The 72,089-nt window shown below is 33.8% G+C and overlaps 1 protein-coding gene and 2 pseudogenes across 1 annotated transcript; all 3 read right to left on the bottom strand.

Annotated features, from left to right (window-relative positions):
- Positions 1–46,947: 46,947 nt before the first annotated feature.
- LOC132270396 (receptor-like protein EIX2) lies at positions 46,948–56,825 on the bottom strand (annotated as a pseudogene).
- A 1,199-nt stretch (positions 56,826–58,024) lies between these two features.
- LOC132271857 (receptor-like protein EIX1) lies at positions 58,025–59,093 on the bottom strand. The gene has a single exon (XM_059773358.1). The coding sequence runs from the start codon at positions 59,040–59,042 to the stop codon at positions 58,566–58,568; it is 477 nt and encodes a 158-aa protein (XP_059629341.1). The 5' UTR covers positions 59,043–59,093; the 3' UTR covers positions 58,025–58,565.
- Positions 59,094–69,760: 10,667 nt separating this feature from the next.
- LOC132270395 (probable leucine-rich repeat receptor-like protein kinase At1g35710) overlaps positions 69,761–72,089 on the bottom strand; it is a 2,752-nt pseudogene continuing 423 nt past the window's right edge.

Here is a 72,089-nt window from a genome sequence, read left to right as displayed (position 1 = left end):
CTGGACTAAAGCAGTTTCAACCGGATAGTGGGTATCTCATGTAAAATGCACACAAAGGTGGTTATGAGTCCTCCTTCTACCAGAGCCCACACATCCTTAAACCCAGCTACCCATCTCAATCGGCAATATACGCCTCCATCCTAACCACTGATCCTGAGACTCAAGCTTATATCATGGCCCATATATGTGTGTGTGTATGTATATATATATATATATATATATATATATATATATAATCCATTATATCCACATAAAAGTAAACTATCCAACCATATTATTTCAATGGCATACCATCCAACTATTCCGTTGACCTGACACGAATAAGTAGGACTTAACGCTATGGTTAATCCGTTCCCTTATAAATATATAGGTAGGACTTAACTTCTTTGGTTAATCCGTCCCTGAAATGCCACCGTCCCATACCGGTATATTAAACCATACAATTCATAAATAAATAGGTAGGACTTAACTATTCCGTTAATCCGTCCCTAAAATACCTCCATATTATTTTATTGGTGCATAAATCCATAAAACCCATACTTCAAAATTAGGGGAAGCCTCAATGATTTACCAATACCTTCTAAATCGGTGTCTTACCATTTTCCTGATAAGACTCAATGATTTACCATTAGGACACACTAATGGACCGAATATAGAATACAATAAATCCTAAACTTAAGCTCTAAGTAAAAGAGTACACAACGCGGAAGTCACACAATGAAAGACACCCAAGGGACACTTGAACCTGGAGTGCTCTGATACCAACTGTGATACCCCCTAATTTTGGAACACGGATTGATCAAGTCCGCGCACAAAATCAAGGGATATCAAAACAATTTAAGTATTTAACAAGCACAGAATACAAAGATGAATAATAAAGAATAAATAAACCGCTAAAGAAAACTAATAAATAAATATTACTTAATGATTCTCCAACAATTACAATTCAGAAATCCCATAACTAAAGGACCCCTTAAACATTATCCAATAATCCAATACTATTTAAAAGTACACAAGATGAATAGACGAATGATAGTCTCCCAGCTGCGGATCCTCAACCTCGAGACTGGAACCTCTAATAACCTGAAAAATAAATCATGGGTTAAACCCTACGAGCAAGTTCACTTTACCAGGCCTCTTAAAACCAATAAGCAGATCGTCTCTGATCAAAACCAAACCTAATAAAGTTTTAACTTTAATAAAGCACGATATACATGTCTATATATAATTATATATACTATACTAATCACATCCATTAATAGGTTTATTAAATTTTCATACCTATTAAATAATTATTAAAATAATATTCATACCTAGACCAATCTACCATTTCATTTTATAAAAACTCCTTTGACCTTAATCCCATCCTAGTCAGTTGTCTAATCATTTAAACAACAAATTATAATAAAAGAAATACTCTATTTAATCCCAACCCGATAATGATTTTAATTGTTTAAATCACATATCCAAAATCCAAGTTTTGACAAATCATCCACGTCTTCCCCAATATTATTTTATTAATGTAAAATAATACACTAACCAGTAAGTACTAAACTATTCTCATTTAAGAATATCTAACCCTAATCCAATCCATACATACAACAACCATAGATGATATTTTAATCATCTAACACATAACAACGTAATTATGCTTTGGCAAATCAACCATGCCATTGTAAATATTTTTATTTATATATTGGCAATTCAACCATGCCTCCATAAGTATATTTATTTATACATTGGCAATTCAACCATGCCTCCGTGTATGTATATTTATACATTGGCAATTCAACCATGCCTCCACAGGTATATTTATTCATACATTTAATTAGCAATTCATCCATGCTTTCCATATATGTATTCTATTCATACAAATATTTAGGTAATATATTTAATCATTTGACAATTCATCCATGCCCACACTTTAACCATGAATTAACTTTAAAATTAACAATACGCTAAATCATACATAGCCATCACATGCATATTATACGCATATCATTAATTTAACAACCAGCCTATTAAGATATACCAAATAAGAATGATAATATTAATCATCTTAAATGATTTATATATATATATACCTACACATATGTTATTTAATGTATTTATGTGTTTAACACCTTCTTTAATAATCCTTGATTATTTAAAATCAATATACATACATACATACATATATATATATATTCATCCTTCCATACAACTCATAGACAAATTAAACTATATATACACATATATAAATAATTTTATATATATATATATATATATATACACTTCCTTCCATAACAAATTATTAATTTATTATATTTACACAAATTAGTGCAACTAAATATGTCAGAAATAGTTTCCTTTAAATACTCCATATTGGTTTAAATAGTTTTCCGACACTTTCTCACTAAAACATAAATATCTCCTAGTAGGATGGGAATCTGATAATGAAATTGGTACCATTGGAAAGAAGACGAAAAATCCTTGAATTTGAGCTCAAGAATGACCCAATTTCGATTTAAAATGACTAAGTTATGACCGTTTTAATTTCTAGTGTCGAATTAGGCCAACATAGTTTCCCACGCGCGCCCACGTGCTTACTATGCACTTGCACGCGCTGGATTCAAGCCTCCTTGTGTGCTGGTATTGGCTAAGCTCTTTCAGCTACCGTGAGCTCACCACACTGAATCCATCACTTCCTTTATGCCGCATCCAATGGTCATAAATGAGTGCGCAAATGAACACCCTCACACTAGATTATTTTCTATTAACTATAATAGATCTAAGGTCCAGATCAGCAAGTGCACCATCTTCTCATGGTCTGCAATACACCAAATAATCCCATAGTTGACCAGACCACTTCTATGGTCCAGATACACATGCGCACCAAAGTTTTATGCGCCGCGATGCACCATATCAATTCACATAAGTTTAATTAATCAAATGGCCCTAATTGGCGTATACACCCTATTATCCTACACCGCGCCGCACTGGATCAATTCTTTATTGTGCCGCCGCTCCACATGCGCCAGTTACATATATATATATATATATATATATATATATATATATATATATATATATATATCCTAACAAATAATAGGAAAATAAATCCTAATAAATTCCTAAAAATATCAGAAAAATTCCAGAAAATTACAGAACAATTCTAGAAAATAAAGAAACCATAATTAACTCTCTTGGGTCACAAATCCACCTATAGATTGATTTTAAAATATACATAACACCTATATATATCAATTAAAATCCAATAATCTAAAAATCAAATATAATAGTTTATACTTTTTAATTATTCCGATCTAACCATAATTTTTAAACAAATAAATTTAATTAAAGCCTTGATACTCAAGGTGAAATTCTTATGAGTTCTAAGAGGAAAGTTAGAGAAAACTCGCCTGAAGGTTTCGAAACGAAACCGACGCTTTAAGCTTTAATTATCTCTTCCAATTCCGACGTCCTCCTTTTCAGATCCGACCTCCTCCTTGTCAGCCCTTCTTCTTCCTCTCTCTCTGTCTGTTTTATTTTTCTAACGTGTAAAACCTTTAACCCTAAAGCCTTATGTGTATTTTTATACACCTTAAATTCCAAATCCTATTCCAACTAGGACTATGAATTAAAATAATAATCTTTAAATAATTTATATCTATAAACATATATATATATATAAATATATATTCCTTCCATAATTAACTCATTAGTTAATTAAATCATATATACTTATAAATATCAATAAATATATATCTATATATATATCTTTCCATAACAATTATTAATTAATTATATTTATATATAATTATATATATATATATATATATATAAATATAATTGATACAAAAGTGATCATTTAAATAATTAAATAACCACGGACCTTCATTAATTAACCCAATAAGGTTTCATACAAGCCCAAGACCACATCTTTTGGTCCAACTTTCCTTAAGCCCAATCCAATTAATTTAAATAAATAAGATAATTAATTAAATACCGAAATTAAAATAACTAATTACATGAAGCACATAAACAAACAAGAATTTACAACTAAGTCATATAATACCAATAAAATCAACACACCAATAATTCAATCAATAATCAACCACACAAACAATCAATCATCATACATAATCACGAAATATAACTTAATTAAAATAAGATAATTAATCTAGCACTCAATAAAATAAAATAAATCATTGAAAAATAAAATAAAATAATTAATCCTAATTAATAAATCTTTTAAAATTATCGGGGTATTACACGATGCTTGGAATTGAAAATACACAATTGAAGTAGCCTCGACAAGGGCTTGCAATTTATCTACTTCTAAGCTTAACACATGCACGGTATTCACAATTTGAAACTAGAAGTCACGAGACTTACCTGGGGTCCTCTAGACTTACAATTTGCTAGCAATCCCACGGCGAGCTTCGAGTCCCTAGAATCTTACAATCACGAAGATGATCAAAACACACAAGGAATATTCACAAGACACAATATTAAAAATCAAACTAAAATTAACCCTAGAACTTTGGTCGCTAAACCGTTTGCAGTCCCCGGCAACGGCGCCAAAAATTGATCGGTTGATCAACTAACATCAACCTTCGCAATAGCACGAATCATTGTAAAATAGGGCTATTGGTCGGGTAAGTCGAACCACTGGGACTGCGCTAGTCTAAGGCAACCTAAGTGTTTAGAGTCATTCTTAGGATGATGAAGGGGTGTTCATAGAGGTTGTGTTTGTTGTCACTTAACTACAAATTCAGAATGCATACAACAATAAATTGAAGGAGATTAAAAGAGAAGATTTAGAGAAGGAAGTCTAGGGAAGTGAATCCACTCCAAACCTCTACACAAGCTAATTATATGATTGATTTGGGGAATTAATGTAGAAATGACCTTGATGAATAGCAATTCATGACTACTATATCATCTTCAAGAAATTCAATTAATTAAAATGTAAGAACAACCTATCAAAGCTCCACATGCTTAAATTACCTAAACTATGGTGCAATCCCCAACATGCTCACTAAGCTAGAGATTGTCAAACAAGTAATCAATTGATGAGAGCACATGATAACAAGTCACAAGGTTAATCCATCAAAAGAAATTCTTAAGCAATGAATTAACAAGCTACTCAAAATCATGCCATTAAAACCATTCCATAGTCTTAGCTCCATTGTCACTATGAAACTACAAGCCATACAACCATGAGATTAAATCATCTAAGACAAGAGTATTTAATGCAACATGATCTTTAGAACATTAAAACATCCATTACATTATGTAACATGCTCTAGATTATGGAACTAGTCAAATACACATTTCATTCCCCAAAATAAATCAAAAACTAGACATGCTTACAAGGAGGAGTTTCATCACCTCCCTAGATGGAGGTTTAGTTATCCATGGATACAAAAATGGAAGAAGAAGAAGAAGACTCCATCTCCATTTTCGAGCTCCTACTGTAGCACTCAAGAACACCCTCCTCCTTGCTCTCTTCTCTCTCCTCTATCTTGCTAAAGATCAAAGATAGCAAATGTGTGGCCTTTGGTAGCTTTTTATTCTCCAACAACACCCTCTCTCCCTCCTCCAAGGAACACCTCCAACCACTTCATAAAGAAGGAAGATGGCATTGAGGAAACCAATGTGCAAGTGGCTGAAATTGAGCCATTTTTGAGTGCAATCTTCCTGATTTTCGAGCACTCGCAAAGTGATCTCGAGCACTCTAACTTAGTGCAATGTGCAACATGCTCCTCTTGCTCAGCGCTGACCTATTTTGGTAAAACTGCTATAACTTTGTGCCCTGAACTCCGAATGATGATCTGTTTGAAGATTTGGAGAGCTGATTTAGTGTTTTAAAAACTTTATGTTTTGATGAAGACCCAGTTCTCAAGTCTGGTTGGTCGAAAATGAAGATCAAGGCAGAATTGCATTGCTGCCAGGCAGTTCTGTGCACCTCTGGTAACAAGGCCATAACTCTCTGCTCCGAGCTCCGAATGGTAAACCATTTGAAGATTTGGGAAGCTGATTCAGTTCTTTAAATCTTTCATGTTATGAGGGAAGTCCAGTTCTTGAGTTTTCTAGGTCAAAAATGGTGACAAAAGTCAGGATCACTGCTGCCAGAAATTCAGAAATGGCATCCTTTTTGTTCAAAATTCCACAAGGCATCATTTTTGCTTCCTTTTTTCACTTTAACCTGAAAATGCATAAAAACATGCAAATTGAGTTAATCTACATAAAATAATCAATTAATGGACTTTGTTACTGTACTTTAGGGCGCTTGAATATACAGTATTCAACGCTTATCAATCAGCAGGTGGCTTAACATACTCCCCGGTAATTAAGAGTCCTTGCTCGGCATCATGCTTATCAGCATCACCATAATCCTTCTCTTCAGAAGGAAGCTGCCCCTAAGCATAGCCAAGCCTAAATCCTTTGGTGGTGTGTTGTCATGGCACATGCAAGAAAATGTGTGTAATGTGGCCAAGTTTAAATTTGTAAAATGCCACTACCACTTTCAACTAAAAATATAGCTAAAGTGAGTAGGGATCGTCCCAAGGAATTATACGTGTTGGAATTTAACTTCAACTCTAGTGGATCAAAAGATTGTAAATGAGAGATTGGTTGATTAAACTAAGATTCAAATAAATTAAAATGCAATTAAAATAAACTAAGTTGAGTTAGAGATTTAAGAGATGAGAAGTGAGGTCTTGGGGTGTATTGGAATTGCCACCAAGCTTGTTCACCAAACCACACACTTTCAACTAATTTGGGGAAAACCTTCTTGTGAATAAAATGTGACTACCAATTGCAATATTAAGCATGGACCATCAAATTCATGTATGAATCGTCTACCTAACCAACAAATAAACTAAGTGTAGTAGAACCCATCATTTCTAAGCATGACCCATCAAACTAGTCACAATTGTAGCACACATCAACCTAGAGAATCATGGAATTTGCAATAATAAGCTATGGAATATCAAATCAAGTAAAGATTGTCTACCTACCTACAAGCATGAATTAAATTGTAGAACAACCCATCAAGCATAAGAATAATCCATCAAATTAAATGACAAACCCATCTAATAAAAACCATGTCTAGCCATCACTAGATTCTCAATCAACCACACATAGACATGTAATTAATATAGAAAAACTAGTGTAGAGATCAATTCACAAATAATCACACATAAGACAACATGTAATCACAAAGAAAATCAATAGGAAGAATTAAACCATATGAATCATGTGAGACATAATTCCCAATTTAATCACACATAGACTTGTAAATAAACTAGAGAATTAATAGGAAGAATTAAAATATAGAAATATACCAAGATTCATTAAATTCACAAGGCTAGAACACTAATCACAAGATATTATTCCCCAAAAAGTATGAAATAAATAGAGGTTTGGATTACAAACTTGGGGCTCATCCAAGCCTTAAAAAGAAGTCTAGCCAATCATGGAGGAGGTGGGTGTGATCTCGGAACCTTCAAGGGCAATCCCCAAATATGGCTCCATCTTCTTCCCCTTCTTCTTTGTTGAATTCTAGAGAGAGTGTGTGTAGATCTAGAGATGTGTTCTTGGAGCCTTCACTCTTCTCTTTTCTTCTAACCACAATCTCTAACTTTTTTCTAGAAAGAGAAAATAAAATTACAATGTAAAAATAAAATGATGAAAAGCTCTTTACAAAATGGTTCAATTCCCTTTAAATACAAGGTCCTTTTCTTAGTCACTAAGTCAGAAATACAGCCCCAAAAATATCTAATCCCGCAACTATGTGGTAGGTAGAGTTCGGGCGCGCGGGAATATAACAGCTTACTGCCAGCAGGCATTTCGATCGATCGATCAAACACTTGGGCTTCGATCAATCGAAGCTGACGTGGCATAAAATATCTTCCAGACTTTGATCCATTGGCTGAGCTGGCACCGCCTTGAATTTCGATCGATCGGGACTCCCTTCGATCGATCGAAGTTACCCTGATGCATTTTTCTTGATTTCTTTCCAACTTTGTTCTTTAACTCCAAAAATGGTTTAAATGGCTCTTGTTAACCTATTTGAACATTATTCACCTGAAATAGGCAATAACACAAATAAGTATCTAAGACATGAAAATAAGATAGATGATTGGACTAAAATACCCTAACTTAGGTACTAAAATGCATCACATTTGAGCACTCATCACTTGGCATAGCGGAGATTCGCGATTTGGGAGAAGCGATTAAACATCTCCAAACCGCCATCTTTACAGGTCTAGATGAAAGAATTCATTTTCCCAAGTTGTAAATCAAGCTCAGCCACTTTGTTCTCAAGCTCCTTGGCCCTCTTGTCAAAATACTCAATTGACTTGTGCAGCTGAGCCTTCTCCTTCTTAGCCTCAGCGAAAGAACCCTCCAAAAGATTTACCCTCTTTTGAAGGCAGCCGATTGATTCGCCTGAAGAGAATCAGTTGACAGCTTCTTCATAAAGGCAAACATCAAGAAAGAGCTCTACAACAAGGGAGCAAAATGTCATCAAGAATTCAAAACAAAGAAGAAGAAGAGAGGAGTCAAGAAAGATTACCTCCATGATGGACTTGAGAGTAAGGGAAAAGAGATCATCGACACTCATATGCTACTGTAGAATCTCATTCCTAGGCGGCTACATCTGTAATACCCCTGATTTTAAAAGGATAGTTTCGGTATTTTTTTTAGTTATTTTAATTGTTTATTTGATTTATTGGCTAATTGTTTACTTGTTTAATTGATTTGATTATTTATGTGTTAATTGAATTATTTGTTTAAATTAAATTGTATGTGATGGTCTGTATTTGTTTAGGAATTTAATTATTTTTTTTTTTTTATTTTTATTTTATTTTATCTTTTATATATTTTTATTTTTTAAGGAATTGGATATGGATAGTAGTAATGGACCAACCAACTGGGTCCCATGGACTACTTGGATAAAGGGTTTAATGAGTACGGATAATTACTCATGGATAGTTGTATATGTATATATAATAAATAAATATATATATATATATATATATATATATATAAGGAAAGTCCTTTAATAATAATCTAATGTATAATTATATATTATATATAAAAAGGAATATACATAGATTATACTTAACATATATTTCAGTTACCTTTTTAATATTTTAATATTTATTATTTTTCTCTGTTAAGTTGACTTGGATTGGGAAAAGATTAGGTTATTTTATTTAGCCTACAAATATATAATTATAGGTTAGAAAAAGGGGTTAGAAAATAATCATGTAATATATTTTAGAGAGAGAAAGAAGGAAGAAAAAAGAAGAGAAGAAGGAAGAAGGATGTTAGGATTTTTATCAAATCCCTAAAGGCAAATTTTAATTATTCTCTTCTCCTTTGATTCATACCCTATGCATGCTAGATTAATTCTAGGTTCTCTAAATAAATTAATTAGTTCTAATTACATGGATTGATTTAGAAATCTAAGTTTATGTGTTTTAATGATGGGTTTGTAATGAAATTTCATAACTTGATAAATAGTGTATATGTTATGGTTATGATGTTCAAGGTGTGTTTGTATAATGTTTAATTGCTAGTGGGACAATTCTAAAACATAGATTGGTTCATAGAATAATTAACAATGGTGAAAGGAAAAAAATAAAATAAAATAAAATAATAAAGAATTTTCGAAGTGCTGGAATTTATCAATTTGTATACATGTGATTCAAGTCAAAATGAGTGATAGATTTGGCACGCCGAACAAAGTGAACCATGATTCATGAATCAATTTTGTATATATATGTATGAAATCCAATTTCGTGATGTCAAGATCGAGGTCAATACCGTGGTAGTAGTAGTTTGTTTTTCTTTTAAATTCGGCACGCCGAATGAGGAAGCAACAATCAGTTTGGTAAGCTTGGTATTCTAAGATCCTTTGAATTGGATTTTAAATAATGGGTTTGTTTCCTAATGAATGGTGCACGCCGAATGAGGAAGAACAAGATAATGATTTTAAAATAAATCAGTTTGTAATATAATTATAATTGGAATTTGTTCTCTTCATAAAGTGTATACGCAATTATTAGGAATCAATCAGTTTGGTACATAACAGTATTGGTTTTGCATTAATATTTTTAACGTTAATCTAATTAAATGCTGAGATATTAAATTAATATTATTATTATTTTTATTTGATGGATCAGTATTAAATATTGTTTAATGAAAATAGATTCATTAACAATTGGAATGCATGATTTAAGTTTACATGCTAAGTATGGAATTTAATTAAATTTAAAAGGATAAATTAATTACATATTGTTGGATTAAATTATTTTAATCAATTGTTTAGATTTAAATTAATTTAATCAGAACATGGAGATGTACAATTTAGTTAAGATGCATGTTAATTTCTTGTGATGTAAATTAAATGCATGTTACTTAGAATTGATATTTTTGCTCAAGTAAATACAAAGGATGTGTATAAGATTTATATCATATTTATTTGGATTATTATATGTAAATATAATTTACATTATCCTTGGATTGGAAACTTTTATTTGGTTATGATATGGATTAACGCACCATTATGGGATGGGGGCATATTAGGGACGGATTAACTTAAGAGTTAAGTCCTGCCTATTTTTGATAAGGGAACGAATTAACCATAGTGTTAAGTCCTATTTATTCGTGTCAGGTCAACGGAATAGTTAGATGACATATTATTAAAATAATAATTGGATAGTTTATTTTGATGGTTTGATATAACGGATTTTACATATATAATTATACGACATGATATGAGTTTGAGTCTCAAAACCAGTGGTTAGGGTGCGTATATTGCTAGGGATGTGTAGCTAGATATAGTGTAGTTGTCTACCCTGGTAGGTCTAGGTACTCATGCCCAATATATGTACGTTTTGCATGTTACTTACTATTCAGATTGAGACAACTCTATAGTCTAGTGAGGTTCCTTTAGTGTGTATATATCTATATATGAACTATTTAGTTATTGTTGAATTAATTAGGATGTGTACGGGTATCGAGTCTCTGTTTGGGATGTAGTAGATTAGAATTTGTATGTGGGCCTGACCCACTATTATTTTTCAGGTGTTCGTCAGATCTAATCTTAAAGATTGTCCGTGCCGAGCAGAGACAGTCGTTCACTCTTCCGACTCTACGTAGGAATCTTTTTCATGCTTAGTTATTAGTTTTTTTTTTCCAGTTTAGTTATTTCAGTTAGGATATTATTAGGGGTCCACAGTATGGATTCCCGAGTTGTAGTTTAATTACTTACTAGTATCAGATATTGGAGGTTTTGACTATATTGAATTTTATAACTTTTAAGGATTTATTATTTAGAATTCTTTTAGCGTATTTATTTATTTATTTCTTATTTTCTTTTGTAATAAATGCTTGTATATATACTTAATTGTTTGGTATCCCTCGGATCTGTACTCGGACTTGATTACCCATGGCTCTAGAATCGAGGGGTATCATAACATCCCTCTGCCAAGCCCATCAGCGTCTCCGGGTCCTCGGCTCCAGAGTCACTGATGGTGATAGGGGAGCCATCAGCCTTCAGTATCTCGGGGAACCACCTTTCAGCGGACCCCGCAAAGTCACCCCCTGCAACGTCAGCAGAACCTGGAATTAGGGCACCTTTGCCCCCGAAAGCCCCAGCCATAAGCTTGAAGCGCTTAGAGGGAGAATCATCCTTCGCAGAAGAGTGTTTATGCCCTAGCATAGACTGAACCCCCTTCTGTTTCTGAGAAGAGAATTTGCCCACCTCAACAAGGGCGTTCTTTCCCTCTTGCAGCAGTTTAGTAGTTCCTTCTCTCTCTTTCCTAGTCGTAGGGGGTTTTGGAGGAGGAAGTTCCATTGCTGATTGAGAAAGAAGAAGAGGGGCAGGCGATAGATGGCTAGCTTCAGTATCAAAACCGTCAAGGTCGATAGGCTCCTCGGGATTTTGAACAATCACAGGAGAATCCGTTAAGATTGCCTCAAGAAGAGAAGAGGAGAGAAAGACATTAGTAGAAGGAACGTCGCTCCAGACATTCGCTTGCAAATACTCAAGGCGATTATCTACAAATTTCAAAGGGATGAAGTCAGTTTTGTAACCCAAGGAGTTATAAATATAACAAAAATGTTTTACGACACAGATAAAGCAAGAAGACTCGCCCGAATAATCGAATGCAGGAACGGATGGGGCATGAAAGCTCGTCCTAACAAATAAATCCCGAGCGGATCCGACTTTGACAATTTTATCTTTCCACTTCTTGTTAGAAGTATTAAGATGAGAGAAAAGGGCTTTACCCGGCCTAAAATGAAAGTGGAACCTACCCTCTCCACTTTTCATTCTATCAAGTGTACAACAGAATAAAAGATCAGCAAAATTTAAGGTCAAACCTCGAACCCTATTTAAAGCAAGAAGGCAAGAGAGGATGCAGAAAAATTAGGGTTAACCTGAATGGGAGCCAAATTCAACGCCGATAGTACCCGAAGATAGAAAGGGTTAAAGGGAAATCAAAAAGTAGGGGAGTGTAAAGCCGAGAAGAGCATCTCGCCTTCTTCCAAACCCTCGTCGGTACTAAAGTTCAAATCGTTATTATACTCCTCAAGCGTAACATCAGAAGGAACACGATTTTTCTTTCTCAACTGTGTAATTGAAAAGATTTCCTTTCTATAATATCCAGAGGGAGAATTATGGGACCCTCGGCATAACCACTCGAACTCACCGCCGTAGTCCCCGACTCAGAATTGGACGTATGAGCACTATGAGTTCGTTCTCTACTTTTTTGACTCATAATGACAGAAAGAGGGAATAGAAGAATAACTAACCTCGGAAGACAAAAGAAGATGACGCAACAGCGGATGGATTTTTGCTTCACTCAGATACGGGATCACAGATGCAAATACCCGAATGATAAGAATGCAATATATTGGCAAAGTAAAGCAGATAACGAAGAAGCGAGCACAAGACCCCAAAAATCAGGAGCACAAATGGTAATGATAAGTAGTAACAGCCGCAAAAACTTCTCCACTTCCTAAAAACAGTTACAATTCCGTATATGAATTCAATTCATAAAAGGAATTAGGGGCAAAGTGTAGAGGGAAAATTCCCCACCAATCACATCACACCACGTATCAATGAATGTACAGCCTGTTACCAACTAAAATTGCCCTGAAGCCCACTACCAACTAGAAGTAAGAAAGGTCCGCAAATATGTCAAATTGACCCTATTAACGAAAGACGCTCCGCTTGACATGAAGCGGGATAAGGAAAAGCCCAAGCGCGGCTAACCCAAAATCCCATAATACCCACCATAAAAGAGAAGGCCACAAGATCAAGGCCATAAATGCCCACGTTCAAAAAACTGCCAGTTACGGCTCCATGTAATTCTCTGTACAAGCTTATAAGTAAAGCATAAATGGGAAGAGAAAGAGATCGAATTCCAATCATACTGTTCTCTCTTATCAAAATTGTTTATTATCTCCACCCTCTTGTTTTTAATTTCTTTGATTTATTTTCTTAAGTATTCGAGTGTAAAAAATTGCACCTACAAATGGTCTTTCTGAAAAGGCGGTAAGGGCACTAAGTTGGCATACTTTTTTTTTAATTGGTCTTCCCAATGAATTCCTACAACGTACTTAGAAGATTTAAACTTCATATCATTCACTTTAAAAAGAGAAGATATGCCATTATACTACATATTTGATTATAATTCCATATTATGTTGTTGATATCATATATCAATATAACCTAAGTCACACAATCATTCTCAATGCGTAGCACTCTGAGCACGCTTCTGCTCTCACACTCTATGTGCATCCTCGATCCCATTCCCATTGTTTGTGAATTAATTTTATCACTTTCGTATTTTCCCTTTCGAATTTGCTCTCGCCTTAGATCTCTCTATGTGACTTAGATTATAACATGTCACACATCAAATGAGTAAGAGAAACAATAGCCTAACAAAACAAAATGATGTTTGGAAACCTTTGAAATGTAATTCTTTGTGACTTGTTGTAACGAATAAGCGCTTGCTCATTTACCCAAAAATTTAAGCTATTAGATAGTGCTACATATCCACCCATTTATACCCAATCACATTCCCATCCAGATTTGATATGGAACAAATCTCCACTTGTAACATTTTCCCCCACCCAAACTCGCAATGCTCTCATTGTAGTCAGGCCACCCTCGTTACAATCGGGCCACCCTGCCTACCTAGGTGGCTCACCCGGACGCCTTCCGAGCCCAGTGCTTGGCGTGGCACCGGATCAAGGACTGAATCTAGATCTGATACCAACTGTAACCGGTGGGCACTTACCCATATACCTAAAAACTTAAGTTGTTGGGTAGTACTATATACCCACCCATTTATACCCAATCACTTTCTTATTTGAATCCGACGTGTGATAAATCTCCTCTTATAACATTTGTCCACCATATACCATGGTGCTACATGTCTAACGCACACATATAGACATTTGTGCATTTTTTAAATTATGTTTTGATAAATCAAAAGTGAATGAAACATTCCTTTCTTCCCAAGGGTGAAAAGTTAAAGCTTATATTATGTTGGCGATTTTTGATGCGAGTTGGTCCAAGAGATAAGGCCTTCCCAATTGTTGATCATAGTGTAGAGTATGCATTTATTTACTTAAAATTACTATAATAAAGGTTGAAATTATTCCATGTTAATTTTAAAAAAAATTCATAATTGGTCCAAATCATGTTTATTTGATTATGAATATTTCATATTGAATAATTCATTTTCATATGAGCCAATCCGACGCACTCTCTCATAGGCAGTAAGGCCGCGGTGTTGGCGTACCCCTTTTTATTTTTGGTCTTGTTAATGAACTCTTGCAAGTTCTTGTACTTTCTATCTTTCACTTTAAGCAAAGAAGATACATCATTAAACTACACACTTTAAGGCTTAGTTTGGGTTGATGGAACTACCAAGAAAAGAAAGAAAAGGGAAAATGAAAAGAAAATGGCAGAAATTTATTTAAAAAATTGTAGAAAAATATCATACTATAGTTTTTTTTTTTTTTTTTTTATCATTGGTAAAAAAACTCACACACACCACACTCACACACCCACTTTAATTCTTTGGAGACTCCAACCCTCACTATTCATACTGTAGTTTGAATAGCATGAAAATTGCTAAAAATATTTTGTACTTACCAAAATTAACTTTATTTTATAATAATACTAAAACTATAAATAAATAGTAGAATTAAAATTAATTAATTTTTATTTTTATTTAATTAATAGTGATATATATATATATATATATATATATATATATAAATTGATAATTTTTTAATTAATTTAGACCTTACAAAACTATTATTTATTTGATTGTCACATATGATGAAAACAACAATAGGAAAAGATATTGAAATGTTTTTGCATTACAAATCATTTTGCTTACCCAAAAAACTATAGGAAAAGAGTCAAGTTAATTCAAACTCTACCAGTATCTAATTCTTTTAAACTCAGTAAAAAATGTAAAATAAAAGAGTAATGACAGGGGAACCGAAAAAGAATCACCGAATTAGTATCGAATTTGACGTTGTTAGTCATTCTTATCACGTGTTAAACAATTATTTTTGAAAACTATTTAAGTAGATGAGGTCAGATTCGATATTTATTCGAACTTAATTCATCGATCTTTCTATCATTATTCAAAATAAAAAGGCACGTGAAAAATAATAAGTTGCAAGAAGCCTAATTTTTCTCTAAACTTTTCCTTTTCATTCTAATCAAATTTCAAAAAAAATAATTTAAAATTTTTCCTTCTCTATCTTTTCCGATGTTTCTATATAATCAAACTAAGTTTAAGAGATTGTTATTATTTTATTATAGGGTTAATTACACTCATACCCCCTGAGGTTTACACTATTGACAGCCAGATGAAAGTTAGCCTCTTTTTGAACACTCACACCCCCTATCAGAAATTGCAGCCAAACAACCCCTAAAAAGATGTAAAATGACACTATTGCCCTTCAATAAAATAATAATTCTTAATCTAAAATATCAGAGTATTTAAATGACCAAAATACCCCTCAGCAGTATTAAATTGCAGTCAAACAAGTCCTCACCCTCACCTACCACTACCGCCTCCCAAAACTCGGCCACCACTACGAACGCCGCTTCTCAAAACTCCTATACGCCTTCACCACAATGGCCACTGCCACCTCCTCCCGCCATGGCCACCTTATGAAACTGCCGCCTTAATCGTAACAAATCGTCGTTCTTGTCTGTGTTGAAGACGAGCAACAAACGTGTATGATGTGGAGCCAGATCAGTCAGTTTAGATTGAGTTAAATTTCGGCGCCGGAGGTTTCAAAACGTCGTCGTCATCTAAGGGAAGGGGATGGAACTGTTGGGTTAGATCACCCTTTTTCGGCCCCAACCTTTGCCGAAAGGGGCATCACGCACCCCCACTCACTATTAATGCGCGTGGGGTTGCACTACCTATGTACCTTCATCTTCTTCCCAACAAACCCAGAACGCAACCACCAGCCCACGTCGTCATCTTCTTTACGGGCGTTGTCACAATATTGTTACGTAAGCAGTGTGATTCGCAGTCGACTTATTCCTGGGCATAGTCAATCGCCAACGCCCTTCTCCATTTCCACTACCACCACACAAAAACTCAAATAATTTATACTCAACCATGCCGTCAAACCCAAACAAACCCCACAACACACTGCCACCACCATCACCAATTGCTAATCTACATATACAGAGAAACACACACACCCAATTCCACCAAAATTTCAGAGACCTCTGATTTGGTATAATTTGTTGTGTGTGTGTGTATATATATATATATATATATATATTGTTTATGGAATTTATTTTTGTGTGTTGTATGTAGATTTGGACTTGATTAAGCTGGGATTTGGTGATGGATGTATATGGGTGGTGGCGGCAGCTGTGGAGTGGCGGCGGCGGCGTCTGTGATATGAAGGTAAGGGTAAGGGTGGTTTGGTCCAATAAAATGAGTAGTAAAGGTTAAAAATGTAATTCCAAGGTCAAAATAGGTTAATTATCAAGTTAAGGGGCAATAATGTTAATTCACTATGATTTAGATGTGGGAGGGGTGTCTTTGTCAACTTTATCAAACCTAAGGGGTGATTATTGTTCAAAAAGGAGTCAATTTTCATCTGACTGTCAATAAGGCAAACCTCAAGGAGTGTGAGTGTAATTAACCCTTTATTATAATTCGATATTATGTGGGTGACATCATAGATTAATCATAACATGTCCACACGTCAAATGAGTAAGAGGCACCATAGCCTAGCAAAACAAAAATGATGTTATGGAAACCTTTGAAATGTAACCCTTCTGTGACTGCTCTGTCCACTATATACCATGGTGCTACATGTCCAACGCACACATGCAGACATGTCCAACGCACACATGCAGACATTTGTACATATTTCTTTCTGTTGAATAGTTGACTTATTATTATTTTTCTTTTGTTAAAAGAGCATTTTGCATAGTAGTTCGTTCTTTATGTTTCTCCTCTGCCTTTTGATTTGGTCAAAGTTGATAAGTAATATTTTTTATGTCAGTATATTTGTTACCATAAAGGCTACAAATCAAGCACACAATAAAAATAAATAAATAATAATTGACAGAAAAAATAAATAAAAAAGATTATACTTAATCTTTAGGTCTCTTTTTCAGTCTCTATTTTAGATTTCAATATTGTCTCATACCTCAATAAAAAATAAACAGATTCATTTTGCAAGTTCCTTAATAAGGGTAGTTCTTACAATACTTGAATTCTCAATGTAAATGCTACACGGTTAGTTCTCTCATCCTTTAGAGACCACGAGTGTAATAGGACAGAGAGTTACAACATTAGACTAATAAATAATTCTTTCTTGTTTTCCGCTTTTTTTGGCATAAAACTTCTTGTGCAATTGAAGGAATATATAATTAGAGAGTTGTTATTGGCACTTCACTAATATTCTTCGGACTCTGTAAGGTAATAAATCTAATGACCAAAGTGCCCTCTTAATAAATTAGGAAAGCTCTTCTTCTTCTTCTTCTTTTTTTTTTTTTTTTTGTATTGTGAATTATTCTCTTTCTTTGCTCTTTTCTATTAAACTCTCACTCTCTCTCTCTCTCTCTCTCTCTCTCCTCTTGCCATAAGCAACTTCGTCGTATTATTTGAAAGTCTTGAATCAAAAAATAAATAAATAATTGGTTCCTCGCGATATAGCCTATAGGAGAATCAGACGAAATTATAGCAAGTTTCCATCTTCAACAATACCATTTTTCTTGATCAAGTAATAACCTCCATGCTGAAACTCACTAACATTTTATTTTGAATAAGTAGCTCCAAACAAGGATTGCAATTGATGGAATTCAAGGTTATATGAGGATGCTGTCACAAACAAAGAAGTTTATGGATTTGCTCCCTTTTTCTCTCTACACATTATTATTTTTTTTTGGGGGATCTGAACGGTGTGGCCGCGAGCTACTCTGTGAAGAAAAGAATATGATTCATAGGATTGTTATTGATTTCTTAAGATTTGCTTGTTCAAAATCCTTAATTTATGTACTGTTATTTGGTGTATTACTGATGCCTCTTTCCATGTACTTAGAGAGCAGTGTCATTTTGGTTCTTTTAATCTATCTTCACTGTGAAACTTTTCCTATCTCTGTTAGGGTTAGGTTGGTAAGGAAAAATGAAATGAAGCAGGAATGGAATGAACCAAAAAATGTAATGAGAATAGAATGATCATTCTCATTTTCTTATTTTGTTATGAATGGGTTAAAATAAATACAAACTATATATATATGTGTGTGTGTGTGGTAAATTTAGAATGGAATGATCATTCTCCGTATTTTCTTTCTCTTATTCTCTCTTCCAAACAGTACGTGAATTTAGAAACTAATGAGAGAATATCAAGAGAAGTTAATCTTTTATTGGATCTCTGTACAATCTTTTATTGGATCTCTGTCATCGAAATGGAAATTTACTCTCGTTTCTTAGTCAATGATACAATCTCAACGACATGCATCTCTCTCATCCGTACATATCAATGCTTCGTCGCCGATCGCCGTCAATGGATGTAAACTGTCGGCTGATTGGTCATCGATTAACTTCAATGGATGCAAATCGCCTACTAATTTCGGATTGGTCATCAATCTACTTCAATGGATGCAAATTGCCGGTTGATACCAGATTGGTCGTTGACTTGAATGACTAATTTTGGGCTGATTTCGGATTGGTTGTTGATCGCCTTCAATGGGTTGATTTGGTCTTCAATGCCTTCAAGCAAAGCAATTTTTAATATTATTTTTACTCCGTATTTTCTAAATGAGAATGGAATGTCCATTCCTTTGGTTGGGAATTGGAATAGTTTTAATGGAACGACAAGAATGGTGAAGAATAAGACATTCCATCTATAAAATTATTTTCTAAACAAAAAAATGAAATTAAAAGCATTTCATTATACTTTATTTTATTCCATTCTCACCAACCAAACTAGCTCTCAGTCCTTCTATCTTAAAGGAATTCTAAGATGCCTTGGGATCCTCGTAAAATTTATCCCTTCAATTGAATATATTTTGTTCTTGTGCACTGAGCAAACTATTTTGACATTCATGTATTTGCATAGTGTGAGAAAGACACGAAAGAAAGGAAGGACAGACCTTCGAGAATGTAGGTGGGTGAACAAGCAAAAAAATAAATAAAGAAATAAATAAGGATAGTTTTGTCTTTTTCTTTTTTGTTTACTTATAATATTTGTTGAAACGCTAGAGTATAATAGTGGAGCGCGAATACCATCTCTCTATTATCCGAATTTAGTCATTGTTGTAACTCAAGATAAGTGTACGAGTGTAAAACGTCCATTGGGGTGTAGAGTTTAGCCCAGCATAAGAGATACGGTAGGATAATAACCAACAAAACATATGTTAAAAAAGAGAAATATCAGGTTTCCCGGCGTCAATTGCCAACTCCTCCTACGAATACAATGTAGTTGGATCATGTTGGAACTCTTTAAAAAACAAAAAAGAAAATCGTAAACATTTCTTTCCCTTCAAGTCGTTCCCAACCACATTATATTCAGGAGGAGGAGTCAGTAATTGATGTCGAAAGACCTATCATTTTTCTTTAAAAAAATATTACCAATTATTCTTTTTGTTGATTCCTGGAACATCTTAGGAGGCAATGAATGAGGATAGTTGACTTTGTTTTGTTTTAAAAAAAATTTACATTGAAAACGATTCTACAAGTTATTTCTTTAAGAAAAAATTTTAAAATAATTATTTTTTAAAAATTAAATTTTAAGAAGCACATTCGTATTCTATTAATTAATTTTTTTAACAAGCATATATTGGCATCCATTCAATAAAAATATTTGAATGATTAGTAATTCTACTACATAACTATTTTAATGCAACTTGATCCAATGACTATTTTAACGCAACTTCATCACACTTAATAATTATTCAATTTTAAGCTAACCATCATTATAAAATACAAAAAGCACGTGTATGTGTATATCTGCAAATATTCATGTCCATAACCTCATATAATAATGTTTTTGACTAAAAGTGTTATTTGATAATTCAATTGATTAGTACTTAATTTTTAATTTAATTATTATTTCAGCACCAACATATATGTCTCTCTTTTGAAATTTCGTTTCTTAAGATGATGAGTTTTTATATTTTTTTATTATATTGATAGTGAATGAATTATCAAATTTATCAAATAAGATATTTATTTCATGACAATCAAAAATGAAAAGGTAAGGCATTTATTTTGGGACTAAAAGAGTACTTTTAAATTAAGTATATCCAATAATTCAATATCAATAGTAAAAATTTATTTACCACTGAACTTTTAAAAAGAGTATCATATAATTTTCATCCTTTTACAAATTTTAAAAAGTAAGTTGTCCATTTTAAATCACTTTGCTACATAGACTAGGAGAAAGAGTATCATAAATGCTCTAAGTACAGTGATGATACCATCATCAACTGATTAAAAATTGATAAGTAGTAATATGACATATCAAAATAAAATACTTCTATTTATGTATATGTGACATGATATAATTAGTTAATAAAACAGATTAGGTAATATTACCCCAGTGTATGAAAGTCTACTTGAACCATCCCTTATATTTTAGAAGATAATGAAAAATCAGTGATTTGCAACTTTGATTTTGATTGTCAGAAAGGAAAAATATTTTATTGCTCCAGTAGTATTGATGACATGATATTACCAACTAATTAAATAGTAATTGAATACATTAAATTAAAACATTTTTACTTTGTGACAAAATATAATCGGTTAATGAAGCAAATAATGTAGTATAACGGGTGGACAGAAATCTTTCTCGCCAAAAAGGATATATATTTTTTTTTCTTATTGGCTTTGAAATTTTATTAAGTGGCTGTATGTTAATCCTGGTGTAACAACGCTCTGTTATATGCTTAGGAGATCCAAAGTTACCCATAATGCTTAACCAAAAGGTATTCTATGCGGCCCTTGACGTTTCGAAGAATCAAACGCCAAAGTAATATTTCAAATCATTTGAAGGCTAGTACAGAGGGAATCAAATTTCAATGTTTGCCACCACCGAATCCGCAGGTCAACTACATATAATTAATAAAATGATTTTTTGTTCCGTCATTTATTTACTTTATGTTTCGTTTTATGTGAAAGAAAAAAATTGAATGAAAGAGATATAATAATAGATGAATGACACATTTTTAGAAAAGAGATTATATATCATTCCCTCTTTTTTTTTTTTGGGTTGAATGAAAATAAAGAGAATGAAATAATATATTATTTTGTTTGTTAGGAGAGAAGGAAAGAAATACTGTGAATTATAAGAGAAAAATTTGTAATTTAAATTTTTATACTTGTCTTTCATTTCTTCCTTCACGTCTTCCCTCCATATTTGAAGGGACGAAAATTTTCCTTTCTTCCTTCACGTCTTCGGTCTATAAAATTTGTGAAAGAAGAATAAAGACTCATCCATCCACTTTTTTCTTCTCTTCTTATCTCTCCTAGCTCTACCGATCCAAAGAAGTTTAATTCTTCCTTTATATCTTTCCTTCACCCCTCTTCCTTCTTTCATACCAAACAGAACATTAATAATAATCAATTGACATTCTTTCTATATTTAAAGAGAGGAAAAGATAAAATAAAATTTGTGGAGACATAAAAACCCATAAAAGAGGAAAAAGAAAAGGAAAAAAGAAGAGATTATTTAGTGTTGGTGGATTAGGATTCATAGACATTAAGATTTGCAATTATTAGGTGAATTTGGAACGTCTTTGATGAGGCCAACCACTGTACCTGGAAGGCTTGGACTAAATTGAATCTTTTAAACAAATTGAAGCTTTTGTGACTTGAAAGATCATGCCAGACCATTCATGGAGTTGGGCGAACTTAGAAAATTTGGTAGGCCCTACATTAGGCATGAAGTGGGTGTTGGGGTTTTTCTCCAACATGGGAGAGCACAAGAAACTCATTACCGATGGTAGTCCATTTGGATGTTTAAGCCTATTTGAAAGTTCTTTATTAACTGATGCGCGCCCGAGTGTGTACTCAAAATAATGCACAACACTTTGAGTTTGGAAATTAGTGTCAAGTGGGTATCATACTTTAAATTTATAAACCGCTTAACACCTATACTATGTAGTATGAGTGAGAAAGGATCGTCCCAAGGGATTAAGGGTCGTACTAGGTTAAGGAATCAAGATTAGGGTTAGTAGGACGAGTGATCAAAATAGTGGTTGGTTGGTTGAATTAAACTAGATGCGAATTGAACTAAAGTAAACAATAATGCAATAAAGAGAATAAAAGAGAGAGAGATCTTGGGGTTTAGAGACCACCACTCAGCATAACTTTTCTACACCCTTAATAAATGATTAATGAGGGGAAAAACATATATTGCAACAAAGTGTGTGGGTGTGATTGTTCCAACAAGCATGGATGACAAATTAAGCATATATTGTCTAAACAACATGGTGGATAGCACAACATATCAAATTAAGCTATTAATCCTTTCTTTAAGCTCACAATTCAAACACATCACAAGGTTAGAGATATATGTTGCTTGCTTTCATAAGTATGGAACATCAGCAACAAGCATGGATTGTCCTCCCATTTAACATCTAAACTACAACTACACTACAATTAAGCTAATGACATGAAATTAAACTAATTAAACTAAGGGAGAGGTACAATCCATCAAGAAATGAGTATGAACCATCAAATAAACCACAAGAACATGCCATTAAGCATTATGTCTTGACAATCTCTAAATCTATATCATCAATACACATAGACATGCATCAATAACACAAGAAATAAAGACAAACACATAAACATCTATTCTAGCATACATAGACATATTGATAGAATGAAATGATCAATTGGAAGCATTAAACCACATAAATCATTGAATAAACAAGATCTATATATATATATAAGTGTCAAGACATGTATCACAATACAAATCCCCTTAAAAATACATAAATCAAGATGTAGAAAGCATGTTTAGGGTTAACTCTAGCCCCAAGAGGATGTCTAGCCACTCATGGATGATGTCTTCCAACCCTCAAGGGCAAGCTCCATGGAAGAAATCTACTCCTTGGTTGATGAAGAGTCTCCAATGGTGTCTCTAACCTCCTCATCTCCTTTGCTTCCTCACTAAGTATTATCTTCTCTAAGTATATCTATATGTGTAAAAGTGGCTCATATTCTTTATATAGGTAGTTCAAAAATCACCCCAAATGAGCTAGGCTCATACACCAATAATCCTTTAATGATTGGATATGAGACAACTTTTAATGAGCTGGAAATCGGATTTTTCTTGAGATTTGGGAAGTTCGATTGATCAAACTTGAGGTGAGATCGATCGAACATGACTGAGATCTATCGAATTGAAGTTAGATCGATCCTCAGTGGCGGCGCCTTTTTGGATAAAAACAAATCTGAGATATTTTGAAGATATTTTTGGGAAAAGGACAAAAGTGGTTGGTAGGGTGGTACAGCTGGATAAGATCTGGCATGTGGATAAGGACAAAAAGTTCGATCGATCAGAAAATGATGTTGGATCGATCGAAGTTACTGAAATTTCAGCATTTGCTTCCTTTTGCTCTACTTTGCTCCTTTCTTTGATTCATTCCAGAATTGTTTCAATTATTCTCTTATTAGGTTGAGTTAACTTATTTTGGAGATAAGTACCTGAAAATAGAAATAACACGAAATCAATCTAAAGCGAGAAAATAAGATAGATAAAGGTTCTAGAATACCTAAACTTAAGGGGTTTAAATGTGTACTTTTTAGCGTTCATCACTAACCGTGGAGGAATTAGGAAAAAATATATTATATTACCAAAGAGACAGAGGGTTTGAGTTCTATAGGGACAAAAGGGTGCGTAAATTTCTTGCTAATGAAAATTATATATGTAATATATCATATGGCAAATTGTAAAAAAACTCCCCTCGACTTTTACCTATTTGCAAAAAATTCTCCTTATGAATTTCTTTAACAATTAACCTCCCTTAACTATATCATGAGTGGTCATTTTAATTAACCTCTGTTAGAATGATTGTGTGAGAAAACTTTTGGGACAAAATTACCCTTAAAATGAAATATCCGTTTGAGTAATTGTGTGATGAAATTTTTGGACGAAATTACCTTTAAAATCAAAACAATACATTAGTATTACTAAAGTACCTACCACTCGAAAAAAAAAAATTAACTGCATAAAACAATAAAACAAAGCCTCTGATTTTGAAACGAGGCCTTTGATTTTTTCTTTTGAAATGTTCTTGCATTCGGAATATATATAGTAATATGTTAGTTATTTATCAAATGTCAACTTAAATTGATTTTGGTAAAAAAAAAAAAAAAAAAAAACTTGTACCATGATTTTTATAAAATAAGATAAAGAAAGAGATATATACGAGAGATCCAAAAATATCAGTATCATGATTTTTTATAAAATTTACAAGTAAAAATTTATTAAACCACATGGCAAAATCATCTCATAATTAGGAGGAAGTGGCTTTTTTCATTTATATATAAATGTGTGTGTGTGTGTGTGTGTGTGTGTGTGTGTGTAGCATATCACAATTTAATAGAAAAATATTGGGATTAAGATTTAGGATGTTTAAATAAATCAAAATTTATGTCATAATAAATGCTTTTCCTACCGAATAAATAAATAATTAAAGATAGTCTAAACAAATATTTGTTATTTAAGTGAAATATCTTTTGACTATAAAAAAAAATAAAAAATACAAAAACAAGTGTGAAATATTAGCATATCCATAATTTTTTAGACTATTATAAATTTCCACTTTTAAATTTTATAAAAAATAATGGTACTGATATTTTTGGATCTCTGGTATTATATCTCTTTCTTTATCTTATTTTATAAAAAATCATGGTACAAGTTTTTTTTTTTTTCACCAAAATCAATTTAAGTTGACATTTGATAAATAACTACCATATTAGTATATATATTCCAAATGCAACAACATTTGGAAAGAAAAAATCAAAGGCCTCGTTTCATAATAAGAGGCCTCGTTTTAGTGTTTTATGCAGTGAAAAAAATAAAAATAAAGTGAGTGGTGTGTACTTTAGTAATACTAATGTATTGTTTTCGTTTTAAGGGTAATTTCGTCCGAAAATTTTATCACACAATCACTCTAACAAAGGTTCGTAAAAAAGAGAAATTGTCGATGGAGGGTTTTCGCAATTCACCCTATATTATATTGCTTATTAAGATTTTTGGCCCTTAGAAAGAGAAATTGTGACATTTTGGTAGATTAAGGTGAAATGTTGGCAGAATGCTTTGATGTTAGGAAGTTTTGTGAGATATAAATTTGTAATTGGCATATTTCATTATCAAAACGAGTCCGATTAAGTTGTAAATTTTTAGTCCGATTTGTCAAGAATCAAGATCGGAAGCGGAATTTAAAAAGTGATCATGTTCATACTTTGAAACACTTTGGGATGATGAGAACAACGTTTTAGGAAGGTAAGAGAGTGTGTGAGGACACTTTGGAGATTCAAAATTGGTGTTTTTCAAGTCTGGCCAACTTGAACCTGTTCAACCACTCTGAACCGATTCAAGTGTCAAAAATTATTTTCTTCGAAAACTCACTGGCCAACTTGAACTGGTTCAACCACTCTGAATCGGTTCAAGTGTCAATAATTATTTTATTCGAAAACTCACTGGCCAGCTTGAACCGGTTCAGCCACTCTGTGATACCCTCGGATCCGAAACACGAGTTGATCAGGCCCAAAACCAAACCCCCCGAGGGAAATATCAAACAATTAATATTTAAATCGAACACAGAATACAAAAAGAAATAATAAGAAGTAAATAAAAATGGCTAAAAAGAACTCTAATTGAAAATTCTCAAAATAAAGTTATAAAAATCCAAACTCCAAAACCTCCAATTAATTAACAACTCGGGAATCCATCTAGTGGACACCTAATAAAATCCCAACTGTAAAATGAAATAACTAAAGTACGATCCACAGCTAATAAGTAAGCAGTCCTACGTAGTCAGTAGAATGGAAGTCTGTATCTGCTCTGCACGATCAAACTCTAACCCTGGAACTAACGAGCACCTAAAAAATAAAAGAGTGGGTCAGGCCCACATGCAAGTCCTTATCTACTACGATCCAAACAGGAATCCGATACGCAGATACATCTCATATAGACTCAACAATATCTAGAGTAGTCCATATATGTATATATTACACACTATAGGACGCTTACTAGTCCAATAGGTCTGTCTCAGCCTGAGTAGAAATACCATGCAAATTGCACATTCCGTGGTCATGTGTATCTAGACCTACCAGGGAACAGCAACTACTGTCCAGCTATCCATCCTAGGCGATATACGCACCCTAACCATGGTCATGAGACTCAAGCTCATACCATAGTACCATAACATATATATATAAAGTCCATTCCAAGTGTGTCATTCAAAAGGTTATTGACCTGACACCTAGTTATAAGTAGGACTTAACTTTTATAGTTAATTCATCTTAGTTCAATATAGGTAGGACTTAGTGTTTGAACTAATCCATCCCCAATATAGGTAGGTCTCAGTGTTTTGAACTGAGCCGTCCATAATACGCCACCGTCCCATACCGGTGCATAGACATCCATATAAGTAGGACTTAACTTTTTATAGTGAATTAAACTCATTCCAAAATAGGTAGGATTTAGTGTTTTACTAATCCATCCCTACTATGCGACCATTCCATACCGGTGCACACAATCCTCTAAACAACATACTTGTAAAGACAATAATTGTTATCTATCAACCATTATCCAGGATATGCATAAATACAGTTTAACACATATAACATGACATTAGGCATTCATTACAGAACCTAAACATCACATTCCAACCACATTTCAAAATAAGCATAAATATAGTTTAACATGTGGGAAACTAAATTAGGCATCCCAGAAAGGATTTAGAATCCTAATTACAGTCCATTAAATTGGCAAAGTAAACTATGCACTTAACTCCTCCGAACCGTGCCGTAACAGATATAATATATAACAAATTTAAATCCTCAGTTATTCCCAACTAAGCATACATATAGTTAAACAACAATATGCTTATAACACAGCTATAAAACATGATTCATAATTCTAAGTCATGCAGAGAAATTTAAATCCCTAAAATAGTAAGCCATTACCAGTTTATGTCAACCCAATCCTCAGTTAATCCCATCTAAGCATACATATATTTATACTACTATATGCTTATACATAACTGGAAACAGGATTTGTAATTTAAGATCTTTCAGAGAAATCAAAATTTACAAAAACAGTAAGCAATAGAAGTTAATTCTGCAATTATCCACCTACATCCTAAATATTTGAATGTAAGCTTGTTTCACAAATTTTTATAAGTTTTAAGTAGTGATTTACATCATTCAGTAGCACATAGACAGCCTTAGGAAAAATCCAGTTTAACCAAACAGACCCCAATTATCAGTTTTGCGCATTAAAGGACAAAGAGAAGGCTCTGAAACAAAAGTGCCTTCTCCATTTCAAGATCAATTATCAGTTTTACGCTTCAAACAAGAGAAAGAGAAGGCTCTAAAAATAAAAGAGCCTTCTCCATTTCAAGGGAGCCTTCTCCTTTTCAAGTAGAGCCTTCTCCACTTCAAAGAGAGCCTTCTCCACTTCAAGGAAAGCGTCTGTTCTTCTATTGTCTTCTCCAACTCCTGTGGTTTCCAGTCTTTGAATTTAGTTTTTATTATATGTTTTAAAGTCCCATCTCATCCCAGATTGATCACAAGATAGAGCTATACAACTAAGAATTTAATTACACATTAACTTTTACAACAACGACAGCAAGATTCAATACTGAATTTGTAAACAACTGATAAACTGATTAAATCAATGATTCTAAAAACTGAATTAACATATATAAAAGATGTAATTAAGACTTAATTTAATTCCTGGAGTCCATCTAAGCATGCACAGAACACAGAATCAAGGGATAGAGTAGAATAGAACTTGCCTTTGAGACTTTGGATACAAAATCTCTAACTGTTGCCTCTATCTTCTCCGGCCACGTTCGTTGTGTTTAACAGTCCTTGCTGCTCCTTTATAGTCCAGTTGCACACACCAAACTTCCCTCCTTGATTCTGCTTTTTGAATCACCCAAGTTCCCTCTCCGGTTCTCTCTCCGTTTTCCCTTTTTATCTCACAGTCTCTGATTTTGCAGAACTTATGTTTATTTAACTAAACCCTAAACCATGTTTTGTTCTATATATATAGAGACGTGAATGCAACACAGAGCCCTAAACTTAATCCTAGTCAGCCCATGACAAAACCTACATTTTAAAACAGTGTCGGCTACACACGTGAATTCCATTGCACAGCTAAAACTATAACCTGACTTAATAAATACAACATTTAACTTAATCCAATTAAAATAAACCATGAAATTAAAAAAATAAATCAAATAATTATTAACTAAAATAATCAACCAATTAAAATAAAACAATTAATCAATTAATTAATTAAAGCAAATAATAAAATAATTAATCAATTAAAGCAAATAAAGTCTAATTTAAATAACCATTAAATAAATTTTAAAAAAAATGCAATTAAACAATTAAATAAATACTAAGACTATCATTTTTAAACTAGGGGTATTACATTCTTCCCCCCTAACAAAAGGAATTCCGTCCTCGGAATTCGCTCTTACCTTCTTCTAAAATTTCAGAAAATTGCAAGCAAATGACATCCTCCCGTTCCCAAGTGGACTCAGCCTCATTGTGATGACTCCACTGAACACGAACTAATGGAATAACCTTGTTACGAAGGATTTGATCCCGCCGGTCGACAATACGACACGGGGCTCCAAATAAGTTACATTCGGTTGTAATTCAATCTTCCCAACATCGATATGCTGATACCGATCCTCATCGCGCAGAAATTTTCGCAATATGGAAACGTGGAATACGTTGTGTACGCGATCCAAATAATCCGGAAGTGCCAACCGATAAACGATAGCTCTAACGCGATCCGTAATCATGAATGGACCAACAAACCACGGAAACAACTTCCCTTTCTTCCCAAAGCACATAACACCCTTCATAGGAGACACTTTGAGAAGAACCTGATCCCCCACCTGAAACTCCAAGGCACGTGTACGACGATCCGCATAACTTTTCTGCCTACTCTGGGCAGTACGCATGCGATCCCTAATAAGAGCTATCTTCTCAGAAGTATCCTTGATGAACTCAGGACCCAAGAATCTGCTCTCTCCAACTTCCATCCAACAAACAGGCGATCGACACGGTCGGTCGTATAACGCCTCAAATGGTGCCACCCCAATAGTCTTCTGGAAACTATTGTTATAAGCAAACTCCACAAGCGGTAAATAATCCTCCTAGTGGCCCTTGAAATCAAGAACACACGACCTAAGCATATCCTCCATGATTTAAGTAACCCTCTCAGTCTGTCCATCAGTCTGAGGATGATAAGCAATGCTAAGATGCAACTCTATACCCAAAGCCAGCTGAAAACTCTTCCAAAATTCAGACACAAAGATTGAATCCTGGTCCGATATAATAGACAACGAAATGCCATGCAACTTTATAATCTCTGAAATGTAAAGTCGTGCCAACTGCTCTGACGTGAAGTCAGTGCGAATAAATAAGAAATAAGCTGACTTCATCAGTCTCTCCATGATGACCCAAATGGAATTGTGATCCTTGAAGGAATTTGGCAACCCTTCCATAAAATCCATAGAAATGCTCTCCCATTTCCACTCCGGTATCGATAGTGGCTGTAGAGCTCCTGGTGGCCTCTGATGATCAATCTTGACTATCAAACAAGTACTACACTGCGAAACAAAAAGAGTAATGTCCCTTTTCATACCTGCCCACCAAAACTGTCGCTTCATATCATGATACATTTTGTCGCCTCCTGAATGAACAGAATACTCAGAGTGGTGAGTCTCAGTCATCACATCCTTCCTTAAATCATCAGCAGAAGGTACCATTAACTGTCCCTTATATCTCAAACCTCTATCAGCCCCAACATAGTAGAATGGAACCTCTCCGGAAGCTATCTCTGCAACTTTGTCAATGCACTGCTGATCCGTGAGTTGTGCCTTCAAAACCTTGTGAATGATAGAAGGTGTAACTACCATACAAGCCATGAAAGCATTCAACAACTCATCCACTGTCTTAAAAGCATTCCACTCAGTAGCGAATATAGCAGAAAGACTACTAACAGGTCGGCGACTGAGTGCATCCGCCACCACATTCGCTTTCCCAAGATGATACTGTATAAAAAAGTAATAGTCTTTTACAAACTCCAACCATTTGCGCTGTCTCATATTCAGCTCCCGCTGAGTGAACAAATATTGCAAACTCTTATGATCGCTGAATAATCTGAAGGACTCACCTAACAGATAATACCTCCAAATATGTAAGGCAAAGACCACAGCTGCCAACTCCAAATCATGCGTTGGATAATTAAGCTCATGAGGCTTAAGCTTCCGAGATCCACACGAAATTGGTCGCTCCTCCTACATCAGAACACATCCAAGACCCTGCAACGAAGCCTGTGGGGTAAACAAAACCGGTGTAGAAGTCAACTTAGTTTTCAGCTCATCAAAAGCTTTCTGACAATGTTCATCCTACACGAACCGTACACCCTTCTCAGTCAGATGAGTGAGTGGTCCTGCAATCTTTGAGAACCCCTGGATGAACCTCCTGTAATATCCTGCCAAACCGAGGAAACTCCGAATCTCAGTAGGTGAAGTAGGCTGTCCCCACTCAACCACTGCTGAAACCTTGGCTGGATCCACCGCTATTCCTCTTTCCGACACCACGTGACCCAGAAACTTCACCTCCCGCTACCAAAATTCACATTTCTTGAACTTGGCATACAACTGGTGCTCATGAAACGTCTGCAAGACTATCCGAAGATGTCTAGCTCCTCAGACCTAGAATAGATCAAAATATCACCAACGAAAATAATGACAAACTGATCCAAATAGGCCTTGAAGACCCTGTTCATTAAATCCATGAAAACCGTTGGTGCATTAGTCAACCCGAACGGCATCACCCGAAACTCATAAGATCCATATCTAGTGAGAAACGCTGTCCTCGGAACATCGTGCTCCCTAACCTAAAGTTAACGATATCCAGACCGTAGATCAATCTTAGAGAAATAGGTAACTCCCTTCAACTAATCAAACAAGTTATCAATCATGGGCAAAGGATACTTGTTACAAATCGTAACCTTGTTTAACTCCCGGTAATCTATACTCAGGCAGAACGAACCATCCTTCTTCTTCACAAATAATACCGGTGCTCCCCAAAGTGAAGTACTCCGGTGAATAGAACCCTGGCTAAGTAGCTGCTGAATCTAATCCCTCAACTCTCGCGTCTTCACTGGTGCCATCCTATACGGTGCCCTAGTAATAGGCGTAGTGCCTGGAGCTAAGTCTATCACAAAGTCGATCTCGCGACTAGGCAGCAACCCTGGAACCTCCTGGAACACACCCAGAGAATCCTGTACAATTGATATGCTATCCAATGATACAGTAATCCCCTTCTCCGTCTCCTACTTTAAATAGGTGCTAGTGTCCCTACTAAAACGTGGCATAGCAGCAACGTAAACTATCCTGACTAGGTATGGTGAACACAATAGACCTTTCCAAAACAAATAACTTAAGCATGGCAGTGATAACCAATCCATCTCAAGTATCACGTCATATGTGTGCATGTCCAGGACAAAAGATTGGCTAGAAATCCGAGTCTACCAATATCTAATGTCACAGGCACATCACTCTCATGAAAAATGGCAGTATTGCCCAACAGTGTAGAAATATCCTGAGATCTACTGCATTTGTGTGTCACCAACCAATCCATGAAAATCCCATGTTTCTAAATACTCCGTAGAGCAAAACCCATAAGGCAAAACGAAATGCTCCACAATCATCCCATTTTTTAGATTATTGTTCTATCCTAGGAATTCCTTCTTCCAAACAAACCTACCATATCGACTTACACAAGTTCGTTTATAAACTCCTTGGTAATCGTCATATCTCAACGTAATGTACCACAAGCAATTATCTGTTTGCCTGAGCAAAACCAATCACTCCACTGTAATAGACATTTATGAGCCCAACATACACATTCTAATACAGCTTACTAAAACCATATGTGTATAACTCACACACAAGCCATCACAAAATAAAATAGAATAACCAAAACCGTGAGTTCACTTTATTAAGAACTTTTCCAAACCAAAACAGTCAAACAAATAAACGTAAGGTATTTTTTAACATAATCCTAATATACGTGATTAAATCTGTACTACATTCTTACTAATACCTCCTCCACTACTAGTAATTATAAGTACTCTTAAATGAGCAGTCATCCCTGAGCTCCGGTGCCCTCCATCTTGGATGCACCGGTATCTCCTCCATCCTGATCTTCTTCGGGGTCTTCCTCTCCGCTTGGCTCAGCTTCGAGCACCACCGAAGTTATGTTAGGTCCACAGTATGGTGGCCAATCCCGCACGCAAGAAACTTTCCTTGACTTGTACTCCGATGCAATGCCTATTGGAATCAACTCCCTGGTTTCCAATTCTGCTTTCTTGGTCAGCCTTCGTAGGGGAATCACCTGAGTAACCTTCCTCAGCCTTGGGCCCTTCTTTGCTTTCATCGCAGCCCTCATCCTCTTCCTAGTGCCAAACATTCTGAAATTTTAGAATAAACTTGACATTAGTACTTTCTAAATGAACCGTAAACGAATACTATGAATCCTAACCTTAAGCCCTAATCCAAAGAAAACGCTACGCGGAAGTCTTATACGAAACATCCTAGAGACACTTGAACCTGGAGTGCTCTGATAACAACTGTGATACCCCTCGGATCCGAGACACGGGTTGATCAGGCCTAGACCCAAACCTGAAGGAAATATCAAACAATTAATATTTAAATCGAACACAGAATACAAAATGAAATAATAAGAAGTAAATAAAAATGGCTGAAAAGAACTCTAATTGAAAATCCTTAAAATAAAGTTATAAAAATCCAAACTCCAAAACTTCCAATTAATTAACAACTCGGGAATCCATCTAGTGGACCCCTAATAAAATCCCAACTGTAAAATGAAATAACTAAAGTACGATCCACAGCTAATAAGTAAGCAGTCCTACGTAGTCGGTAGATTGGAAGTCTGTATCTGTTTTGCATGATCAAACTCTAACCCTGGAACTAACGAGCACCTGAAAAATAAAAGAGTGGGTCAGGCCCACATGCAAGTCCTTATCTACTACGATCCAAACAGGAATCCGATACGCAGATACATTTTAGATAGACTCAACAATATCTAGAGTAGTCCATATATGTATATATTACACACTATAAGACGTTCACTAGTCCAATAGGTCTGTCTCAGCCTGAGTAGAGATACCATGCAAATCGCACATTCCGTGGTCATGTGTATCTAAACCTACCAGGGAACAGCAACTACTGTCCAACTATCCATCCTAGGCGATATACGCACCCTAACCATGGTCATGAGACTCAAGCTCATACCATAGTACCATAACATATATATATAAAGTCCGTTCCAAGTGTGTCATTCAAAAGGTTTATTGACCTGACACCTAGTTATAAGTAGGACTTAACTTTTATAGTTAATCCATCTTATTTCAATATAGGTAGGACTTAGTATTTGAACTAATCCATCCCCAATATAGGTAGGTCTCAGTGTTTTGAACTGAGCCGTCCCTAATATGCCACCGTCCTATACCGGTGCATAGACATCCATATAAGTAGGACTTAATTTTTTATAGTTAATCCAACTCATTCCAAAATAGGTAGGATTTAGTGTTTTACTAATCCATCCCTACTATGCCACCATTCCATACCGGTGCACACAATCCTCCAAACAACATACTTGTAAAGACAATAATTATTATCTATCAACCATTATCCAGGATGCATAAATACAGTTTAACACATATAACATGACATTAGGCATTCATTACAGAGCCTAAACATCACATTCCAACCACATTTCAAAATAAGCATAAATATAGTTTAACATGTGTGAAACTAAATTAGGCATCCCAGAAAGGATTTAGAATCCTAATTACAATACATTAAATTGGCAAAGTAAACGATGCCCTTAACTCCTCCGAACCGTGCCGTAACAGATACAATATATAACAGATTTAAATCCTCAGTTATTCCCAATTAAGCATACATATAGTTAGACAATAGTATGCTTATAACACAGCTGTAAAACATGATTCATAATTCTAAGTCATGCAGAGAAATTTAAATCCCTAAAATAATAAGCCATTACCAGTTTGTGTCAACCCAATCCTCAGTTAATCCCATCTAAGCATACATATATTTATACTACTATATGCTTATACACAACTGGAAACAGGATTTGCAATTTAAGATCTTTCAGAGTAATCAAAATTTACAAAAACAATAAGCAACAAAAATTAATTCTGCAATTATCCACCTACAGCCTCTTCGTTTAAGCTTAGGTTAACTCCATCCTAAATATTTGAATGTAAGTTTGCTTCCCAACATTTTTATAAGTTTTAAGTAGTGATTTACATCATTCAGTAGCACATAGACAGCCTTAGGAAAAATCCAGTTTAACCAAATAGACCCCAATTATCAGTTTTGCGCATTAAAGGAGAAAGAGAAGGCTCTGAAAATAAAAGAGCCTTCTCCATTTCAAGGAAAGCCTTCTCCACTTCAAAGAAAGCGTCTGTTCTTCTATTGTCTTCTCCGACTCCGGTGGTTTTCAGTCTTTGAATTCAATTTTCATTACAGGTTTTAAAGTCCCATCTCATCCTAGATTGACCACAAAACAGAGTTATACAACTAAGAATTTAATTACACATCAACTTTTACAACAACGACAGCAAGATTCAATACAGAATTTGTAAACAACCGATAAACCGATTAATTCAATGATTCTAAAAACTGAATTAACATATATAAAAGATGTAATTAAGACTTAATTTAATTCCTAGAGTCTATCTAAGCATGCACAGAACATAGAATCAAGGGATAGAGTAGAACAGAACTTGCCTTTGAGACTTTGGATACAAAATCTCTAATTGTTGCCTCTATCTTCTCCGGCCACGTTCGTTGTGTTTAACAGTCCTTGCTGCCCCTATTACAGTCCAGTTGTACACACCAAACTTCCCTCCTTGATTCTGCTTTTTGAATTACCCAAGTTCCCTCTTCAGTTTTCTCCGTTTTACCTCTTTATCTCACAGTCTCTGATTTTGCAGAACTTACATTTATTTTACTAAACCCTAAACCATGTTTTGTTCTATATATATAGAGACGTGAATACAACACAGAGCCCTAAACTTAATCCTAGTAGGCCCATGACAAAACCTTCGTTTTAAAACAGTGTTGGCTACACATGTGAATTCAACTACACAGCTAACTCTATAACCTAACTTAATAAATACAACATTTAACTTAATCCAATTAAAATAAACCATGAAATTAAAACAATAAATTAAATAATAATTGACTAAATTAATCGGCCAATTAAAATAAAACAATTAATCAATTAATCAATTAAAGCAAATAATAAAATTATTAATCAATTAAAGCAAATAAAATCCAATTTAAATAACCATTAAATAAATTAAAAAAAATACAATTAAACAATTAAATAAATATCAGGACTATCCTTTTAAAATTAGGGGTATTACACACCCTGAACCGGTTCAAGGTCTTTAGACAGTTTTAGTAACTTAGTTTCCTGATCTATTTTGGTTTCCTATTGTGCATAACTTTTACTATAGTAATTATATACGAGATTGACTTGTTTTCCAAGATCAATTAGGTTTTCAAAAGTCTATACAAATATGTTTTCTCACTTAGGATTTCACGGTTTTTTTCATACAAAATTCAGATTTAATTGAGACTCAGGTTTGTAAGATTTTTATTTAGAAAATCAATCTGATTTTTTTGATTTTATTTTTGAGAGCACACACATAAACACAGGAGTGAGTGTTATTCTCTATTTGACGTAAGCAGAATCGATAAATTTGTTCACGAGGAATAGATTACCTTTGACTCCGAGAGAGGGACGGATCTGTGAAGGGCTCAGTGGAGGCATCCGCCCCTACTGAAAATTTTTATTATTGTATTTTATATCCCTAAATTTATATTTTTTTGTATTTATACTCATAAAATTTTGAAATTATCCCCACTGAAATTATGAAAATACCTCTATATAAATTTGCCCCCTCATATGAATTTTTAGATCCGTTCCCGCTTCGAGACCGTAAGCGGATGAACAAGCAAAAATAAATAAATAAAGAAATAAATAAGATTAGTTTTGTCATTTTTTTTATTTATAATATTTGTTGAAGTGCCAGAGTATAATAGTTGAGCGCCAATACCATCTCCCTATTATCTGAATTTAGTCATTGTTGTAGCTCAGTATAGGGTACGAGTGTTACGACAGAGAGTTACTACGAGTGTAAAACGTCCATTGGGTATAGAGTTTAGCCCAGCATAAGAGATACGGTAGGATACTAAATAATCGGTGGATCAACAAAACATATTTAAAAAAATATTCTACCAATTATTCTTTTTGTTGATACCTTGAACATCATAGGAGGCAATGAATGAGGAAGTTGACTGTTTTTTAATATATTTTTAAAAATCGTTGAAAACGGTTCTACAAGTTATTTCTTTAAGAAAAAATTTTAAAATAATTATTTTAATAAAATTAAATTTTAAGAAGCACATTCGTATTCTATTAAACCAAGAATATATTGGCATCCATTAAATAAAAATATTTGATTAATTAGGAATTCTACTACTTAACTATTTTAATGCAACTTGATCCAATGATTTATCATCACACTTAATAACTATTCAATTTTAAGCTAACCATCATTATAAAATACAAAAACACGTGTATTTGTATATGTGCACATATTCATGTCCATAGTCTCATATACAAATGTTTTTGACTAAAAGTGTTATTTGATAATTGAATTGATTAGTCCTTAATTTTTAATTTAATTATTATTTCCGTACCAAAATAAATTTCCCTTTTGAAATTTAGTTTCTTAAGATGGTGAATTTTTATATATTTTTATTGCATTGATAGTGAATGAATTATTAAATTTATCAAATGACACATTTATTTTGAGACAATACAAAATGAAAAGATTAGCCATTTATTTTGAAACTAAGGAAGTACTTTTAAAATTAAGTATATCCTATAAGTCTATATCAATACTAAAAATTCATTTACCACTGAACTTTTTAAAAGAGTATCATATAATTTTCATCCTTTTACAAATTCTTAAAAGTAAGTTGTCCATTTTAAATCACTTTGCTACATAGACTTGGAGAAAAATTTAAATGCTCTAGCTACAGTGATGATATACTATCATCAACTGATTAAAAATTGACAAGTGGTGATATGATTTATCAAAATAAAACACTTCTATTTATGTGACATAATATAATTGATTGATAAAACAGATTATGTAACGGTGTAAGAAAGTCTACTTGAACCATACCTTACATTTTAGAAGATAATGAAGTATCAGTGACTTGCAACTTAGGTTTTGATTGTCAGAAAGGAGAAATACTTTATTGCTCCAATAGTATTGATGACATGGTATTGATGAGATGGTATTACTAACTGATTAAATAATAATTGAACACACTAAATTAAAACACTTTTACTTTGTGACAAAATATAATCGATTGTTGAAGCGAATAACGTAATATAACGGGTGGAAAGAAGTCTTTCTCGTCAAAAAGGATATATATATTTTTTCCTATTGGCCTTGAAATTTATTAAGTGGTTGTCTGTTAATCCTAGTGTAACATGCTCTATCATGCTTAGGAGATCCAAAGTTACCTTAATGCTTAACCAAAAGGTATTCTCTGCGGCCCTTGACGTTTCGAAGAATCAAACGCCAAAGTAATATTTCAAATCATTTGAAGGCTAATACAGAGGGAATCAAATTTCAAAGTTTGCCACCATCGAATCCGCAGGTCAACTAGATATAATTAATAATATGATTTTTTGTTCCGCCATTTACTTACTTCTTTTCAGGTTTATGAATGATTTTTTGTTCCGATGGAAGAATGATTTTTTGTTTTTTCTTTTATATCTTCCCTCCACCCCTATTCCTTCTTTCATACCAAACAGAACATTAATAATAATCGATTGACATTCTTTTTATAATTAAAGAGAGGAAAAGATAAAATAAAATTTGTGGAGACATAAAACCTTAAAAGAGGAAAAAGAAAAAGGAAAAAAAGAAGAGATTATTTAGTGTTGGTGGATTAGGATTCATAGACATTAAGATTTGCAATTATTAGATGAATTTGGAATGTCTTTGATGAGGCCAGCCACTGTACCTGGAAGGCTTGGACTAAATTGAATCTTTTAAACAAATTGAAGCTTTTGTGACTTGAAAGATCATGCCAGACCATTCATGGAGTTGGGCGAACTTAGAAAATTTGCTAGGCCCTACATTAGGCATGAAGTGGCTGTTGGGGTTTCTCTCCAACATGGGAGAGAGCTCAAGAAACTCATTACCGATGGCAGTCCATTTGGATGTTTAAGCCTATTTGAAAGTTCTTTTATTAACCGTGGAGGAATTAGGAAAAAATATATTATATTACCAAAGAGACGGAGGGTTTGAGTTCTACAGGGACAAAAGGGCGCGTAAATTTCTTGCTATTGAAAAATTATATATGTAATATATCATAGGGCGAATTGTAAAAAAACTCCCCTCGACTTTTACCTATTTGCAAAAAATATTAACCTCCCTTAATTATATCATGAGTGGTCATTTTAATTAACTTATGTTAGAGTGATTGTGTGATAAAACTTTTCGGACAAAATTACCCTTAAAATGAAACATCCGTTTGAGTGATTGTGTGATAAAATTTTTGGACGAAATTACCCTTAAAATCAAAACAATACATTAGTATTACTAAAGTACCTACCATTCAAAAAAAAAAATTTAACTGCATAAAAAAATAAAACGAGGCCTCTGATTTTGAAACGAGGCCTTTGATTTTTTCTTTTGAAATGTTCTTGCATTTGGAATATATATAGTAATATGTTAGTTATTTATCAAATGTCAACTTAAATTGATTTTGATAAAAAAAAAAAAAAAAAAAATACTTGTACCCTGATTTTTATAAAATAAGATAAAGAAAGAGATATATACAAGAGATCCAAAAATATCAGTACCATGATTTTTTATAAAATTTAAAAGTAAAAATTTAACAAACTACGTAGCAAAATCATCTCATAATTAGGAGAAAGTGGCTTTTTTCATTTATATATATATATATATATATATGTGTGTGTGTGTGTGTGTGTGTGAGCATATCACAATTTAGTAGAAAAGTATTGAGATTAAGATTTAGGATATTTAAATAAATCAAATTTTATGTCATAATAAATGCTTTGCCAACCGAATAAATAAATAATTAAAGATAGTCTAAACAAATATTTGTTATTTAAGTGAAATATCTTTTGACTAATTAAAAAAAAAAAAAAAAAAAAGTGTGAAATATTAGCATATGCATAATTTTTTAGAATATTATAAATTCTACTTTTAAATTTCATAAAAAATAACTGATATTTTTGGATCTCTGGTATTATATCTCTCTCTTTATCTTATTTTATAAAAAATTATGGTACAAGTATTTTTTTTTTTCACTAAAATCAATTTAAGTTGACATTTGATAATTAGTATATATATTCCAAATGCAATAACATTTGGAAAGAAAAAATCAAAGGCCTCATTTCATAATAAGAGCCCTCGTTTTAGTGTTTTATGCAGTTAAAAAAATAAAAATAAAGTGAGTGGTGTGTACTTTAGTAATACAAATGTATTGTTTTAATTTTAAGGGTAATTTCGTCTGAAAATTTTATCACACAATCACTCTCTAACATAGGTTAGTTAAAATGACCATCTCATGATAGTTGAGGGATATTAATTGCTAAAGATATTCATAAGGGGTTTTTTTTACAAACAGGTAAAAGTCGATGGAGGGTTTTCGCAATTCACCCTATATTATATGCTTATTAAGATTTTTGGCCCTTAGAAAGAGAAATTGTGACATTTTGGTAAATTAAGGTGAAATGTTGGCAGAATGCTTTGATGTTAGGAAGTTCTGTGAGATATAAATTTGTAGTTGACATATTTCATTATCAAAACGAGTTCGATTAAGTTGTAAATTTTTAGTCTGATTTGTCAAGAATCAAGATCGGAAGCGGAATTAAAAAAGTGATTTGTTCATACTTTGAAACACTCTGTGATGATGAGAACAACATTTTAAGAAGGTAAGAGAGTGTGTGAGAACACTTTGGAGATTCAAAATTGGTGTTTTTCAAGTCTGGCCAACTTAAACCTGTTCAACCACTCTGAACCGATTCAAGTGTTAAAAATTATTTTCTTCGAAAACTCACTGGCCAACTTGAACTGGTTCAATCACTCTGAATCGGTTCAAGTGTCAATAATTATTTTATTCGAAAACTCACTGGCTAACTTGAACCGATTCAAGGTCTTTAGACAGTTTTGGTAACTTAGTTTCCTAATCTATTTTGGTTTCCTATTGTGCATAAACTTTTACTATTGTAATTATATACAAAATTGACTTATTTTTCAAGATCAATTAGGTTTTCAAAAGTCTATAAAAATATGTTTTCTCACTTAGGATTTTACGGTTTTTTTCATACAAAATTCAAATTTAATTGAGAGCCAAGTTTGTAAGATTTTTATTTAGAAAATAAATCTGATTTTTCTGATTTTGTTTTTGAGAGCACACACATAAACACAAGAGTGAGTGCTATTCTCTATTTGACATAAGCAGAATCGATAAATTTGTTCACGAGCAATAGATTACCTTTGACTCCGAGAGAGGGACGGATCTGTGAAGGGCTCAGTGGAGGCATCCGCCCCTACTGAAAATTTTTATTATTATATTTTATATCCCTAAATTTATATTTTTTTGTATTTATATTCATAAAATTTTGAAATTATCCCCACTGAAATTATGAAAATACCCCTCTATATAAATTTGCCCCTTCATATCAATTTTTAGATCCGTCTCCGCTTCGAGATCGTAAGCGGATGAACAAGCAAAAATAAATAAATAAAGAAATAAATAAGATTAGTTTTGTCATTTTTTTTATTTATAATATTTGTTGGAGTGGTAGAGTATAATAGTGAGCGCCAATACCATCTCCCTGTGATCTGAATTCAGTCATTGTTGTAGCTCAGTATAGGGTACGAGTGCTAGGAGAGAGTTACTACGAGTGTAAAACGTCCATTGGGTATAGAGTTTAGCCCAGCATAAGAGATACGGTAGGATACTAAATAATCGGTGGATCAACAAAACATATTTAAAAAATTATTCTACCAATTATTCTTTTTGTTGATTCCTTGAACATCTTCGGAGGCAATGAATGAGGAAGTTGACTTGTTTTTAATATATTTTTAAAAAATTTCGTTGAAAACGGTTCTACAAGTTATTTCTTTAAGAAAAAATTTTAAAATAATTATTTTAATAAAATTAAATTTTAAGAAGCACATTCGTATTCTATTAAACCAATAATATATTGGCATCCGTTAAATAAAAATATTTGATTAATTAGTAATTCTACTAAACTATTTTAATGCAACTTGATCCAATGATTTATCATCACACTTAATAACTATTCAATTTTAAGCTAACCATCATTATAAAATACAAAAACACGCGTATGTGTATATGTGCACATATTCATGTCCATAGTCTCATATTCAAATGTTTTTGACTAAAAGTGTTATTTGATAATTGAATGGATTAGTACTTAATTTTTAATTTAATTATTATTTCCGTACCAAAATAAATGTCTCTTTCGAAATTTAGTTTCTTAAGATGATGAATTTTTATATATTTTTATTATATTGATTGTGAATGAATTATTAAATTTATCAAATGACACATTTATTTTGAGACAATACAAAATGAAAAGAGTAGACATTTATTTTGAAATTAAGGGAGTACTTTTAAAATTAAGTATATCCGATAAGTCTATATCAATACTAAAAATTCATTTACCACTGAACTTTTTAAAAGAGTATCATATAATTTTCATCCTTTTACAAATTCTAAAAAGTAAGTTGTCCATTTTAAATCACTTTGCTACATAGACTTGGAGAAAAATTTAAATGCTCTAGCTACAGTGATGATATACTATCATCAACTGATTAAAAATTGACAAGTAGTGATATGATCTATCAAAATAAAACACTTCTATTTATGTGACATGATATAATTGATTGATAAAACAGATTACGTAATGCTGTAAGAAAGTCTACTTGAACCATACCTTACATTTTAGAAGATAATGAAGTATCAGTGACTTGCAACTTAGGTTTTGATTGCCAGAAAGGAGAAATACTTTATTGCTCCAATAGTATTGATGACATGGTATTGATGAGATGGTATTACTAACTGATTAAATAATAATTGAATACACTAAATTAAAACACTTTTACTTTGTGACAAAATATAATCGATTGTTGAAGCGAATAACGTAATATAACGGGTGGAGAGAAGTCTTTCTCGTCAAAAAGGATATATATATTTTTTCTTATTGGCCTTGAAATTTATTAAGTGGTTGTATGTTAATCCTTGTGTAACAAGCTCTACCATGCTTAGGAGATCCAAAGTTACCTTAATGCTTAACAAAAGGTATTTTTTGCGGCCCTTGACGTTTCGAAGAATCAAACGCCAAAGTAATATTTCAAATCATTTGAAGGCTAATACAGAGGGAATCAAATTTCAAAGTTTGCCACCATCGAATCCGCAGGTCAACTAGATATAATTAATAAAATGATTTTTTGTTCCGCCATTTACTTACTTCTTTTCAGGTTTATGAATGATTTTTTGTTCCGATCGAAAGAAGTTTGTTTTTTCCTTTATATCTTCCCTCCACCCCTATTCCTTCTTTCATACCAAACAGAACATTAATAATATTGGATTGACATTCTTTTTATATTTAAAGAGAGGAAAAGATAAAAAAAAGTTTGTGGAGACTTAAAAACCCTAAAAAGAGGAAAAAGAAAAAGGAAAAAAAGAAGAGATTATTTAGTGTTGGTGGATTAGGATTCATCGATATTAAGATTTGCAATTATTAGATGAATTTGGAATGTCTTTGATGAGACCAACCACTGTACCTGAAGGCTTGGACTAAATTGAATCTTTTAAAAAAATTGAAGCTTTTGTGACTTGAAAGATCATCCCAGACCATTCATGGAGTTGGGCCAACTTAGAAAATTTGCTAGGCCCTGCATTAGGCATGAAGTGGGTGTTGGGGTTTCTCTCCAACATGGGAGAGCTCAAGAAACTCATTACCGATGGCAGTCCATTTGGATGTTTTAGCCTATTTGAAAGTTCTTTTATTAACCTGGAGGAATTAGGAAAAAATATATTATATTACCAAAGAGAAGGAGGGTTTGAGTTCTACAGGGACAAAAGGGTGCGTAAATTTCTTGCTAATGAAAATTATATATGTAATATATTATACGGCGAATTATAAAAAAATCCTCCTTGACTTTTACCTGTGTTGCAAAAAATCCCTTTATGAATATCTTCAGCAATTAACCCCCCTCAACTATCTTGAGGAGTCATTTTAATTAACCTCTATTAGAGTGATTATGTGAGGAAAATTTTAGGACAAAATTACCCTGTGATTGTGTGATAAAATTTTCGGACGAAATTATCCTTAAAATCAAAATAATACATTAGTATTACTAAAGTACCTACCACTTAATTATTTTTTTTTTAACTGCATAAAACAATAAAACGGGGCCTCTGATTTTGAAATGAGGCCTTTGATTTTTTCTTTTGAAATGTTCTTGCGTTTGGAATATATATAGTAATATGTTAGTTATTTATCAAATGTCAACTTAAATTGATTTTAGTTAAAAAACTAAACTTGTACCATGATTTTTATAAAGAAAGCGATATATACGAGAGATTCAAAAATATCAGTATTATGATTTTTAATAAAATTTAAAAGTAAATATTTATCAAACTACGTGACAAAATCATCTCATAATTAGGAGGAAGTGGCTTTTTTCATTTATATATATATATATGTGTGTGTGTGTGTGTGTGTGTGTAGCATACCACAATTTAATAGAAAAGTATTGGGATTGAGATTTATGATGTTGAAATAAATCAAATTTTATGTCATAATAAACGCTTTTCCTATAAAAAAATAATAATAATAATAATTAAAGATAGTCTAAACAAATATTTGTTATTTAAGTGAAATATCTTTTGACTATTAAAAAAAAAATAAAAAATACAAAAACAAGTGTGAAAGATGAGCATATCCATAATTTTTTAGAATATTACAAATTTCTAATTTTAAATTTTATAAAAAATAATGGTAATATTTTTGGATCTTTGGTATATATATCTCTTTTTTTTATCTTATTTTATAAAAAATCATTGTACAAGTTTTTTTTTTTTTTCACCAAAATCAATTTAAGTTGACATTTGATAAATAACTACCCTATTAGTATATATATTCCAAATGCAATAACATTTGGAAAGAAAAAATCAAAGGCCTCGTTTTATGCAGTTAAAAAAATAAAAATAAAGTGAGTGGAGTGTGCTTTAGTAATACTAATGTATTGTTTTGATTTTAAGGGTAATTTCGTCCCAAAATTTTATCACACAATCACTGTAAAAGAGGTTAGTTAAAATGACCCCTTCATGATAATTGAGGAGGATTAATTGCTAAAGATATTCATAAGGGGAGTTTTTTGCGAAGGGGTGCAAGTCGAGGGTTTTTTTTTTTTTGCAATTTACCTTATATTATATTGCTTTTTAAGATTTTTGGCCCTTAGAAAGAGAAATTGTGACATTCTGGTAGATTAAGGTGAAATGTTGGCAGAATGCTTTGATGTTAGGAAGTTCTGTGAGATATAAATTTGTAATTGGCATATTTCGTATCAAAACAAGTCCGATTGAGTTGTAAATTTTTAGTCCGATTTGTCAAGAATCAAGATCGGAAGAAGAATTGAAAAAGTGATCGTGTTCATACTTCGATACACTATGGGATGATGAGAACAATGTTTTAGGAAGGTAAGAGAGTGTGTGAGGACACTTTGGAGATTCAAAATTAGTGTTTTTCAAGTTTGGCCAACTTGAACTTGTTCAACCATTCTGAACCGATTCAAATGTCCAAAATTATTTTCTTCGAAAACTTACTGGCCAACTTGAACTAATTCAACCACTCTAAACCGGTTCAAGTGTCAATAGTTATTTTATTCGAAAACTCACTTGCCAACTTGAGCCGGTTAGATTGTGTTGGTAACTTAGTTTCCTAATCTATTTTGATTTCCTTTTGTGCATAAACTTTTACCATAATAATTATACACGAAATTGACTTGTTTTCCAAGATCAATTAGGTTTTCAAAAGTCTGTACATACATGTCTTCTCACTTAGGATTTTACGTTTTTTTGCATACAAAATTCAGATTTAATTGAGAGCAAGGTTTGTGAGATTTTTATTTAAAAAATCAATCTGATTTTTCTAATTTTATTTTTGAGAGCACACATATACACACAAGAGTGATTTATGAGTGTTATTCTCTAACTAACACAAGTGATAAATTTGCTCACAAGGAATAGATTACCTTTGACTCCATAAGGTGGGTGTTTTGAATCCACAAAACAAAAGATAATTTTAGAGAAATCTGATATTTGTATTAATAATTGAATGAATTAATGAATTTCTTTGCCATCGCAGTACATGTATTTTTAATAAAATAAAATCCTAAAACTTTAAAGGGAACTAATTCCTATAGGAAAATATAAAAAAAAAAAAAAAAAAAAGGAAACAAAATGAAAAATATAAAAATTACCTAAAACTAAAAACTCTCTAAAATATCAAATAAACAAATAAACCTAATTAAAAATATACTAAAATCTGTCCTACATCAATCTTTTCCATTTCAAAGAAACTCGTCATCGAATTTAATCATATATGAGTATGAACAAAATTAGATACTATGAACACCTTGATCTTGATTCTTCATGATCAACTTGCTTCAATATTTCTTTCCATTTTTCCTTCAACTTCAACTGTGATCCATGACGAAGGTACATCATTAAAGCTAAATTATCAAATCTAAATCCATTAAAGCTAAATTCATTAGAGTTGTAGTCATCCTGCCAGCCCCTCACACTTGAAAAAAGAAATGAAAAAAGAAATATCAGTACTTCCCTTTGTCTTTGATTGTATAGGCGTGGATCCCACGCCCAAAGATAATCCCACGAAATATAATTGGAGTGTTGATTTTTTTTTAGATCAAACCTATTCAGCTTGTCCAAGGGAATTGAAGACCATCTTTATCTTTGGCGCAAACTATGACAACATCCTCACCATGTTCGTGTTCAAGCTCCTCCACCTTATCATCATCTTTACTCTTTAAATATGGGTTCACGTCATTACTGGATATCACACTGCCGGCAAAAATCTCACTGCCATCATCCACTTTTTCAATTAAAAATTTTTCTTCACTAGAATCAAAGCAAACTTCTACATCATCTTGGACATTTAATTGGGAAACTTCAGTGATCTTGTTCTCAAATAATTCATGTTGCTCATTTTGAGTAATGGATCTCTCACCACCACCATCAACTTCCTTAACTTCATCGTCTTCAACCACAAGAGTGGAAGCAACTGTGAATTATACGCAGCGAAATATTTAAAAAATTTTGTATTTTTAAAAATAGATCTTGTATTTTTCTAACTTACCTTATTTTAATAATTAAATACTTAATCATATGCAGATAAAATAAGTAAAGTAAAAGTTAGAGATACACTAGGATTTTTAGCGAGGAAACCAGTTGATAAAATACGTTGATAAAATACGTTAACTGTTTATGCAAAAAAAAACCTCGTGGACTGTGCAGTCCAAAGTAAACCGATCTACTATGTTTGAAACAAAGTAAACTGAATATTGACTCTGGCTCACACCCTATCGTTCTACCAAACACCAATTGCTGACAATCCTCTAGCTTTGCGACGTTCCATCCAACAACAACTTGATCTCAGGCTTATACTTGATCTTTGTAAAAGAGTAACAAGTAGATCAGACAACATTCCTCGAATGCTCCAACCCTTTCAAAGTGTGATTGCTTTTACTTCTGTTCTTCAATATCTGAATTTGATGTAAAAGTAGATCTGCTTTTCTCTAATCGTCGTAGATGCAACTGTATGATCACAATCAGGATTTTGAACACCACAACTCTAAACTCACTATATGTTTATATGTATATGTTCTAGAAAGATGACATAGAAATCTCTTGAATTTTCTGCAAAGCTAATCTTCCTAAGGCTTTTATAAATAATGAAGTTGTAGTAGTAAAACCATTCATAAACCTAGATGTGTATCAAAGTTTATATAGAGTTTTCAAAGTCTCATTCCTTCTGAAAATAAAGAAAATTTCGTGCATAGGACTTTTGGTATACTTCTAAACCAAATAGGAAGTTCAAAACTGATCAGGACTAAGTTTCCAAAAACTGAAACAACAATGTTACCTGTAAGAGGATCTTGGTGCTGGTTCCCAAATGACAAAATTGATTTTTCTCGAATCTCAGCATCTTGAACCGGTTCCCAAATTCAGGTACTGGTTCCCACTTGACATAATCCAATCTGAACATGGAATTTCTTTTTGGTAATTCTAAAAAATATACCTTTTAGGTATTTGTGTCCTAAGTGAGAAACGTCTTCCTAATGTGTTATTCTTTCCTTTTCAATGATCAACAGTACTTTCTTATTCTGAACAACCTTCCATATTTCGCAGTATATGATAACTGAAATTACATCTCGACTAGGACTTGTTTTGTTACCAAAATTTGCCAATTACAAAAATATATTTCACAGCAGCAAAATTTTTCTTCAGATCAATTCCTCGAGAATTACTGTTTGCATTAACAAAATTATTATTATTCTTTATGTCACTATCTTTCTTGTAAATTTTCTGTGTCGAATTTTTGACAGATGGACTATCTTTTCGACAATTCTGATATTTTTGAAACATTAACTCTTCATAATTTGATGGTAGAAATTTAGCCATGAACATCCGTTTCATCTTGTACCACAACCGAACAAGATGTGATCCCTCTATCCTTCAATGAAACTATATTTGTTCCCACCAAATTGAAGCCAATCCTTTAAGCTTGAAGGCAACAAGCCGAACTTGCTTCTTTTCAAGTACATCAAAATATTCAAAAAACTCTTCTACTTCTTCAATCCAGTTCAAGACATCTTCAATAATAAAACTTCCATTGAAAGTAAGTAGACCAATTCACGATTGTTATGTCTACCTCAATCATGGAATATGCACTCCTCATCATCAGAAGAATCATCGAAATAATCTGCATAGGTTGGAGGCCTACGTGGATAAACAGGAACATAACCCATGCTCGGTTGGCTGTGAGACACATCATCAACGCGAACATGAACTGAACCATTAACCTAGTTGCCAATTCTAAAACCAGTTGCTACGAACATATCTTGAGTATGCATGGCTGCCTAAGGGGCCTTCACTATGTGATCATCGTCAGCAAAGTGGGTGCTACGAAAACGATGACCTGCCATCAGACCAGGAAAATACAAGGCTTTGATACCAATTGACGTAAGCGGAAATGATAAATTTGTTCACGAGGAATATATTACCTTAAATCCACAAGGTAGGTATTTTGAATTCACAAAACAAAGGATACTTTCAGAGAAATATGATATTTGTATTAATAATTGAATAAATGAATGAATTTCTATGCCATCGCAGTACATGTTTTTATAATAAAATAAAATCCTAAAACTTTAAAGGAAACTAATTCTAATACGAAAATAAAAATACAAGGAAACAAAACTAAAAATATAAAAATTACCTAAGACTAAAAACTCTCTAAAAATATCAAATAAACAAATAAACCTAATTAAAAAAATACTAAAATTTGTCCTACATCACTATCTCATCAGAATTGGAGCATAATTGAAGATTCAGAGATTTCGAAAAGCAAAATTCATTTCATTTACAACAAATTCATATTTAAAGAAGAAAGACGTTTAGATCACACTTTGAATGGGTCAAGGCACTTTGCGAAGTGTTGTTAATCTACCAACAATCCTTCTACAAGGTTGAAGGAGTAAGTTTGAAGTCGATTGAGAGCTGTTGGATGGGGGAGTCGCAAAGTCAGGGGTGTTCAGCGAGTTGGGTATTGGTAGAGTGAAGGGGTGTGAGCCTGAGTCAAATATGGCAAAAAATAGTGGATCATTTTACGCTTGGGATATCACAAAAAATCTCTAGGTTTTCCAATTGGCTTCTTTGCTAAAATCCGGTGTCACTCTAACTTTACTTGCATTTTTTTTACTTTGTGATTTGATTAATTTAATTACTTTTAATTTGGTAAATTTAATTTAAGCAAAAAATCGGTTAAAAGAACAAGTTGAACCTATTCACCTCCCCTCTAGGTTGCTAATCCATATTATATTCCACAACCACTATGCATTGTGCAACTTACAAGTTCACCTTCATTGGTCATACTTTCATTTTGATTCTTTTACGGTGTTTTCCTTTCAGCTCTACACTGGTGACATTTGTTTGTTCTTGTTGATGGAATTCATCTTATTTTGGTGAAGCTTGTTACTGTGGGCATCAAAGGGTTATATTTCCTTAATGATTATGCCATTTGTGAATCCTTAAGTTTAATTTAGAGAAGATCAATTGTGTAACCTCATTATTTTACATTGTTAAAGATATAATTCGAATTTGTCAGGTAAATTTCCAACTTGAAGGGGTTTTTCTCGTATATCTTGGTATTTGATTCAATTGGAATGTATTGGTCCAGTGGCCGGGCTGCCACGCATTGACAATGCCACACAAAGTTTTAACAAGTTTTCCATCAACAAACTGTGCCTTGCAAGCTGCATTACATACGAAGTAAAAAAAAAAAATTGAGGTTCGCTACATTTAGAAAAATTAATAATAGTGACAGAGAACACAACACTCAATGATGAAATGTTATTTTGTGTTGAACTAGTAACTTGATTTCTAAAATACTGCATGTATATATATGCTTACTCAAGAGCTTACGTTATGAATCAATTAGGGCACTCCATGAGGTTTCCTCGATGAGTGAGTTAGTGCAAGGTGTTAAATTTGAATGAAATTTAGAAATTAGAATGTGCATATTGTTGTGATTTATTTAATTTTTAATTACGGATAGTTGTACGTGAATGTCTTAATAAAATATTTATTTTAAAATGATTTAGTCAATAAATTGAATTTGATTGCACAAAGTTGGACTTCATGTTAGTTTTGGGAGAGGATGGAAGCTATATATGTGTTGTTCCACATTACACTTTTACAGGAAAATATATATAACGTGTATGTATGTAAATATGCCAACCATTAATCGATCAAGTATGAGAATATGAGAACGGTCCTTTTTTTCTTTTTCTTTTTCCTTTTTTTAATTTATCCCAGCTTCTAGGACAAAAGGACATAATTATTTTTGTATTTTTAATTTCAATTTCAAATGAACGCTTAATCGGGACAAAGAATTAAAATTGCAATTCAATTCTACATGAATTCTAAAATTGGCCCAAACAAATGCAATTGAAATTGAATTTCTTGAATGTCAATTACATGAAATTGAAAGTTCAATTTAATTCTAATTTTATTCAACCGAACCCAACCTTATTATATTTTCTTCGAACTTAATTTAATGCCTTTAAAGGTGATTTCGCCCCATTAAAAATGCATTATTCTTGGTAACATCTTTTGGTGCATATGGTTGACAGGCGGTTCCAACATTTGATAATGTGCCCTCAAAATCAAAGGCCTCTTCTGAATGCCCAAATAATATATGTTCCTTTATAAATCCTCTAAACAACATAAAAACTATATATAATAATTACAAACACTAGTACTAGAAACCCAAAAAAAAACGGAGAGGAAAAGTTCGAGAGTGAAGGGAGATTATATAAAAACAAGAGTCTACTATTTATAATGATGAGCCTTTGGTTTATTGTGGCCCATTTAAGTTCTGCCATTAAAGTCTATAAATATTGGGACAATATGATTCAAAATGAATGATTCATTAATTAGGACAAGTTTTGCCCTAATCGGTGAGTAGGTTAAACTTACTGACTTTTTACGTGGTCTAATCATAAATGCATAAATAATTTATAATTAAAAAATTAAAAAATTGATAAATAAGGAAATAAGAGAGAGTGATTGAATTAATTCCCAAAAAAAAGTTATTGTTCTTATTTATCATTTTCTTGATTTTGTAATTACAAATTATTTGCGCATTTATGATTGGATCACATAAGCGATTAGTAGGGACGACCTACTCATGGGTGAGTAGCCAAGTTTTGTCCAATTAATTAAGTGGGAAACATCCCACTTAAATGCAATAATTTAAACAAGACACATTGTAGCTTAGTGGTATTTCAGGGATTAATTCAAATCCTGATAGGAATAAGTAGGTGGGTGAATTTCTTATCAAGAGAAAAAAATGCAAACATTTAAAATTTTGGGTAGCATTTTTAATTGATTTAAATCCAACCTTAATCTCAGGTCTAGTCATTAAAGTTTCCAATAATCAAAGGATCAGAGTAAGAAAGTGGAATTCAAGAATCAAATTAAGCACTATTAATTGGATCAGTAACTTGAGATGATATAATTAAACTAATTTCGCTTGTCAATTCAGGTAATTAAATCTCTCATATCTCTCCTAAAATTAAATTGAATTGAGATTTCAAAACCCTCTTAAAAAAAGTAATTGCAACTGTGTGCAAGCAGCTTGTTTACTGATGATGACGATGATGATAGGGAATTGATGTAAGAGGAAGATGCAAGCATACTTGAATCAACTTCACAAGAAGAAAATCATATATTAGATTACATAGATAGAAAAGATCTACACTTCTTTATTTATGCATACCGTATCATCCACGTGAAAATATAGCAGCACGAAACTTATACCAAATGTTATCCATGAACCGAAAACATACAAATCTCCATGACTTGTTAAAACAAAAATGGACCGGCTACACCCCAAAATCCCACCACAAATCCTAGTGCCATGCTCACATAAAACCAATCCACTTCAAATCCATTGCCTCTTTTGTGTGCTCCATTTTGAAATGTAGATGGTGTATCATTAACACTGCAGTTGTTATTAACTGGAGGCCCACACAGATTGTTTCCAACAAAACTGGATACACTGAAACTTTGAAGTTGAGTGCTTGATGGTATCTTTCCACTCAAATTGCTGTAGGACAAGTTTAAGTGACTTAGGAATGTCAAACTTGACATGTTTGGAGGGATTTCACCAAAAAGATGATTCATGGATAAATCAATGGCTTCTAGTTGTTCCATAGTACCAATATCCTTCGGAATTCTTCCTGTCACAAGATTATATGACAAATTTAATGAATGAAGGCCCCGGAGACTTGTCAATTCCTCAGGGATCTCTCCCGATAAATTATTATCTGAAATATCCATGCTCGTAACTAGTTGAAGAATAGTGCTATATCCCGTCATTTGTCCTTTTATTACCAATAATGCATTCTCTGAAAAACCTTCAAAAGAGGCTGAAGTGCTAGTATTAGGCTAGTATGACATTTTTCTGCTTGAGTTTTGTTGTATGGCCATAGCACTCAAATTCATGAAACATGCTGGTATACTTCCTGAAAAATTATTATGTGCAAGATCCAAGATTTGAAGTGAACTGAGTGCACACAGTTTCTTAGGAATGTGGCGTTAAAACTTATTTGATCTTAAGATAAGAATCTTGAGATATGAAAGCCTTTCTCCTATCCATGTGGGTATACTTCCTGAAAATTCATTTTCACCAAAATCAATAGCCACTAACCTTATGCAATTTTGCAGTGACAGAGGTAATTTCCCAGATAGGCTATTGTTTCATAAATGCAACGATTTGAGAAAATCTAGAGATCCCATGGAGCTTGGGATTTTGCCACTTAGATTGTTATTTGCTAAATTTAAGAACTCCAAGCTATTCCAGCTCGCCCAACAGTTGGGCAATTCTCCTGACAAAAGATTTCTTTCCAGGTTAAGAAGCTGCAGGTTCTTAGATTCATCCATCTTAGAACACAAAAAATGATAAATAGATCCAGAAAATGCATTGTTTGAAAGATCAAGTGTCAATATATTTGACGACAAAAGAGGTAGTGTACCATTTAAGTGGTTGGAACTGAGGTCAATTTATGGGAACGACACAGATGCGGCTAAAAGCCCATCTACAATCTCACCATGGATATAATTGTGAGAGAAATTTAAATAGAAAATCTGACATGATAAGTTCCAAAACCACCTAGGAATGGTATCAGAAATTTCTGTATGTGATATGTCTAGAGTCCCTAATTTTTTCTGTGAATGAAGCCAATGGGGAAATTGTGGACCTAACCGACATGACCTGAATGACAATTCCTAAAGTTGGAATGGAGGAACCCAATTTGGACTGACATTCAAGAACAATTGATTCCCAGACCCATCTAGATACTTCAATCGTGTGAGGTTGGCGAAGTGGACTTCAGAGATGACACCTTGTAATGAATTTTGTGACACTGAAAGTCTCTCTAGATGTGCAAGTTGGCCAAGACTTTCAGGAAGAGGTCCACTCAAGTTATTGTTATGAAGATATAAATTCTCTAGATGTGCAAGTTGGCCAAAACTTTTAAAGAGAGGTCCACTCAAGTTATTGTTGCTAAGATATAAATTCTTCAGGGAGCATAATCTTCCCAAGGACACTGGAAGTTGACCAAAAAGAGAATTACAAGAAAGATCAAGGGTAACCAATTTTTTAGATTTTCCAAGTTCAGGAAAATGGCCCCGAAGTTTATTGGCTCTTAAATCTAGAGTTTCTATTTCATCTAAAATGCAACTAGACAAAATGTTTGAAATCTCCAATATATCACCACCAAGTTCAACACCTGCCAGTATGAGTACTTTCAAGTTGCAAAGATTTTCAAAGGATCTTGGCAATCTCCCTGTGAACAAATTCCATGATAAATCAAGATATTCAAGATGACTAAAATTAGATAGCCTATCAGGTATTGTAAAATTGAAGAAATTTCTGGACAAATCAAGGTGTTTAAGAAGGCTAAAACTAGGTAGCCACTCAAGTATTATAGAATGAAAAGAATTGGAGGACAAATCAAGGTATTCAAGAAGGCTAAAACTAGATAGCCAATCAGGTATTGTAGAATTGAAGAGATTGTAGGAAAGATCAAGATATCTAAGAGAAATGATGTTTCTCAGATCACTTGGAATTGATCCATATAAACCACATGATCTCAAATTGAGATGATCAAGGCCACGAAGACTAAGCAGTCAATCAGGTGGGATGAAGGATTCAAAAGGGTTACCAGAAAGATCAAGGATGGCAAGAGAAGTAAAATTAAGAACATGTAAAGGAGGAAAGTGATCAATCCCGCAATTGCCCAAGTGTAACTCTACCAAAGAAGGGAGCATGTTGATTTATTGCAACCAATCATGTGTTTTGCTGAGGTTCACGCTCTCTAGATCAAGGTGCTGCAACAAGGAACTACCAGAAATCCATTGAAGAGTGTGAGCATATAGATTGCCCCAATCTTCAAGTCTAAGATAGTGCAAATTGGAGAGGTTCCCCAGTTGATAAGGAATCACTCCTTCAAAATCTCCCCAAAGATGAAGGGAGTGCAAATTGGAGAGGTTCCCCAGTTGATAAGGAATCACTCCTTCAAAAGCTCCCCGAAGATCAAAGGAGTGCAAAACAGAAAGGTTTCCTAGTTGACTCGGGATGACACCTCCAAATCTAGTAAAGGAGAGATTAAGATATCTTAATGTCACGGGCTTAGAGTTTCAGCACCACTCTAGCTGCTCCCGTGCAGCACCAAGACGTTGTTTCCACTCTCGCAAGTACTTGGTCAGCCTAACTCCCGTGCACATCTTAGCCAACTCCCCTCGTGTGCTTACTAGTGTTGTAGTGGCCCTTGCCCTCTCCTCACTTGGCTTGCACACTCACACACACTAAGGCACTTAAGTTGGCAAGGAAAGAACATTTCTATTACTTCAAAGAATGCTTTATACAAAGCTAGCACTCAAACTCTTTACAAGGCTCTCAAGACTCACTCCAGGACTTGTTACCAACAAAATGAAGTCCCACTCCTATTTATAGGCATCCCCATCCCTAATGGATGGCTAGGATGCATTCTAACCGATGGTGGAGATCGATTCTCTAGAATCTTCTCACACCTTCTTCACACTTCCATATATATCTACAAGTATTTACAATATTCTAGAACTCTCCATACTACTCCACACAACTCTGGAGAACTCTAGAACCTTCCACATACTTCTACAATATTCTACACCTATCTAGAATTTTTCACATAACTCTAGACTACTCCGGAAGACTCTAGAAACTCCCATGCCATGCAATCGCCATGTAGCGTCCTCCTCAGAGTCTGCGTGTCGCTTGCGTGGCACAACCTCCATAGGCGGGGCATGACATTCTCCCCCACCCATTTTTGTGACGCCCTCGTCACGATTTCTTCAGCTGACCCAGCCTCTCGCAGGTCATCAGCACTTGCGCATATGTCCTTGACCCAAATGTACGAGCACCCTTCGGGAGATGTGAGGTCCTCACGAGCTCCATCATGTTGACTACCACCTCTGGACTCTCCTTCCTGCCCACGAGCGGCACCATGCATGCAGCCTTGCTTTCCTCGCCTCCAAGTATCATCAACGCACCAAGGCATGGTAGTGGTGCGGCGTTGTTTCTGTCCATGAACTCTAGCCCCAGCACTATGTTGTGGTCGTCCATCTCTGCAACCTGGAAGTCGGCCTTACCCTTCCACCCTTGCATGCATAGCTCCACCTCCTTGCACACTCTACTCACGTATGCCTCCTTGAAGTTGACGGCCTTGATCCAACCCTCCATCTTGAGCATATCCAAGCCAAGTCGCTGCGCCTCCTTCGGGGTAATAAAGTTGTGTGTGGCGCCCATGTCCACCAATGTTTGCATGGCTTTGCCACCAACTTGCGCATCTACATAGCGCACCCCAACTACCTTTTTCGCCTTGCCTTTCTTCTTGGTGTCATGGGTCATGTTACTCAGCATCTGCATAGCCCCCATGCACCTGTTTTCGTCGCTACCCTCATCGTCCATCTAACCCTTGCCCTTATCCTTCACAAAAGCATTCATGGTCTTCTTGTTGGGGCAGTGTCGCAATATGTGCGGCCCTTCGCACAAGTAGCACTTCGGCTCCTATTTGCCCTTGTCGTGGCGCTTCCCTTTGCCACTGGCCTTGGACCTCTCTCCATGATCCTTGCCCTTGTCATGGCCTGGGCGTCTCTCCTCATCATTGTGTTCATCATCATTGGACTTGGATGAGCCCCCTTCTTGAAGCGCCGATCTCCCCCACCTTTGCCGTGGTCCCTCTTGGGAGACGTGGCCCTCTTGTCATCACGCTTAAAGTCTTCAAGGCATTCCGCTATAGCCATTGCGGATGCCAAGTCTCTAGGCTCCCTCCTCCTAAGCTTCATGGCCACCCAAGACTGCAGCCCATCTATGAACAAGCACACGCATTGCCGCTCTAGTATCTCTGGGATCCCCAGCATCAAGTTAGAGTACTCCTTCACATACTCCCTTATGCTGCCCTTTTGCTTTAGGCGCCTTAGGTTGATCATGGCGAGGTCCTCGACTCACTCAAGGTAGAACTGCCTCTTGAGCTGCCTCTTGAACTCCTCCCATGTGTCAACCGCTCTTGCGCCTCTACCGGTGAAGCACTGCCTCCACCATAGAGCGGCAGTATCTGTGAGGTACATAGTGCCTGTCTGCATCTTCTCCTCATCATCCTAGATCTCCATGCACTCGAAGTACCGCTCCATGTGCCAGAAGAAGTTGTCAATCTGGCGCGCATTCCTTGCCCCATCATACTCCTTAAGCTCTGGCACCTTCTTCTTCCTTAGCTTCACCATGACCTCGCGCGCCTGGGAGAACTCCTTCTTGCACTCGGCAATCTCCACGCGCAAGTCGTCTACCCGATCATGCAAGTCCCTTTCCTTCTCTTATGCTTTGTTGGCGATGCCATCAATCAGCTCGTAGAGTTCTGCCATCCTTCTCTCGAGCCTGTTAAACTTGGTCTCTGTGTAGACCAAGTGTGTGGCAAGCTTCTCCTCCAAGCTCTGCTCCAAGACATGGACTTGGTGGTCTCCTCCGCTAGCCATGTATACTCCAACAAAACTCCCTTGATGAACCGGCTCTGATACCAACTATCACGGGCTTAGAGTTTCAACACCACTCTAGCTGCTCCCGTGCGGCACCAAGACGTTGTTTCCACTCTCGCAAGTACTTGGTCAGCCTAACTCCCATGCACAACTTAGCTAACACACTCCCCTCGTGCGCTTACTAGCGTTGTAGTGGCCCTCACCCTCTCCTCACTTGGCTTGCACACTCACACACACTAAGGCACTTAAGTTGGCAAGGAAAGAACACTTCTATTACTTCAAAGAATGTTTTATACAAGGCTAGCACTCAAACTCTCTACAAGGCTCTCAAGACTCACTCCAGGACTTGTTGCCTACAAAATGAAGTCCCACTCCTATTTATAGGCATCTCCATCCCTAATGGATGGCTATCTTCTCCCACCTTCTTCACACTTCCATATATATCTACAAGTATTTACAATATTCTAGAACTCTCCATACTACTGCACACAACTCTGGAGAACTCTAGAACCTTCCACATACTTCTACAATATTCTACACATATCTAGAATTTTCCACATAACTCTAGACTACTCCGAAAGACTCTAGAAACTTCCATGCCATGCAGTCGCCATGTAGCATCCTCCTTAGCGTCTGCATGTCGCCTACGTGGCACAACCTCCATAGGCGGGGCGTGACATTAAGCTCCTAACAGAACCAATGAAGCTTGGAAAATCCCATTAAAATAGTTGCCGCTAAGATCCAAGTAAGTTAGATGCTTCAAATCCAGCAAGGATGGATTTAGATTACCTCCAGTAAGCCTAGACCTCTGAAAAGCTTCATATTCATATTCATCTCTGTAATCTACAAAAGGAGTTGGAAGGTGGAGCTCCTCAACGTGGCCTGTTAAATTGTTACAGACAACTCCAACCCATTCACAACAGTCCCCTCCTCCTCTTGATTGATCAGCAGCCCATGAGAAGAGACGATTTGAAGGATCACTGAGATCTTGCTTGAATCTCAGAAGGGCTTGTCTTTCACTCTCCACGCAAACCACGTGACCAGAATTGTTGTTTCCACTGCACAAGACAATAATTGTATCAAAAGTTAGTACTACTGAAGTGATCAGAAACACAATTGCAATATTAACATTTGTCATGGATTTTGCCATAATCATGCAGGCATCTGTATAGCAACAGCTAGTAACTAAAACTATATATATTGAACCCGAAAGATTTATGGATGAGAATGGAATTGATGGAAGATGTGCAATGTATTTATAGCAGCAAGTGTCGGCCTCAACGAGTCAATGGTCTTTAAATTGTCTCTTTTCAGAAAGTCTTGCGTAATTTCATTAAATAAGAGTCTCAAAACCAAACTTTGCCCTTCAATGCTTTACCAAATACTCCTTCATGAAAAAATGTCATATAAAAATATAACCCTTTTCAGCTGTATAGTAATTTTTAGCTTTTGTTTGGATTAATGGAATTAGAAGGAAAACAGACAGAATAGAAAGAAACATACAGTAATTTCCATATTTGGTACGTTTATCATTAAACAAAAATAAAAAAATAAAAAAAATAAAAAATAAAAATTGAAGAAGAAAGATAAGGTGAGATTTGGACGCATAGCTTAACCTTCCAAAGTTGGGTAGGTACTATCTGTTTGTAATTTTTTCCCAATACAATTTCTTAGTGCCTAGTTATTTTTTTAATAAAATAAATTCTAAAATATAAACTTAATAAGACTAGCAATTTGAGATACAATACGTAAATTAGATAATAGTAAATGTTAGAAATAGTAGCTAAATTTCATTAATGATGTGGCTCAAATGTAGACAAATATTGCTCGTTTTCACAAGTCTTTGCTTCAATAAAACGTGTCTCATGGAAAAGGTTATGGCCATGTTGGGAACCAATGTGGAAGTTCAACAATTCATCTGTTGGGTCAACGCATTCATACCATGTAATGTCGGCCATTGGTGACTCATCTGTTGGGTCAACGCATCCATACCATGTAATGTCGTCAATTGGTGACTTTCAGAATAGTTTATACACTGAGAGCAGTTTTAACTGTTGTGTACTTTTTTTTTTTTTTTTGCATGACGTGTCAGATAAATTTACACAAAAAAATTAACTTATTTATTTTTATTTCCAGAAATTATTTTACATTTTTTGTGTAAAAATATATCCTTCAATAACAACCAATTAGTATTATGACTGGAATCCACATAATTTTTACAAATTTACTTAATATAGGATTGATTCATTAATGGAATGAGAAAGAGGGAGAATAAAAGAAATATATTGATGTAGCTGTTTAAAAAAATTGTGTAAAATACACAATAATTTTACAAATTAGTGACATAATAGTATATCTTAACATACAGCTAGAGAAAAAAAAAAATTTACACATCAGTGTATATTTTATATAAAAGAATATTTTAACAAACTACCGAAGATACTCTAAGTATAATAAAAATTAAAAATTCACCAATTAAAATGTTTATACTACTATAATTAAAAATTATAAAATAAAGCAATGATAGCATCCTAGTGTAAATATGAAATTTCCCGTTAAATAAAGTTTAAATTGTGTTTATTGTTACAGCATGCTTGAATTTGGTAAAAAAAATCAGCTATGGGGAAGATGGACGGGTTCAAAACATTTCTTAAATGTTATTGGGCACATTTAATCAATTGGACATTGGATGAGATGATTCATGCTTTCAATCGGTCAGTCAATTGTGGTCTTGGTAATTGTTTGCGGCTGATTAAATGGGGCTGATTCATTCATGCTATATAGCTGAAATTTCAATGATTCGTGATTCCTGCTATGCTATATAGCTGGCACATTTAAACATTATTTAATAGGAAGCTCAGAAGTCCACATCACTCTAAAAATCACCAAATTCCACATCAACAACCCAATACTGTTTGGTCACATCATTAATGAATTTTAATGAATAAATATGTGACATAGCGATATCAATTCTTTATTTTGAAAATAAAAAATTATGAGTTCAAATATCAGAACAAACAAATGTTTGTGAATATTAACTAAAAAAATAAAATAAACCACAACAAGCACCCAATACATTTAAGAAATCTTTTGAACCTATCCGTCTTTCCCATTGCTGATTTTTTTTACCAAATTTGAAGCATATTGTAACAATAAACACAATTTAAACATTATTTAATAGGAAATTTCATATTTATAGCCCGATGTTATCATTGCTTTATTGTTTATGGAATGAATAAAGCTCGCGTCCTCTCCTAAGAGGATGAAGTTCATCCTTCAACTTATATGGTCTAATATAATTAGAACATATGTCTTAAAAAATTAAAAATTAAAGAGTTAAACCATTTTTTTTTTCTTTCTTTTTAGCTTTCGTTCTTAATCAAGCTCGTTTACCTCTCTTTCCCTCAACAAAATAAATCTGTCTCTTTCTCTCTTGTCACAAGCATAATTACACAAATATATATAGTCAGTTATTAAGCAATTGTTTAGCCACTACAAAATAAAATTGGGCCTCATTCCTTACAAAACTATAAACAAACAAGGATTGAATCCGAAGTATCCCCTTAACCAGTAACTACCTCTTTGAATTTTTTTTAACAGATATGGAGTTGATCAAAACTTTAATTATTAAAACAAAGCAAAAATGCTTTCTTGCTCATTTTCATTGAATAAATATATATCAAGTACAGAAAACTTGTAATAAATAAAATAAAAAAAAAAAAGGAAAAAGATCGTTATACAACAATATTAAGACTAAAAAAGGATTCGTTTGGCTGTGTAGAGAGAGGGGAAGAGCTGTAAATGATCATGATTCAGAAGGGAAAAAAAAAAATTAGAAGAAGAAAATAAAACTGTTAAATGAAAGAATAAATAAATAAGGGTTTAACTTGTAAGAAATGGATAATGCCCAAACTTTTTTATTTTTTAAACATGTATTATAATTATATTAATTGGACCACATGAACTCTAGAATGAACTTCATCAATCCTAGGAGGACCCAAACATTGTCCTAAAAAGACATTAATAGAACAAAAATAGCAATCATCCCCTATAAGCTCCAAAACTAGCGATAGACAATATTGACTATGTGTGAAAAAACAGTTCTTTTTGTATATATTATATTATATTATTAGTTTTAAAGTTATTCTTGTTATTTTCGTGTCACTTTTATTTATTTATTGTTTTACCTTCTTATATATGTCGTCATATCACCGTGTTAAACATAACTCTGACAAGTTAATATTTATAGTTAAGTTGTAGGATAAACTTAGCCATAAATCATTAGAGAATCCTAAGTACCATAATAGTATTATTATTAATTTTTTGGTCTCTCTAATCTTATTTTGATGCTAATTATAAGTGAAGAGAAACACACTACTCACATATATCACGCAATGCAAGCTCCATTATTAACAAGTTTTCTTAATTTTCACAACTAGGCAATGTCAATGAAATTTCAGTGATGACTACTTCTGCACAAAATACAAATTTGCTTTATGAAAAGCGTACATTACTTTATTATTTACTTTATATAAAGTGATTATGAGTATAGACCATTTGCAACTTTAATATTATCGTCAAGATAAATGGATACAATTAAGCCGTCAAAAAGTTAGGCAATTACATTACGGTTAGAAAAACAATAACTTTAACTTTGGGGGAAAATAAAATAAATTAAGCAATAATTTTCACCAATGATCTCCCCAGCATAACAACCTTTCGAGGAAAAAACATAGAAATACTAATTACATTGTCCATCAGATTTGGAAGGAGTGAAATAATACGATGTCGAGAAATATTTCATTATCTCCAATCCAAACAATGAACTCAGTGATCAATGCAATCAGACTAAGCTATTCTCTATCAAGAAATTTGAATGCCTATTTGTGAAAGAAATTGCAACAGATTGGAATCTCCCATCATCATTTTATGAGCCTGCCCAATCAAACCCCTTCTTCCATTTCGCAACCACCCAACACACAACCTCCACCACCTTCACCACCACCTCCACCACCGATCCCAACTGCTCAACACCCCCAACCATAGCCCAGTAGTGTTGATACTTTATGGTTTGTTGATTCATTCCACCTGAGGATGTGATTGAAGGTAGTTTACATACCTGTGTGCAGAATGATGTATTTTTTTGGACCATGGGCTTAGTCAGGTTTTGGACTTCTTTATTGGGTTCTTTGGGCTACTATAGTGGACATTTTGTTCTTTGTGTACTTGCCCAGTAATGTCTGGGCCGAGGAAAATGACCTCCTCTTTTGTAATTACTCTTTTTACATTTATGAATTACTTAATTATTGAAAAAACAAAAAAACAAAAAAACTTTTTCACCAATGATTTCCAACATGACAATATATACCCAAGAAAAATACATAAAAATGTTTAAAAAAAAAAAAAAAATTTATTCTTTATCGTGATTTGTGAGTTGTACGCAACGGAATGTACTTAGGAAAGTTTTGGATTATGTTAAAACAAATTTGTATCTTTTCCAACTTTACTTATTTTAGCAATTAACCAATTAATCACACGCAGATAAAATAAAGCAAAGTATAAAGTTAGAGATGGCACCAGGATTTTAGCGAGGAAACCCCAGTTGATAAAATACGTCAACTGTTATGGGAAAAACCTCGTGAACTGTGTAGTTCAAAGTAAACCGATCCACTATGCTTGAAACAAAGTACACTGAAACTCTAGCTCACACCATATCTTTCTACCAAACACCAACTGCTAACAATCCTCTGGTTTTGCGACTCTCCATCCAACAGCAACTTGACCTCAGGCTTATGCTTAATATTTGTAGAAGAGTAGTAGGTAGATTAAACAACACTCCTCAAATGCTCCAACCCTTTCAAAGTGTGATCACTTTTACTTCTTTTCTTCAACTATCTAAACTTGATATAGAAGAAGATCTGCTTTTGTCTGATCGATGTAGATGCAACTGAATGATCACGTTTATAATTTGAATACCACAACTCTAACCTCACTAGGTGAATATGTATGTGTTCTAGGAAGATAATAGAAAAATCAACTTTGATTTTTTGAGAGGGATAAACTTCCTAAGGCTTTGTATAATATATGAATAATGATGTAAAGCCGTAAATAAACCTATGTATATAACATGGTTTATATAGAGGTTTGCAAAGTCCTATTCCTTCTGAAAGGAAATTTCGTGCATAAGGCTTGGAAGGAAAATTGGATAAAAAAGGAATTAAACAGAATAAGGAAATTGGAAACCTTTTGCAATCAGGACACTTAGAGCCAGTTCCCAATCTTGGTACCGGTTCCCAAAGGACAGAATGTTGTTTCTCGAGTTTCAGCTTCTGGAATCGGTTCCCAAATGCTGGTACCGATTTTCACTTGACATGGTCCAACTGGAACTTGGATTTTCTGTATTTTTGGAACTCTGAAAATATATCATGTAGATAATTGTGTTCTAAGTGGGAAACGATGTCCTAGTGTATTGTTTTTTCCTTTTCGATGATCAACAGTACTTTTCTTTTCTGAACAATCTCTGAATTCTGCAGTCAATGTCAAGTCTGATATGGTAAGTACAACTTGACTAGGACTTGTTTTGTTACCCAAATATGCTAATTATAAAAATATATCTCACATGATTTACTCGTAAAATTATTGAGAAATACCTGAGAAATATCTTAGAGTTAGTGGTGGTGGGCAACGGGTGATGGGATGGTAGTTGGAGTGGGCAGAGGTGCAGCGGAGGAGGTGATGATATAGAGAGAGAAAGTGGAATAGATATTGGAGAGAGGAGAAAGACGTTGGGGGAGAGAGGTGATAGTTTTGTCATTTCACATTTTTGTTAATTTTTCATTTTATAAAATAAGAGTATTTTAGTCATTTGGATGCATCCAAAGATTCTTTGAAAGTCTTTTTCTCTCTCACCCACCTTTGCAAGGCTCGGTAATGCGTTCAGAAGAGCAGTGTATAGATCCTACTTCTTGGAAACTTGGGCTTCCAGGAACAGTATTCTCAATAAAAAAAAAAAAAAAATTGCAAATAAAATAAAATGAAATGATAATATTAAGTATTCTTAATATTTAGTATTCTCAATGAAATGATCTTTCAACAACTCAAAATGCAAATCAGGTAATGTCGCTTTGAATGTGTTCTTCAATTTGAGATTAGGGCTTTTGTTCGCTACATCAATTTTAGATCCGTTTTGGGTATTCTCTTTTGTGATGGTGTTCCAGATTAGTTGTATTGTCATATATCATATATATCAGCTTTGTTGTCTGTCATTTTTGTTATAATTGATCATATGATCTGTTTGTTCAGTTTAATTAGATCAATGTTTTGAGTAATTCTACCATATTAATTAGATCATTTAGATTATGTTTGCCAATTTTTTTAGATTAACATTTAGTTTTATAATGGGATAATATTTGGTATTATAATATGTTAATAGAAGATCATCTAAAGATTGAAGTAAATACTCAATAGTGCATTAGTGATTTTTTTTTAATGAACTTGTCGTTATCTCGTTAGGAGTGTGCATAAAATATGTGAATATGTAGTATAACTATTTAAGTTTTAAAAATTTTAAGAGCTAAATGTCAATTTTCTTTCCCTTTATTATGGCAAATAGCTTTACACAATTATTTACTATTATGGATAATTGAACCCTCAACTAAGGGGGGAGCTGGAAAATTTAAATTGGTGGGCAAACTAGTACTATTAACTATGTAACTAAAATTCGAAAGATTTATAAATCAAATGTAATATAATTTTTTAATACTATTTTATTTTAGTGTATATATATTGAGGGAAAATTCCACAAAAATGAGAAAACGTATCTTAAATAAGTAGTGATGAAAATTTATATGAAGAATTAAAATTTACCCAACAATTGTTTTAATTTTTCAAGAATTCAAATTTTAATTAGTATTTATTTATTTATTTTGTTCCCCTTTGAGAAAGATTACACTTTAACTAAGGATAATTTCACAAAGTTGATCAAACGACAATTATCAGGAACAAAATAGAGAAGTGCTTTAGTAATTTATACAAGGAGTAGCTATACAGTTTGTCATCTAACGAGTGGCAACTAAAATAATTGGCATACTGATAATATTATTGTTGTTGGCATTTTTGTCATCTTGATCTCACAATATTTTAGTTTTTTCCTACTTCCCAATCCTTCCAAGAGTCGCCAATGGAGATTGAAATAGAGATATTTTTCTTGTAAACATCATTTCTTGAAAATGATTCACAAGAAAAGTTAATATATTTTTATTATATGTTTTAATTATATATGATACATTAGTATAATGTTTCATTTTTCTCTTTTGAATTCATATAATGGACATTATACATGCATGTTTATATAAATCTAAATGAATCAATAATATATTACAATACATAACAATGAACTTATATTTTTATCTAACAAGATTTGAGCTTTCAAAAGTAAGCTAAAAGTTCGAAATTGAAAATTTCAATGAGTTTCGAGGGGATACAAGTTATATTTATTTCTAAACTCGTTAGTTTTGTGACGAATAAATAAGTGCTTTGAAGAAATTTGAAAAATTTTGGGGGGCCATAGCTTCCCTAGCCCCCTATAAAACTTCCTCAATCTTCTAGATTAGAAGGTGAGGAAGTAGTATGACCTTTGGTGATTTTGGATGTTGAGTATATACTCCATTATGACCTGAAAGTTCCCGACTTGAAGTTTGAAACAGTCTTCATATATGGAGGTAAAATTACGTACATTAACCCTCCCAAGACTCTCTTGCGCATTGGGCTAGCCCTTTTTTCTATCAAATAAGTCATACATTCACTTCAATTCCTGGAGGACATGAATCCTCAAGCATCCACTTTAGGAGATCCAGAAAATACTACTAGGTTATATTTCTTGGTGATAAGCATATAACTTTATGATATTTATTTTTACAATTTTGAAACTCATTTATGTGTATATATATTTTCCTATAATCTATATGTATAATTTTTTAAATTTAATTATTTTTGAAATTTTGATAATATAATATATATATATATATATATGTGTGTGTGTGTGTGTGTTTTCAGAGCAAATTTTACCAAACCTCAATCTTTTTCAGATCACCCCTTCAAGAAGAAGGGTGTTCTTGTCAATAAAAATGTTTAAGCGCGTCACGTGACATACTTTCACAATGGCAAGCTGACGGCCTAACCCTTTCAACAAATTGGTAACTTATGGGGAGTTCTGTCCGAAAAAGAAAAAAAAAAGTTGAAGATGGTTTAGTGCAAAAACTTGATAGTAAAGAAGAGTTTAGCGCAATTTGTCCAATATATATATAAAATAAAATAAAAAATAAAAATTGAAGTATTGAAATTGATTATTATCATTTAACTCTCAAATCATTTAATACCATTATTTTAACAATAAACACTAGTTTACTGTTTAGTTATGGGATGATCTCAAAGAATAAGAAAACGTTTTTATCAAGCTTAACAAAGAAGTTCCAATAACCAAGCTTAATAATAAGATATGAGTACGGTACAGTACTACCATAATTTTCTCTGGTTATAAACTAGGAACCAGTCCTGACACCCATTTGTAATAATAAGATATGAGCATTGCTATATCGGCCGAAACCCAAGATCCCAAACTGATGCTCACTGGGTGGTGTGGAGCAGCTACTGTTGTGATGGGTCTCACGCCATAAGGTCGCAATCATCACCGATCATGGATTGCCTTCATCTTCATCCTCATCCTCAGGAGAGAATTATTCAGGCCTTCTAATATTTGTTGAACAATTTGAAAATCCTCATACGTTACCGGTCATGGAATCATCATCATTCTTGCTTTCATCGTAATGAATTATTTATGGAAGGAATTATTCAAAGTCTTCTAATATTTATTGAACACTTTGAAAATCCTCATATGTCACTGATCATGGAATCATTCTTGCTTTCATCCTAATGAATTATTTATGGAAACAATTATTCAAGTCTTCAATTTTTATTTTTGAAATTTTGATAATATAATATATATATATATATATATATGTGTGTGTGTGTGTGTGTTTTCAGAGCAAATTTTACCAAACCTCAATCTTTTTCAGATCACCCCTTCAAGAAGAAGGGTGTTCTTGTCAATAAAAATGTTTAAGCGCGTCACGTGACATACTTTCACAATGGCAAGCTGACGGCCTAACCCTTTCAACAAATTGGTAACTTATGGGGAGTTCTGTCCGAAAAAGAAAAAAAAAAGTTGAAGATGGTTTAGTGCAAAAACTTGATAGTAAAGAAGAGTTTAGCGCAATTTGTCCAATATATATATAAAATAAAATAAAAAATAAAAATTGAAGTATTGAAATTGATTATTATCATTTAACTCTCAAATCATTTAATACCATTATTTTAACAATAAACACTAGTTTACTGTTTAGTTATGGGATGATCTCAAAGAATAAGAAAACGTTTTTATCAAGCTTAACAAAGAAGTTCCAATAACCAAGCTTAATAATAAGATATGAGTACGGTACAGTACTACCATAATTTTCTCTGGTTATAAACTAGGAACCAGTCCTGACACCCATTTGTAATAATAAGATATGAGCATTGCTATATCGGCCGAAACCCAAGATCCCAAACTGATGCTCACTGGGTGGTGTGGAGCAGCTACTGTTGTGATGGGTCTCACGCCATAAGGTCGCAATCATCACCGATCATGGATTGCCTTCATCTTCATCCTCATCCTCAGGAGAGAATTATTCAGGCCTTCTAATATTTGTTGAACAATTTGAAAATCCTCATACGTTACCGGTCATGGAATCATCATCATTCTTGCTTTCATCGTAATGAATTATTTATGGAAGGAATTATTCAAAGTCTTCTAATATTTATTGAACACTTTGAAAATCCTCATATGTCACTGATCATGGAATCATTCTTGCTTTCATCCTAATGAATTATTTATGGAAACAATTATTCAAGTCTTCTAAAATTTGTTGAATACTTTGAAAAACCTCATATATCACTGATCATTGAATTGTTATCATTGTTGCCGTCATTCTAACAAATTTTCGTACAGAGAATTATTCAAGTCTTCTGATATTTATTGAACACCTTTAAACCTTCTATACGAGGTAATTCCCATACTTTTTCTTCATGAACTTGCACACATGACCTTAATCTCTGAAAAAATCATCTTCATTATAGGAATTCACATATGTTGGTCCTTGGTCTCCAAGAACATGTCCATCAGACTAGTTGTTCTCTAGAATAGACTAGCCACCGGCACCATTAATTGCAGATGGGCTCACAAATTGACAACAGGGGAGTTGTAATAAGCTATAGTAAATTTCAGTAGTTCAGAACATGAAGTGTTTCCAGAACACTAGGGTTTATTGTTTATATTGACATACATGCAGGATCTGACGTCAGAAAAGACCTGCAATCTGATTATAATAATTGTTATTATTATTGTAATATGTGAGCAACCATACGTAATTTAGAGATCATCAATCTGATCAACCCATTATCACGTGTATAAACATTTAAACTACAGAAAACTAAGAATCACTACCCCATTATCACATGTATAAACACTTGATAAATAACATTACATAATTTGTGACACATGTTATCCATGTAACGGAAACACACAACCCTCCATGACATATGAATCAACAAAGGACCAACTATGCCACAAAAGCCTACTATAAATCCAAGAGCCGTGCTCACATAAAACCAGTCCACTTCAACTCCTTCTTTGCCTCCCTTATTTCCAAAAGTAGGTGTCCCATTTTTTACACTGCAATTGTCGATAAGTGGAGGTCCACACAAATTGTTACCCATGAAGCTAGATGCATCGAAGCTCTGAAGCTGAGTGCTAGAAGGTATTTTTCCAGTCAAATTGTTTCAAGACAAATTCAAGTGACTTAAGAATGTCAAACTTGAAATGCTTGGTGGAATTTCACCGGAAATACGGTTTACAGATAAATCAATAGATTCAAGCAATCTCATAGCACCTATATTCTCAGGAATCCTTCCTGTCAAAAGATTATATGACAAATTCAATGACTGAAGCCCTAGGAGACTCATCAATTCCATAGGGATCTCTCGTGATAGATTGTTGTCTGAAAGGTCCATGCACTTTACGAACTGAAGAATAGTGCTATATCCAATCAAATCTCCTTTCATTACAAGCAATGCATCCTCCCAAACACCTGTGAAAGAGTTGTCACTGAATGTACCAGGGCCATACAACATTTGACCAGTTGAGTTTTGCTGTATGGTAATGGCACTGAAATTCATAAAACATCTTGGTAAACTTCCCGACAAATTGTTACGAGCAATATCTAAGATTTGAAGGGAAATGAGTGCACAAAGTGTTTCAGGAATGTTCCCGTGAAACTTATTTGACCGCAAGATGAGAATCTTGAGATTTAGAAGACTTTCTCCTATCCACACTGGTATGCGTCCTGAAAATCTATTTTCAGCAAAGTCAATAAACATTAAACTTGTACAATTTTGTAGAGACGGGTAATTCTCCAAAAAGTCTATTGTTAGGTAGATGCAATGATTTGAGGCGACATAGAGATCCCATAGAGCTTGGAATTTTCCCAGTGAGCTTGTTGTTTACAAAATTTATAAACTCCAACCTTTCCCAAGTCTTCCAACAGTTAGGAATTTCTCCTGATAAAAGATTCCCCTAAAGATTAAGAAGTACCAATTCCTTTTATTCATCCATCCTATAACATAGAAAATGGAAAATTGTACCTGAAAATGAGTTGTTGGAGAGATCTAGTGCTCTTACGTATGAGGATAGATTGGGTAATTTACCATAGAAATGGTTGGAACCAAGGTCAATTACTGATAAATCATGTAAAACCAGAGGCATATTTTCCATCTCTGCATGGATATGATTGTGAGAGAGATTTAAATAGTAAAGCTGGGGAGATAAATTCCAAAACCAAGTAGGAATGGTATCTGAAATTCCTATATTGGATATGTCTAGACCCCATAAATTCTTTTGTGAGTGAAGCCAGAGAGGAAATTGTGGCCCTAATTGCCACGAAATCAGTGATATGATTTCAATTTGAAAAGGAGGAATCCAGTCTAGTCTCACTTTCAAAGCCAATTGATTTTTGCACCCAGCGAATTCTCTCAATCTTGTTAGGTTAGCAAAGTGAACTTCAGATACATCACCTTGTAATGAATTTTGAGTCATCCAAAATACTTCAAGCTTTGCAAGTTGTCCAAAACTCTTGGAAAAGGTCCGCTCAAATTATTATAAGAAATATCCAATACTTTCGAGGAGGATAATGATCCCAATGACTCAGGAATGTAACCAAAAAGAGAATTTTTGGAAAGATAGAGAAAAACTAGATTTTTGGATTGTTTAAGCTGATCAATGGCATAAGGAAAATGACCAGAAAGTTGACTGCTTGATAAATCAAGAGTTTCCAACCCATCCAAACTGCATCCAGATAAAATGTTTATAACTTGCGATATATTGCCACCAACCTTGATACTTGACAATCTAATTTCTTTCAAATTGCAAAGATCTCCTAAGGATGTAGGCAATATCCCTGCAAGCTCATTGTTTGACAGGTCAAGGGTAATGAGATAACTCAAGTTCCCAATTGCACTCGAGATCATACCTTGGAAGTCATTGGATGCTATGCGTAGGAATTGAAGATGGCTAAAACTGTATAGCCAGTCAGGTATGGTGGAATTGAAAAAGTTAGCAGACAAATCAAGATGTCTAAGAACACTCATGTTTTGGAGACCATTGGGAATAGGACCACCAAAATGATTGTGTTGCAGATCAAGAAAACGAAGGCCATTAAGACTAAACAACCAATCAGGGATCGTTGATCTAAAGTAGTTATTTGAAAGATCGAGGATGACAAGGGAAGTAAAATTAACAGGCAGTAAAGAAGGAAAGTGATCAAGACTGCAATTGGACAAACATTACTCTACCAAAGAAGGAAGCATGTTTGTTACCTGCAACCAATCAGTTGCTTTGGTAAGGTTTATGAACCTCAAATCAAGGTGCTGCAACAAGGAATGACCAGAAAGCCATTGAAGATTATCGAGATATACTCTGCCAAAATCACCACCCCCAAGTACAAGGTAATGCAAACTGGAGAGGTTTCCCAGTTGATGGGGAATTAAGCCCTCAAAATCTCCCTCAAGATTGAGGTAGTGCAAACTAGAGATGTTCCCTAGTTGATATTGGATC

This window comes from Cornus florida, unplaced genomic scaffold, assembly GCF_030987335.1.
Source record: "Cornus florida cultivar Cherokee Brave unplaced genomic scaffold, ASM3098733v1 CherokeeBrave_3.0.0_Hap2_Chr08, whole genome shotgun sequence".
Lineage (NCBI taxonomy): Eukaryota > Viridiplantae > Streptophyta > Magnoliopsida > Cornales > Cornaceae > Cornus > Cornus florida.
This window is presented reverse-complemented; position numbering and strand designations above follow the sequence as displayed.

Coding starts and splice junctions, on each gene's coding strand:
- LOC132271857 (XM_059773358.1), bottom strand. CDS start 59,042: ATGATTATGGCAAAATCCATGACAAATGTTAATATTGCAATTGTGTTT.